General features: G+C 43.3%; 2 protein-coding genes across 5 annotated transcripts; both read right to left on the reverse strand.

Annotated features, from left to right (window-relative positions):
• Positions 1-7500: 7500 nt before the first annotated feature.
• Positions 7501-14880, reverse strand: kcnj2a (potassium inwardly rectifying channel subfamily J member 2a). The gene is made up of 2 exons (XM_010899507.3): positions 14709-14880; positions 7501-11522 (listed from the first exon to the last, which is right to left on the reverse strand). The coding sequence occupies exon 2, from the start codon at positions 11237-11239 to the stop codon at positions 9956-9958; it is 1284 nt and encodes a 427-aa protein (XP_010897809.1). The 5' UTR covers positions 11240-11522; positions 14709-14880; the 3' UTR covers positions 7501-9955.
• Positions 14881-19181: 4301 nt separating this feature from the next.
• kcnj16 (potassium inwardly rectifying channel subfamily J member 16) lies at positions 19182-35920 on the reverse strand. 4 transcript variants are annotated; one of them, XM_010899505.4, is made up of 2 exons: positions 35840-35920; positions 19182-20469 (listed from the first exon to the last, which is right to left on the reverse strand). In XM_010899505.4, exon 2 carries the CDS (start codon positions 20453-20455, stop codon positions 19268-19270), a length of 1188 nt encoding a protein of 395 aa, XP_010897807.2. In that variant the 5' UTR covers positions 20456-20469; positions 35840-35920; the 3' UTR covers positions 19182-19267. The 4 variants fall into 4 exon arrangements, with proteins under 4 accessions (XP_010897807.2, XP_010897808.2, XP_034148493.1 ...); XM_010899506.4 differs by lacking the exon at positions 35840-35920 and adding an exon at positions 28937-29034; XM_034292602.1 differs by lacking the exon at positions 35840-35920 and adding an exon at positions 22362-22439.
• Positions 35921-72089: the final 36169 nt, after the last annotated feature.

The following is a 72089-nucleotide window of genomic DNA, read 5'->3' on the forward strand; positions in this document are numbered from 1 at the left end:
ATTTTATCTTGTCTAACACCTATGCAAACTGGCTGATTACATTTTTTCAAAATTCCTCTGAACTCCTTAAAGTGATTCCTACCAGCTAGGACACAGGCTCCACTCATTGAGGTTAGGGCAGAATTACCTTCGATACATTCTGTGAATTTCTTTAGTCTTGTGTTGTCCATGTCAGTCTGTTGCCTGAGACTTCTGCCAAACAGCAGGATGCAGGACATTGAAACAGGTCTTCTGGGAAAAGGATTCATATTTAGCTGGTCTGCACCATAGCACAGGACAGTTAATTCAGCCATTAGGGGATTGCTAACCCAATTAGAAGAGGGAAACATTATGAATTATGCAGAGTTTGAGTTAATTGCATTGTTTATGAATTCATTAATGGATTCAGACCAGTTATAAAAGTACAACACTGATGGTAGTTCACTTGACTAAGACTGTTCTGTGAAAATAATTATGTAATATTGTGCATAATTCATAGTGCAAGCTGTTCATTTCAGCTGACCAAGGTTAGTACCGAACATATTGTATTATTTCCCTCAGAGTACAACAACAAGGCACACATTCCTCTTTAAAATCACAATTTTGACAACATGATTCTAACAATGCCAGCCAGACCTAACGAGACCAGAAGACCAATCACCCATTGATACAAATTCGATTCTTGGAACGTTGTGAGTGGCTTAACAGTTTCTGAGGCGGGCGTTGAATGAGTACCTGAATGAGTGTACTACTTCCCTGGTGTGTCTTTCTGTCCAGGTCACCACCCAGTTATGGATTGTCTTTGGTTGCTGACTCTCGGTTGCCAAATAACATTATCTATCCATGGAAATGGGGAGAGAAACACAGGGAACACCCACAGAGCAGGAAAGGAGAAATGCTCGCGGCGGAGGCGAGGGAGTCATCAGCAACAGAAAGTGATCTGCCGTGAAGGGGAGGAGGCGTCTCAGTGAAGGCCTCCCGATGGCGGTTTGGAAGGAAAGGACCCCAGCAGGCTTCATCTCAACAGTTTTTCTCCCTCCTGGGCTCCAGTGATGCTGGGACCCCGGATCGGAGTCGCCCACTTTCTTCCCTCCAGCTCCTGATACCTCTCCCAACGCATCCTTCTTCAGAGGCTTCTCTTCCTGCAGCACCCAAGGAGCCCTGACATTCCTCCCCAGACGAAGCCCCGATGTGATGCAGCTATGCAGGGGGGCAGGACTCACACTGCCCCTGGAAGGTTCCAGAACCTGCCAGTTTTCTCCTACGGGGGCGTTGGTGCAACAGTGATGTAGCAGGCTGGGGGTGCCGTTTTACCACACCATTAGGAATCGGGCCAAATATAAATTCTCCTGAATACAGAAAGATGTTTACATAACAGCTGCTTCTGCTGTCTACAGCTGCATCTCAGTTTTGAGTGATGAACAAGAGCTTTGAATGCAGGGTTTTTTGTGTTTGTCTTCTTGCATAGTACCTCGACTGACATTGTGATTACAGCAAAGTCAGCTGAAGTAAACCAAAAAACAATATCTTTATCACCTCAAAGATTTCTCAACTGGGCTGGCATTTCCTGTCCGCTACCCTTTCTTCATCCATCATTCAACCCATTCTTCACTGGTACCCTTGTCAGCACATACACTGTCAACTTATTCCAAAAGACGTTCAGAGGTCAGGGACTGTGGCGAAAGAACAGGATGGACAACTCCAGCATACCAATGGTACAATGAGATTGAAAACTGATTGAAATGACATCAATACTTGACCACCAGTTTGAGGCCTTTTGTACCTAGTTTGAAATTATTGACATTACCTAGGAAACATCTTCCAAAAAGCCTTTTTAGAATCAACATTTGCATAATTTAACAAAAATGTGTAGATGCTTACAGTATTAAGAGCATTTTTTCCCCGGCCTCCTATGAGAATAGATCCAACGACGGTGGCGTTGTGAATGTCGTAGTCTTACCAACTGAGCACAGGATCTGAACCCGCCACCCCTCAAAAATGAAAGGACCTGGTTGACACGGCTCCAGTCCTTTACTGGAGATCCTCTGAGGCAGGTTCTGTCTGATGGAGCAGGGGCCCGTGTGAAGCAGGAAGACTTCAGTCCAGCGACAGACAAAACACAGGAGGGATCACAGGTTTCGAGGAGGGCTGGGTCTGTCTGAAAGTCAAGTTCCCATGCAACAGGTTCAATACAAGGGTGTTCCTGTCATAGTTTTTGGAGGGAGGAGGATTGTTTTGTGTTGTTGTCACTGAAACACCTTGCTGTAGCTCCACATTGTTGTCTCTAGATTTGGGTCACTAATAGAACACAATAAAGATAATAAAGAGTATAAACAATAAACAGTTCTGATACCTGATCCCTGTCCTTTATCGGTTTACAGAAATGAAAGAGAAGTCCAACATTTCTCATGAAACTGTTTGTCCTGCGTATATACAACTTCATTGTTTGCCTAAAGGGTGTAGTGAAGGGTGGGGAGGTGGGGGAGAAAGGCTCTCTGGTGCAGCAGAACACCTATGGCACCGCGGCCAAAACCCTGCAAGGCTCTTCAACAATGTGGGACTATTCTTTCCCTTCGAACAGGAAACGGCCACAATGTGCCTTTCCTGGTCCGTACCTTTCAATTAATAATTCAATAAATAAATGTTTTATTAAATGGTGTGACCGGAAACGGTTAGAGTCCTTACTCATTACTTTCCCACCAATGAGACGCCTCCTTCCCCGGTCTCCCTCCACATCGTACTTTAATTTCCCCCCTCTGTGCGTCCAAAATGCCACCTCCTTCCCCGGTCTCCCTCCACATCGTACTTTAATTTCCCCCCTCTGTGCGTCCAAAATGCCACCTCCTTCCCCGGTCTCCCTCCACATCGTACTTTAATTTCCCCCCTCTGTGCGTCCAAAATGCCACCTCCTTCCCCGGTCTCCCTCCACATCGTACTTTAATTTCCCCCCTCTGTGCGTCCAAAATGCCACCTCCTTCCCCGGTCTCCCTCCACATCGTACTTTAATTTCCCCCCTCTGTGCGTCCAAAATGCCACCTCCTTCCCCGGTCTCCCTCCACATCGTACTTTAATTTCCCCCCTCTGTGAGTCCAAAATGCCACCTCCTTCCCCGGACTCCCTCCACATCGTACTTTAATTTCCCCCCTCTGTGCGTCCAAAATGCCACCTCCTTCCCCGGTCTCCCTCCACATCGTACTTTAATTTCCCCCCTCTGTGCGTACAAAATGCCACCTCCTTCCCCGGTCTCCCTCCACATCGTACTTTAATTTCCCCCCTCTGTGCGTCCAAAATGCCACCTTATTCCCCGTACTGCATGCTGCACGACTCTTAAGGAACGCATATATGGCTCTAATGAAAAGAGTGCACTACGTATTGTAGGGAATAGGGTGTGAGATGAGGCTCCCTTCTGGTCAGACTGAATTCATAACACTCAGGACTAGCATTTTACATTACTGTTAAAAAGAACGCAAAGAAACCATGCAGAAGTGGGCGGCGAAGATAAAAGTGCCCCTTTTTTGTTCTAGAATATTATATGACAGCTGGCGGTTTATATAAATAACATTCACACGAATACGTCATTATTTTAGTTTATTGTTTATCATTAAAATATTTATTTTTTCTCCCCAGTTCCATGATATCGTACTTACCGCATTCTCATCAGCAGCTCCCAAAAAGCTCAGGAGAGTTGAAGATGGTGACATGCTTCCTCTGTTCCACCTCATCGCCCAGGGTTCCAGCGACAGGGCTTCTCCTGCGTTGCTACCAGGCTACGGAGCTCCCTACAACCATCCTTGACTCTGAATTCATCACCATCTTTCAATCCCTCCTAAAACCCCACCTCTTTACCAAACCCCCCACCCACAAATACACACAAACACACACACTTTCAAACTCAGATTCGCACACTCACACACTCTCACACACCCACCAACAGACACAATAACTGCTAGTAACATTACGACACACCACACTCTCACATCCTTCACTCCTTCTAACTCTTTGTCTAATGTTTTGTTTAACTCAAGTGTTTTTTTATTCTACACTGTTAAGCCAAGCTTTGGATGCTTAAAGGTTTTACAGACTGTAAATCACATATCACATACCTGTTTCAATGTCATTATTAAAATTTTGCTCTTCCAACCAGGAATTTCATGGAATTAGCATGTATGAGATAACACTCCTTTAACTAACAACCTCAGTTCAGATTTCAGGTGCCTGACCCACTTGACAGAGCCATAGGGGTTAAATGAGTGAACGCAATCCCTGTCGATCAATCAAGATAATCACTGTCGATCAGTCAAGATAATCCCTGTCGAAGAGTTAAGGTAATCCCTGTCGATCAGTCAAGATAATCCCTGTCGATCAGTCAAAATAATCCCTGTCGAAGAGTTAAGGTAATCCCTGTCGATCAGTCAAGATAATCCCTGTCGAAGCGTTAAGGTAATCCCTGTCGATCAGTCAAGATAATCCCTGTCGAAGAGTTAAGGTAATCCCTGTCGATCAGTCAAGATAATCCCTGTCGAAGAGTTAAGGTAATCCCTGTCGATCAGTCAAGATAATCCCTGTCGAAGCGTCAAGGTAATAACTGTCGAAGAGTCAAGGTAAACCTTGTCCTAAGAACCTGGGTGATGCTGGGCAATATGCACTGTCCTATGGGACTCCTGGTCACGTTGCACAGTCAAGGCTCAAACCTAGATTGTGGTGGACATGAAGCGCCATAGACGCCAGTAACACCCAGGAAACCCGAATATACTGTTCTTAATGCAGTCTTGCAATCTTTGACAAATCAGTCGATTCATATCATTTTCTCTGTCTTCTTCTGCATGTGTAATACGAACTGATCACTTATCTGCCACAACAGACTGAACACACACGCGCACATGTACTCACACACATACTCACACACATACTCACACACATTCGCAGTACATATACCAGAGTCCAGACTGCAGAAGTTGACATTGGTGTCAATCTCCATGAACAGAAAACGTTGGAATTTTCCATGGAACCGGTTCATAAAAGAAAATTATACTCCACCTTCCCTCTCAAGGGTTATTGACATTTGTTTCCATTTCCTTTCTTCTAAAACTGGGTTTTGTCATTGTGACATGATGACAGAGAAATTACACAAGGCCCTGTAAAATTTTTGTCAAACCATATTTGTTTTCTCCTTTCCAATTCCTTTCGTCCTCCAAGCTGACATGATAAAATCACTACGGATTCCTTGTTATGAATATTGGTTTGGTTCGTAGAGTTTGAATTCTTTGTTCAACCTGTGGTGACCAGGTGCTTCTAATTGGCTAATCAAGGATGCAGGAAGAGATATATAGATTGCCTACAGTATGTTGAAATCTGAAGCCTAGGATTGTCAGATATCCATTCTTTACCAATGTTTAAAAATTGCATTATATGTTTACTAAGAACAGACATCATTTTCAAAATGATCAGACAGGCCCAACCTGTGGAGGAGAGCGTGGTGTTCTCTGAACATTAAGATGCCCTGGCCAAACTTTATATATTCATGATTCTGGGCGCTGGGCCCCACAGGTCTCCAGAAAAGCTTTGATTCCCCTTAGCGTTGATTCTTTTGGATGGCTGCAACGCCATTCCACCATTCCATCATTTGGTGTTCTGTCAATGGTGGTGGAGAACATGGTCTCAGGCACTGCTCCAGGGTCTCCTACAATTCAATTGTAGATCTGACTGAGACAGTTATTGTATATCAGGAGACATCTGCAAGCTGAGGGAGTAGATGTGTTGCTAGAGCACCTGTAAAACCTGCCCCAACAATCACCCCTCTTTTAATACCACTGAGACCTCCTTTTAAAGCCACAGTAGCCGAAAATAATACACATTTTAAACATGACCTTGAGAATGATGTTAATTCCACACCTTTCTGGAGGCACCTTCTCTATTAGACCTACATTCAGTGTTTCTTCTTCCTTTCTCATGGAAGTGAGTGACCCCTGCGTCTGGGAAACACTCTGAGGCCCGGAGGGTGAAAGGAGTCTACTTCCTGGGTGGCACGAGCCCCAGCGCTGGGAATCACAGGTCACAAGGCTTGGCACACTCACCTGGTGACTTCGGCTGGCTTTGAAGGGAGTTGCTGTCGCACAATGAGATGAGGAATGAGATGAGGAGTGAAATGAGGAGTGAGATGAGATGAGGAGTGAGATGAGGAGTGAGATGAAGAGTGAGGTGAGATGAGGAGAGACATGAGGAGTGTGATGAGGAATGAGATGAGGAGTGAGATGAGGAATGACATGAGATGAGGAGTGAGATGAGGAATGAGATGAGATGGGGAGTGAGATGAGGAATGAGATGAGATGAGGAGTGAGATGAGGAATGAGATGAGATGAGGAGTGAGATGAGGAATGAGATGAGATGAGGAATGAGATGAGGAGTGAGATGAGGAATGAGATGAGATGAGGAGTGAGATGAGGAATGAGATGAAATGAGGAATGAGATGAGGAGTGAGATGAGGAATGAGATGAGATGAGGAGTGAGATGAGGAATGAGATGAGGAGTGAGATGAGGAGATCCTTGGTGCCTCTCCACAGCATCCTGCGGGGCTCCCAGCCTCCCACCGGCCTGCCGCAACACTGAGCCTCAAACCTAGACTGTAGTGGACAACTCGGCGCTGTGACAGAACCGTTGTGCCACCTAGGTCATGGCTTTGGCAACTCATTGGCGTGGACTTACAGAAATTGATTGGCATCTGGATAGAAATTTACGCCGAACGCATATACACTTTAGAATTTAATTGTGAATTATTGGTTCACTACGGGCGACTGGAAGGCACAGTAAACATTCTGCAACAGGCAGGAGGAATCGAGTTTTGATGCATAGCGGAAAGTGGGCATTACGTGCAGTGGGCAAAAACTGTGTCGAACGAGACTAAGAAAGATGGAGTGTGTGTGTTTCAGAGAGAGATATAAAAGGGGTTCAACTAATCCCAGTTAGACTCTAGGAAGACAACAAGACAGGACAGGACGGCTGCTTCGTCTCACAGGCTTAACTACTACTCTAGAAGGTAAGGCCATGACGCACGTGCACGTGTACGTGCACATGCACCGGGTCCCTTCAAAACATAATCTACCAGAGCAGACCCCCTGGACCTACGCCAAGTGGGTATTTTTCCATGACGCGACCCAAATGGCAAACCCTACTCCTGGTGTAGTGTGCTCCTTTTCACCCAGCGATGCAGGAAAAGAAATCTGTGTGCTCCTAGTAAATGTGATTCAGGACAAAGCCCTGTTCTGTCTTGGGGATTGTTAATGTTCTCATGAAACTGTCACACACCACGTCCGGTTTATTGGCCGTGGTTTAACTGTGAGATAGAAGATGAGGCATTATTGTAATACCCTACAGTCGACCCAGAAGTCCAGGGATGGATAATTAGGACATTACTGATAATGCTTGAGCCCAATAAAGGAGATGTAGTTTCCCGTAAGGAAGTGAATCTGACAATGTCTGTTCTGTGTACATGAAGAAAACACAACGTGGCAATGAAGAGATCATTCATTGAGGTTTTATTGAAAAACAAACAATATAATAATTGCATGTACAATAATAATAACAATAATATTATTAATAATATAAAAATCTGTACATTCCATTGTTTTGCAGTACAGCTGGAAGACTCTGATACAAAAAGACTGCAAGGGAGGGGGTCTATTTACAAGAAACATTGTAGCCTAACAGCCTTCAGTCGGTGATAGAAAATAAAAGAAATAGGAGGGATATGCAATAATGCAAAACTCCCTGCAGGTTTTTATACAGATGCTGTATCTTAATTTGATTATCCTGTTGTTGCAGGGATTTTCCTGCATAGCAGGAAATGCCAACTTGTAGTGTTTTAAAGGTATAAAAACGCTTCTAAAAGGTAGTATCATACACTTGTCAGACTGGATTAAACAAATGTATCAACCCCCACAGAGTTGTCTTTTCATTATAATCCATTTAATAATTTACATTTCCTGTTGCTGCAGGACTATTCTTAAGCTAGGAGAAACTGGGTCAGATTAGGACACGTCATCTGCACATCGTATTGACCTTGCCTTGATACAGTACTGCAGGTTTATTTTATACCGTGTTTTCCAATCCATTAATCGAAAACAACAATTAACCTGTAATGACAAATAAAATAGCATTTGATAACAAGGCCTGACAATTCGTCGGCCTACTCTGGATATACACACAGGAACAGCAATTGGCGTGGATTGATTGGGTATGACAGAAGGGCAGATGTACGTGATTTTATCAGCTCCTCATTTAAAGAGCCTAGCAGAGAAAACATGCTCTTTTGTGATGGCAGACTTGTGGACGACTGTGAAGTACTAACCAGAAACTCTTGTTTGTTGTCTGCCTTACACTTTTTTTCTTTTTTACAGAAAATAAACTGTTTTAACACCGTACTTTTCTCTGAGCTTAAAGGATATGCCACGGCCTTCTCGTCTTAGCAACACGTGGATGGTTTAGTCTAGGACTTAGAACCTGGCTTACACAGTGCGTTTGGCTTTGAACTTGAACATGAGGGGAACATCTGAATGATAACCTCCCATCATGAGACCAACACTCTGTGTACAGAACTCCATCACAATGACGCTGATTAAGAGTTCTGTGCCAGAGTTCCAATGAAGCACTAACAACATTGCCCTTGGTTTTTCTTCACCTAAAACAAAGTTAACACTTTTAACAACAGGTCATAATGACGAGGATGATAATATTCTTTGGCTTCTTCTGTTATCAAACTGAACAAAATGCAAGAATGTAGCAGCACTTTTTAAGAACATTTATATGCTCGTTTTCATCCTCCCCCATTTGTCTTTTAGGCATTAGTTCAGTTCTGCTTTATTTGGATTCTCATACTACCCTGCTCATTTCCTTCAGGTACAACATAAAACAGGCATGTTTCTATTAATTTGACCAGCACTGAACAGCCTTTTGATTTATGTTATTTCATACTAATGATTTGAGACCAGCTCAGTAACAGAATTACATATTTGCTTCAAATAAGTACAGTACGAAAATATTATGTCATATAGGAATTCATCTAATTGATCGTTATGTTTTCTGAAAATATTTTTTCCGCTCCTTTACAGTGACTGCATAGAAAGGCATTTCTCTGTCCGATAGGTTAAAGATGCATATCCCTTTGATGCTGTTCAACAAAGCCTTCAAAGATTGCTCCGGTTCACTGCAACACGATGCATTTCTGGGGCAGATTTAGTTGTGCGTTCACTGGAAAATTGGTGAGGAATTCCAATCTCCGTAAAGGAAAAAAAAGGTTTGGTTACAGGGCTAAATTGTTTGGATAAACATTCACTAACTTTAGAGCTAGTTCCTCAGGATCAATTTAAAGTGCAAATTAGCAAAGGAAAACAATCTTTGGTTTACACTCTGACTCTCTGTGACTTTTAAAAAGTTGCTTACTCTATGGGTGGGAATCCTTCCATGTTTTTTTTGCCAGTTTCCCTGAAAAGAGAAAGCTGACAGTGTGTGTATAGCAGCATAGTTAAATTTAGTTTTTCCTAAAAGGCAGATAATGGAAATAAAAACAAATGTTCTTAAAACCATCTTGTTCACAATTTGCTGGACAGATGAACAGAGAGACATGCCTGCTATATTCAAGTCATCAGAGCGAACATCCCTTCCAAGGTCACACGGACACATGTTCCTGTCTATGCATAAAGGCGTGTAGACATGCAAAACATCTTCTCGCTGAAACATTTTCACAAAAAAATGATAAATCCTTCCTCTAAGCACATCTTTCATAGTGCCGTGTTGGTTTCAATATGCAATAACATTGTGTTAAGAAACTCTTACATAGAAGTCCCGACCCTCAGCAGTACCGTCAGCATGAGCCCGTCCTGTATCCAAGGCCCGGCTCGGCTCAATGTGCCTTTGAGAAAAACAAGAGGTGATTGTAGACTCTGAATATTCTTCTCTGTGAGGTGGTCTGAAGTTTCTGCAGTCATATTTCAGATTCTCGCCTCAGGGGCCTGGGCTCCAGTGGCACGGTAGCCTGGTTATGCTCAGAGTTTGAGATACTGTCTGTCTGGGTAATGTCCGGGCCCACACTGCCCCCGTTCCCCTCGTCCATCTCCTCCTTGTTAGTCAACTCCACCTCGTTCTCGTAGCAGAAGGAGTTAGAGTTGGACAGGATTAATTTTTTCTCTGCCAAGTCTCTGGCGCTGCAAAGCGGGGTGCTGGGCACCTCGTAGGTCTTGTGAAAGCGAGAGTAGTCCACCTTGTAGTAGCTCTTCTCCTCAAAGAGCACCGGCTCGAAGCGGTGGCCCCACAGGATCTCGCTGGCCAGGTACGAGCTGCGACACTGGGTGGTCATGGCCGTGGCCTCCACCATCCCCTCCAGGATCACCACGATCTCAAACTCCGACATCTCCAGGTCCTGCTTGCTCATGTTGTAGAACGGGCTGTCCTCGTCAACCTCGTGGACAATAGTGATGGGTGAAACCAGAAAGATGCGGTCGACTCCACTGTCGAAGCCCACATCTATGTCCATCTGGTCCAGGGGGATGAACTCTCCCTCTGCTGTGGTACGAGACTTGAGAAGCTGAGCTCGGACATGCGCCTCCACCAGGTGGCTTTTCCGCAGATTCCCCACACGCCACATCAGACACAGTTTGTTGTCCCTCATGGCCACCGTGGCGTTGTGGCTGAACACCAGCGTCTCGTTTCTCTTCTTGGGCTTGGCCATCTTAGCCATGACGGCCCCGATGATGAAGGCGTCGATGATGCAGCCCACGATGCTCTGGAAGACCACCATGAAGACTGCCACGGGACACTCGTCGGTTACGTAACGGTAGCCGTAGCCGATGGTGGTCTGGGTCTCGATGGAGAACAGAAAAGCAGCGGTGAAACTGCTCACGTTGGAGACGCACTTCTGGGCGTTGTTGTCCAGGTCGCCGTGGATGATGGCGACCAGCCAGAAGACGCAGCCGAAGAACAGCCATGATAGCAAGAAGGCCAGACAGAAGATGACAAACATCCACCGCCAGCGGATGTCCACACAGGTGGTGAAGATGTCGGCAAGGTAACGTTGGCCCTTCTCTGAGACATTAATGAACTGCACGTTGCAGTGGCCGTCCTTCTTGACGAAGCGGCTCTGGGGCTGGTGCCGCGTATGCACCTTGGCCTTGCCATTCCCGTACCCGTTGGGCACCGCTGCGGTGGCCAACTTCATGCCGCGCTCTTCCGAAGACACTATGCTGTAGCGGTTGGCTCGCACGCTTCCCATCACCTCGTTCTGGTGGGAGGGCTGTGGTGCAGCTTCTGCTTTGGAAAACAGTCTGAGTTTCTGGAAAAAGCGTTGGAGAAACAGTTTCGAAACAATATGGGGTACCAAGTCAAGCAGGAAATGGGGTGGTGGTTTGAGGCGGACGAAGGCGGAGGGAGGTGGACACTTTTTGTCCTCGATGGCCTCTAGCTTGACTGCTGCAACCAGGGGAAGGTCCGCAGGGCTGAGGATGAGCTGGTCACTGCTCTTGCATTGAGCGGCCGGGCCTCACCAACAGCATACACTGGTGGACAGACACAGAGGGAACATGGTTAGACTTTCTGAGGGTGTCAGAGAATGGATGTAGAGATAAAATGAACCAGCCCCTTGAGTCGCGGTGAAGGTGATGTGACACCACTGTCCTTATTTTAAGGTATCGGCCTTCAGTCTATACTCTGTATACTCTGCACTTGTAAAAGCCACCGACGTGTCCAGTTGATTACTGTTGAGGATGCTTTTTATCCAAAGGCAAGAGCATTCACATATGCCAAAAGAATTTCATTAGTTTACGGACAAAATCAAAGTCCTATGGAACCCCTGTTTTCCTCTCACTCTCAGAGGTAATCGTACGGAGGTCCCACTACTGGTCACGCACAAAACCTACTTTTATTGGCCGCTTTGATGGTATAATTCCTCGTTGTATTGTGGATTACTGTGTTAGTCTGTCTTGACGTGCCTTGATTGTTTGGACTTCTTTCCAGCTTTGGATCTGCCATTGCTCTTGCTACATCTCATCTGAAATCTGACAATTCTCTGACACACATTAGACTGGAAGTATTGTCTATTTACAGGCGCCACCACAGACAATGCATTTGTTGCCGCATGAAAAGGGAAATAACTGTCACGTTAAAGCAGCAAATAAATGATCGACTTCCACTCTGCTAAGACTTGGTGTCTTGGTGTCTTCCACCACAACAGTGTGTTCTGTTACAGGGTTCCACGCATCAGTCATCCTGCCTTTTTGCCCACGTGTGTGTTAGTACGGTAAAATACCTCGCTAATCACAACTCTGGAAAAATACAAAAGGTTTTCTTGCCTGACTAATTCTTCCCTGACTATAAGCTACTGTTACTAAAGTAATGTGACAACTGACCAAACTGGCTCTTTCTTGAATGTCACTCATTAGGCTTCTGGAAACTTATGTGAGTTTCAGGGGTACAGAAATACATAATTCCATTTGATTATGTTCATGTTGTGGAGACTTTCTGATAAGTGATAGCTTGACATTATGAAATAAGGAGACAAACATACAGGTCTACATAAACGCCTACACAAAATCTCTGTTTGTTTCTTGATCTGTCTCTCTCCCTCAGTCTGTCTCTCTCTCGATCTGTCTGTCTCTCTCTCTGTTGGTCTGTTTCTATCTAAGACTGTCTGTCTGTTTGTCTCTCTGTCTGTCTGTCTCTCTCTCTGACTGACTGTCTGTGAGGGTCTCTCTTTGTCGGTCTGTTTCTCTCTAAGGCTGTCTGTCTGTCTCTCTCTCTGTCTGTGAGTGTCTCTCTCTGCTGGTCTGTTTCTCTCTCTCTCTGTCAGTCTTTCTCTTGCTCTCCAGGAGCACCTGAGTGCAGCAGTGTAGCTTGCTGACTCACAGAGTCCTATGGGACTCCCTCTTCTCTGAACAGCAGACAGGCAGTCCTGTGAGGGTTGTATCCCTGGCACTACACAAACACAAGCCATTACCGAGAGCTGTCTCTGCTCTCTCATATGTTGTCCTAACAACCTACCATGGTTGCATTGAACACTGCCAACTCATGTTAAATATTGTTTGGGGGTGGGGATGGCATGATCTATATCCAAGGTGTAACACATGTATATCTATACTTAATATGACCGTGAAAAGTTTTTTCATGATCAGTTTAATGATGAAAAGGGACGTGTGTCAGGTGAATCATTATAATGCACATTCTATGTGATTCCGTGCAAAATAAATCCAAAAATCAAATTAATTTGACAAGACACTTGACAGAAAAAAAAAATTATTATCATGACGGCCTTGATTACTAAATTTGTTTATGGAGCGGAAACTGTATTTTAAGCTCCTAGAAGGCATCTTAACAACTCTCTGCATTGTTGACAGCTGTCCTTCAGTAAGTCTGCATCACCACCTCTCCTAAATTGTTAGAAATTAGAATGACTCCCTGGTTTACACAGGAAGTTAAGAATAGACATGGAATATACACTGATACGGCTTTGTTTTCTTTCCTTTGTTCATTTTTGTTACAATTAACAGATTTCAAACAACTGTTTCCTTCTACTGGTTTAACAAGTAGTCTGTGATGTGCGGTTAAATTTATTCCTGTGAATTTGGATATAATAAGTACTCCTGGACCGGCCTAGTCTGAAAGGCATAAAATGCTGAATAACTTTTTTGTCAGTAAAGCACTGTGAAGAAATAGACACAAAAAAGTTCCACAATCACTGCTGTATTGAACCCTTTGTATAAACTGGTTCAGATGTGCTAATTCTGGAACAACTGCGGACCCTGAGCAGAGATGAAGACCAATGATTTGTTCAATCTCAACTTAACACCAGGCCTGAATACAATCGTATTGAACATGTAATGGTGTAACACTGAAAACTGAAATGACACGCCGTTGAAACGACACCATTCAGTGTAAACAATGTTTGTTTTTCGTTGGAAACACCATCAAGGGTAACTCCAATGCAAGCCTATTCAGGTACAAGTCTTCAGTATGGGCTTACTTGTTAACGAAGCTAGAAAAAACGTTTTGTTAATGTTGGGCTAACACTTTAACACGCAGAATGAAGTATGTGGCTCCACAGCCGGACTCCAAACGACACTTGAAATGCAGCACATGCCACCGACAAACGCGAACAGGTGCGAGCTAAAAAAATTGTGGACGACTGCATGATTCAACGTAGCACACACTGAACAATTTCCCATATCAAACATACTGTTCAGAGAATCTGAATTGTACTTCAATACATTTTTTGTTATAAAATATATAACTACTGAGTGCAAATTCTAACTTAAAAATGTATTTCTAGACGCTTTCGCTCATTTGTGAGCAGTGTTAAGCATCATCTTTGTGACGAAGAATCTGCAGACACAAATACGAGATTTGTAACGCACTTAAAAATATATTATAGTTTGATTAAAATATATGCATTGATAAACAATGTATATGAATAGCCTTGACCTGCAAGTTAGAGGATATTACTTTATTGTGCTAAAGTCGCCGGTGTCGCCACAGAGCCTCGCATCCATTGAAGTGCAGGCACTAGAGTGCGAGGGAGCAGTTTCATTTTCGATAACAATAATAATAATAATAATAATAAATGTATCCTATTTTATATAGAGCTTTCCATTAAAAAACATTATAAAAACATCAATAATTACGCAAGGCATATGTATTCATCCACTTCCTCAAACGTTTGACACGAACTGCTACAAGAACTTCATCCTTACCTGTTGTTCATTTGAAAACCGTTTCAGAATCAGCGGTTATAATTATATTCCAGAATTATGTCCTCTGGTATCCACGCTTTTAAAAGCGTTTGTTTCTGTTCTGGAGTAATGTAGCTTTCTTGTTATAATGACAGCGAGATGTGTTACTCCTTCATATCACTGAATAGACAGATCTTGATCATGTGAATAGCAAATAGTTCCCCAAAGCAATTTAAATAGCGTATACCGGCATGCTCCGCCTCTGGTCCTTACCCAGCCAATCGCGTTAGAGAGAGGAAAACCCGCTGATTTAGTCATCTGAACAGTGCGGTGTACGAAAGTGAGAATTAGTGGGTAGCGACCACAAAGTGTGTTTATGGAGAACGTGTCGTGCATAAAACCAGTAAGTATGTAGTTTAGGAGAGATAACTAATAATGTGAACCATTCGCTTCGGGGTTGCACATTGGTTATTTCACCCAAAGGATAACTTTTACTGTTGTAGTTAGACAGTTTCCAATATTTGCTGCTCCGCTGTTTGTCCAGCCATTTCTGTTATTGCTTGTGGCAAATAGGCTAGGTGAAAATCGTTGACTTTCACATTATGCTCTCTCAATTCATGTTATTGTGGGATGAGTCAGTACGCACCAGCAGATATTGCCCTCACTATCTTGATCTCAAGAAAATGCAAGAATCAAACTGACATTTTTATGATCTGTTTATCTTTTGAAACTGAACATCCTATGCTAAAATTCCAGTGTGATTATTTGAAATAAAAAAAAAATCTAACTTTCATTGTTATTTTTTGGTTATCATGCTCCACTATAAATAATCTGAGCAGTTCCGACTACACATCATAAGTTACATTTCAGGTCAAGGTCTTTCGGGCTTGCTCCACAGCTGTTTCAACGGGATGCCATGAGAGCACAGTGCCTAGGCTACTGACCCATAGCCGGCTTCATTTCCTCCACGCTTTGAACCGCTTATTTGTGTTATATTTTAGCGGCTCTATTAATAGCAGGTCATATATTTAGCTGCCCGAAAGTGCTGTGTGAGTTCCGAGTTGGCCGTCGGCGCGCGCTGTATATTTGCTTTTCATGCCCAATTTACCAGTGTAACTACAGGAGTCTGACCGAGCGTCGTTCCGCTCCGTGCCACAAGGTGGAGAGCACGAGACTGATATTGGATCAAGATTGGCCACCACGAGTTTTCATATTATTGTGTGGGTATGTATGTACATACGCTAAAAGACTATATGTGTGTGTGTGTGTGTGTGTGTGTGTGTGTGTGTGTGTGTGTGTGTGTGTGTGTGTGTGTGTGTGTGTGTGTGTGTGTGTGTGTGTGTGTGTGTGTGTGTGTATGTGTATGTATATATATCTACATATTCACACATAAACAATATCTATGTGTATATATACTCATATCATCGAAATAAGTTCTATTTGATTTAGACCTTTGCACTCTGAAGACCTACCTCTACTCTGAAGACTTAATGACTATTTGGCATTAAACATCCCAGTTAAATAGAAACAACTAAAAGGCATGTGCAGATTCGGCGTGGTCTGTCTTCTCCACATCAAAGTTAAGTGTCATGCAAGGCCTTTGTTCTTATAGACATGGACCAGATACACTTCAGATGCCAGACACTGTTCTGCCACAAATAACACAGAGATGGACCCTGTGAAATGTCCGGTACAGCGCTGGAGTGTGGAAGGAGTGGGATGGGACTGACAGGTGTTCACACTGTAATAATCACAATATCTCTGTGAATAACAGTTTAACCACCCAGTTACATGCAATGCCTGAGTAACATACTCTCTTACCTCTGAGCATGTTTCACATTATCTGCGTGGTTTGAACCCTGAATACTGATTGGCTTGAGGCCATGGTTTATGACTGTATAACACAGGTATGAAAGCTTTCATTTTTACTGTTGTCACTATGTTGGTAGCAATAAGGGACTTCAGGCACTTGTGGTATATGACCTTTATCTGGGCACTTAAGAACAGATGTTAGCCATGATATATTGGCCATTTACCATTATCGCCAAAACAAACCACACAACAACCAATATACTTTAATACACTATGCTTAACACAGTATCATAAAATATTTTTGTAAAACATAATTTTTTTTACAAAGCACCTGTATATCAAGCACAATTTTATTACACACTTCAAAACATACTCTTGAAAAACATTAGTGTTTTACAATACTTTCAGTGAACTTCTCTCTGAAATTAGGATTATCTTTTTTGGAAGTGATAAACCTCTCTCTAAATTTATGATTATCTTATAGAAGTATGTAGTTTAATGATTATCTCGCAAACGACAGCCTTGTTCAACTCAGCCGATTATAACCAACCTGTCATGTGGAATATTACTGTTTTTTTATTTGTTTATTTATTTAAAAAAAAATGTTTTAACTTTCTTCCCAGTTTTGTTATATCCATTTCATATTCAATGTCCTGTTTCACTGCAGCAAATTCCAGTAGACTAGGGGCAGTCAATGTCTTCCGAAGCACATCCAATGCCGTTCTGGTTATCAGACTGTTCACTCAACCAGGCAGTCTAAACCAGAATCCCATCTTGACATTGAAAACACACGTTACAGAGGAGTACTTTCATTGAGCACACAAGCACCCTAGCTGCCCATAAGGTGGCGCTAGTTCGTGACAAGGCAAGGCAACCATATTCCATTACTAACCCCCAAACCCTGGGGCGTTGCTGGCCAATTGCACTGCCCTCCGCTGGAACCCTGGGCAAATCCCAGAGCCGGATTGGAATCCTCCTCTCCCAATGACACAGCTAATTGGGAGGACGTGAGTCAAACTCTGCGCCAATCAGGGGCCCCTGGGAGGTGGTGGCTGCAAGTCATCTTACAGGAGCTTTTAGGCCTAAGTGGTTTGCTCAATACACCAATATAGATTTTTTCAACTTTGCAACACTGGCATTTAAACCAACCTTTTGTTTACAGGGCCGATACCTTAACCTCTAGGCTCTTGAAAGTGTAGATGCATGACAGGGGATATTTACACATTTGTTATGAATTTCCTAAAAGTATTTTTCATATTCCAAAGTGTGGGCATCACAACATCACTTCAGCCACTACGTCAGAAATGAAGTGTTGGCATGGTGACATTACTTCAGCACCCGGTTTGAATGTTATCATTGGATTGAATGGGCATTATCAGTGGTTATCAACCTCATAGATATGGGTCAGAAGGGGCCTGCTACCCCTACTGGTAGGCTCAGAAGGCTGTTATCATCCATTCGCATGGTAAATCACGGATAAATACACGAGAAGACTCCAGATCCAATCCCAGACGAATTCAGGTCGCTGCTACAGGTAAGACCATTAAAATGGGTTAGGGTAAGTCTACAGGTAAGACCATTAAAATGGGTTAAGGTTAGGGTTAGGGTAAGTCTACAGGTAAGACCATTAAAATGGGTTAAGGTTAGGGTTAGGGTAAGTCTACAGGTAAGACCATTAAAATGGGTTAAGGTTAGGGTTAGGGAAAGTCTACAGGTAAGACCATTAAAATGGGTTAAGGTTAGGGTTAGGGTAAGTCTACAGGTAAGACCATTAAAATGGGTTAAGGTTAGGGTTAGGGTAAGTCTACAGGTAAGACCATTAAAATGGGTTAAGGTTAGGGTTAGGGTAAGTCTACAGGTAAGACCATTAAAATGGGTTAAGGTTAGGGTTAGGGTAAGTCTACAGGTAAGACCATTAAAATGGGTTAAGGTTAGGGTTAGGGTAAGTCTACAGGTAAGACCATTAAAATGGGTTAAGGTTAGGGTTAGGGAAAGTCTACAGGTAAGACCATTAAAATGGGTTAAGGTTAGGGTTAGGGTAAGTCTACAGGTAAGACCATTAAAATGGGTTAAGGTTAGGGTTAGGGTAAGTCTACAGGTAAGACCATTAAAATGGGTTAAGGTTAGGGTTAGGGTAAGTCTACAGGTAAGACCATTAAAATGGGTTAAGGTTAGGGTTAGGGTAAGTCTACAGGTAAGACCATTAAAATGGGTTAAGGTTAGGGTTAGGGTAAGTCTACAGGTAAGACCATTAAAATGGGTTAAGGTTAGGGTTAGGGTAAGTCTACAGGTAAGACCATTAAAATGGGTTAAGGTTAGGGTTAGGGTAAGTCTACAGGTAAGACCATTAAAATGGGTTAAGGTTAGGGTTAGGGTAAGTCTACAGGTAAGACCATTAAAATGGGTTAAGGTTAGGGTTAGGGTAAGTCTACAGGTAAGACCATTAAAATGGGTTAAGGTTAGGGTAAGTCTACAGGTAAGACCATTAAAATGGGTTAGGGTTAGGGTAAGTCCACAGGTAAGACCATTAAAATGAGAGCCTTTAAACTGTGATGATTTCGTCAATACTAAATTATCTAAATACTAAATTAACCATGCGAATGGATGATAACAGCCTTCTGAGCCTACCAGTAGGCTAGCAGGCCCCTTCTGACCCATATCTATGAGGCTGATAACCACTGATATCGCCCATTCAATCCAATGATAACATTCGAACCGCCTGACTTCAGCTACTATGTCAGAAATGGGTTCCTTGGACTGCACCAGTATCAGTGGTCCTCACAAAACGTGTCCATAGCAACTGTTGCTACATGTACCTCAGGTTCTGTGGTGCCGTTCACAAGGTCCACATTCGCACTCGGGGGTTTGGGATCGAATGCCGGGTTCATGGGGTGCAGCGAGTGACTTGTTAGACGACAACATTTCATTTTCTCGTACTCCTCTGCACTGACCTCAGGTACCAGGACTTTAGCCGTGTGGTGGAACATGGAGTAATCCACCTTGTAGTACCTCTGGTTTACAATCAGCATCTCTTGGAACAGCTGTCCCCAGAGGATCTCCTCTGGTGTGTAGGAGGTGCGGGTCTGGTGCAGGATGCCTGTTGAGTCATCCGTGTAGGTGAAGGAAACGACCAGCTCAAAGTCGTCTCTCCGAAGATCCTCCAGGCTCATGCTGTAGAGTGGACTACCAGGCTCGATTATGTGGAAGACGGTGGTTGGAATCGCTAAAATTATGTTACTTTGTTTGATTTCCAGGTCCTTGTAGATGATATCCAACCTGCCTGCCGATTCCTGGATGCGGCGGATGACTTGAGCTTGAGCCACCCCCTCCACCATGTGATGCCTCCGGAAGTCCCCGATCCGCCACGACAGGCATAACCGCCCGTTCCGCAGGTTTATCACGGCGCAGTTGCTGAAGCCCACAGTCTGTGCACGCCTCCGTGCCGACGCCATCTTTGCCACGGCGATGCCAATGACGAAGGTGTCAATGAAACAACTAAGGACGTCCTGCACGGTGACGACAATAATGGCCACCATGCAGTTCTCCGACATCCCCCTGAAACCGTAGCCGATCGTGGTCTGGGTCTCCAGTGAGAACAGGAAAGCCCCAGTGAAGTCATTCACCTCATAGACACAAGGGGTGCTCATGTCACTGTTGGCCAGGGTTATCACCCAGTAGAGGAGGCCGAAGAAGAGCCAGGAGAGGATATACGAAAGGGCAAACATGAGGAACATGAAGCGCCATCTCACCTCCACAAGCGTGGTGAAGATGTCGGTGATGTACATTTGCCACTCTTTGGGAACATGGCGGAACAGGACTCGGCAGTTGCCGTCCTTGCGGATGTAGCGGCGATTCTTGTGCTGGTAGTTGATCTCGGCTTTCCTGGCGGAAAGAATTGTGGTATAAGCATCAGCAGTCGGTTCAGAGGGACTGATCTCGCTGTACTGTTTGCTCATCCTTCAATCAGGATCTGGGAAAAAGAGAGATAGTGAATTACCTTTAATGATTTCCTTATCAAGATTATAGCACTGAAAATGTCACTGTTATGGATTGTAGTCTCTTGATGAAGTGGCCATCCAAAAATTTGCTTCTGTGATTATGAATAGAGAATTTCAGAATCAGAACACTGGTTTAACAATATTCACCATAGTTCTTAATGAATATTAACTTTTTTCAGGACATCATCTTAACAACAGCACATTTCGTTCAGATAGACCCACATTGTTTGTGGGCCATGGGAATTGTGAGTGTGTGTGGATTTGGGTTTGGTGTGTGAAGGCTAGATGTTGTGCTGTTCCATCACAATGTTGGAACATTTCTGAGACTGGAAACCACTTGATGGTGATTTTGGATACTTTTCTCTGGGGTTCACTGGTATTAAAATATGTTTAGACAGGGAGTTAGACAGTTGAGGTTCTTTCTGTCTAATAAAAAAAAAGGTGTATTTGGAGCAAGACAACTGCAGTTAAATGGAGGTCATGAATTTGCATTTGATGTGATGTTTCAGCATTAGTTTTCTAATCTCTCTCAATTCCATTGTCATTTTTGTAGATTAATTTAATTAGGGAGACATGCAGACAGACTCTGAAACCGACACATCCTCTTGACAGACTCTGAAACCGACACATCCTCTTGACAGACACTGAAACCGACACATCCTCTTGACAGACTCTGAAACCGACACATCCTCTTGACAGACACTGAAACGGACACATCCTCTTGACAGACACTGAAACCGACACATCCTCTTGACAGACACTGAAACCGACACATCCTCTTGACAGACTCTGAAACCGACACATCCTCTTGACAGACACTAAAACCTACACATCCTCTTGACAGACACTGAAACCGACACATCCTCTTGACAGACTCTGAAACCGACACATCCTCTTGACAGACTCTGAAACCGACACATCCTCTTGACAGACTATGAAACCGACACATCCTCTTGACAGACACTGAAACCGACACATCCACTTGACAGACACTGAAACCGAAACCGTGTTTTCTAATTTCCCTGTTGGGACCTGAAACCTAACTCAGAATCCATGTTCCCTATGCCCTAGCCTAAACATAACCATAATCCTAATCCTTACCCGAAATTTAACCGGCAACCGCTGAATCTAAAACTAACCCCAATTCTAACATTAGGCCCAATTGTTAGTTTTCAGTTAAAACCATATTTATTAAGGCTTCACGTCCCCACATGAACACAGACATAGATAACAGACATACACAGGCTGACACAAACAAATACACAGACACACACACAAAGACACACACATGCAGACACTCACAGACACACACACACACCAGTGGATACAATACATTCCACGACAATTTCCACAGTCTTATGACTGGGACAGTGTTTACCATGCAAACACTGGACCAGGAATTGACACCATAGTTATTGCACTTGAGGTTTAAGACACTGCTTTCATGTTTTCTCTGACCCCTCACCTCTCCCTGTTTGCTTCTCCAACTTGAATGGAACAAGTGATTTTCACTTGGACTGAATGAGTGGGATATGGAAAGAAATGTGTACCCTGGAAAAAATTAGTCATTTTGCTTTTTGTTTTAATGTTTGATTTACTTTGAGGGAATCTTTGTTGTGCATGAATTAGTGATATGATCTACTACTACTTTATCGCTGAGATCTTTTTTAAGCGTGTTGTTCGTGGTGGACCACATGGCTTTCAGTTTACCCAGCTACAAGTAGCTTGCCCATTTTCCACCGTCTTTTCCTGCAGTTACTGTCAGGCTGAGGGAATAATTAGCAACCAGATCTGCCATGTATCAAACATATCGGCCGTCCTGAATGACACTCCATTCCCTCTACAGTGCACTACAGAGACATACTATGCAGGGAATAGGGTGCCATTTGGGACGACTGATCACTGGAATCCTGTCCTGAGGGTCCTCAGCTCCGTGCAACACCTAGATGGAGAGAAAGATGGGGATGTTTTATTGTTGTGAAAATCTTTGAGGGAATAGAAAGGTAGCGAGGAGGGAGGGGGCTGGGCCGGGAGGGGGGCTGGGCTGGGAGGGGGGCTGGGCTGGGAGGGGGGGGTGTGCAGGGAGGGTAAGGCATTTTATTGCTTACTTTTTTCCGTAGCGGGTTGTTTATAATTTTGTGTGTGTGCGGCGTGTTTTTGTCTTCATTTATTGTCTTTGCTCCTACTTAGTTCTCTGCATTGTGCTCTTTGCTGTGGAGATGCTATTTTAAGATCTGATTCCCCTTTCCTGCCTCCATGCAGTATGTCAATACAATTCATCATAATGAGACAGTTGCCTAGAGACATAAAAACCCATGGCAACAGCCTGTGCGTTTTGTGCAGTGTTCCCTGCTAGTCAAATGCATCATTTGCTCTGATTTTGCAAGTGGGTTTTTTCTCCTACAGTCAGCTGCCGTTGCCATGCCATCCGACAGGATGTCCCGTAACCTGTTTCAAAGAGGCACCCCTAAACCAGGGTGGTTTACGCTTCGTAAAACATTGAAATATTGAATTACTGAGTTTTGATTTGGGATGCCAGTGTTTGGATAGTTCAGTTGCAGTTCAATTTTGCAGACAGCGTATTTGCCCAAACAACCTTATGCTAATCTGACTCCAATAACACTGAATGATGAATGGGGTTGTGCATAGCATGCAAGGCAGTGCATGGTTCGTGGAAGTGACTTGTCTCTGGTCGCAGTCCAATGTTTCTGAAAGCCAGTAAAGGAAGCGCCAAAGATCTGAATTGGTCTAGGTTAGATTGAGGAGGAAAATGAATGTAGAAACTGGAACGCTCTCATCATGACGGGCAGAGGAAGGATCCATCACAGCCAAACCACTGAGCGCATCCTCTCCCCCGCTCCCTCATCCCCCACCCCCCCCTTACACACACACCAATGAGCATCCCCTCCCCCCCTCACCCCTCTCTTACACACACACACCAATGAGCATCCTCTCTCCCTCACTTTCTCTCTCCTCTCTCTGAAACACAAATGAGAAGCCTCCCTCCATCTTTCTCCCTCTCTCTCCTCCATCTCCTACACACACACCAATGAGCATCCTCCCTTTCTCGATCTGAGGTCAATCACTCCTATCTTCTCTTCTGCCCAGAACAAATGGGGTTTGACTCACCACTGTTTGAACGAGTCAACTAGAGTCAACTGGTCTCAAACTCTGCTTCCACCTGGCTGGAGTTTTAGTGCCTGTTGCCAGAATATTAAACTGAGTCGATTAGGTCTATCAGGTCATAGAAAAAAGATTCCACTTACTTTCCCATAACCCAGCCTTCTCAAACATGCAGAAATGTTTAATTGAAAGCAGGATGCAAAAGATTATGATTTTGGTCCCGATAATGTTGTTATTCTGACAGTAATGTATGATTGTTGAATGGAAACTTGTACTGCATGTCTGTGAGTAATCTTCAAATTACCTTTCTCCTTGTGAATCATCCTACCGTGCAAATGTTATTCAGTAATAACCATCACGTTAATTATATTTTACAGGTCATAGTAGAAGAACCATCATGTTAATGATATTTTACAGGTCATAGTAGAAGAACATCATGTTAATGATATTTTACAGGTCATAGTAGAAGAACCATCATGTTTATGATATTTTACAGGTCATAGCAGAAGAACATCATGTTAATGATATTTTACAGGTCATAGTAGAATTATCGTCACGTTAATGACATTTCACCGGTGATAGTAGAATAACGGTCACGTTAATTACATTTCACTGGTCATAGTAGAATAACCATCACCTTAATGACATTTCACCAGTCATAGTAGAATAAACGTCACATATTTCTTGTTGAACATCAGTATGTGCTACACACACCACCCAGTAGGACTGCAGAATGTGTAGTAAAACCAAGAATCTAGTGCTGCAGAATGCATACTAAAACCAAGCATGTAGTGCTGCTCAATGTGGAATAAAACCAAGCATGTAGTTCTGCACAATGCGGAAAAAAACCAAGCATGTAGTGCTGCTCAATGTGGAATAAAAACAAGCATGTAGTGCTGCTCAATTTATATAGTACATGAGGACCGTCAAAATGTCCTCATGAGTCATGATTTGCCAGGCTTTACTTTACTAGTGAGGACATCTGGACATGCAGAAACACATGCACATTGCTTGCTTGCTTATGAGCAGTAATACTCTGCAAAGCCTGTGTCCTTCCAAAATGCAAGTGTGTGCTCTTAAAAGCCCTGTGCCTGCACAGTTCCAGGCTGTTAACAAAGGTTTTGTGTACAGACAACACATCTGAGTACAACACCCACAGTACACATGATCAAACCAGGCCACGCTCCTCAGTGCTCTCACCTAAAACACACTGACACTGGCAGAGCGTGCAGGCTTTAGCCAGGTCTCAGGTATGTTTGTGTTATCTTGTAATCGCATTCAGCCTTTGTCAAAGCAAGGCGAGGGCTGGGAACCGGGGCGGTTTAGGTGGCTGTCACCGAGCTGCGAGTCACCTCTTCTGGGACAACTGGATGGCAGGGTTGAAACAGACAGGGAAACCACTTTTAAACTACTAACCGGGTGTATTTCTTGCATCGCTAACTGCCCTTGCTTACAACTCCATAACATGCTCACTTAGCATTCAACAAATAACATTCTTGCCACCCCATCCAGGGTTCACTGGCTCAGAATGGTGCATTTGACCTGGTTGGCGTCTGGGTACTCTGTCGTCCCGTATGACCTTCAGTTCCTCTGTGGTCAGGAATGGTATTTAGAACATTCCACTATGTAGGTAATGGTTTACCCAAACCATTGAGGGCCCAGGTGGACCAGAACACGTGTTTAGCTTAGTTCTGGTCAATTGGAGATGGTGTAACATTGCGGTTACTGTACCGGCACTTGTTGAGTCAGGGTATTTACCTTCATTGAGCAGTGCTTTAGTGTGATATTTTCTTTCACTGAGCAGTGCTTTAGTGTGAAATATACATTAATTGAAGCAGTGCTTGAATGTGACATTTGATTGTGGAAGGCCAATGTGCAGTGAAGCATGTTCTTCAAACTTGAGAATACTGTGTAAAAAAGTATATACAGAAATTGAAGGGTTTCATAATTTGAAATGAATGTTTGTTTTCTTATTTAAATGAGGAACATGAATTGAATGACCAAAGTCACAAGTGTGTCCCTCGGCACCAGTTGGCAGAGGCACAGGCTCGGATTGACATGCACAGTTAAAGACATATAATTGAGTTCAACCATGAAACCCTTATTCTTGGCTTGTGTTGTTTTTCGAAGATTAGCATATTTATAAAACATTGTCTTTTCTGCTCTGCCAGTGAATATCAAGTCGTCATGCCAACCCTCTCTCCAACCACAGACAAACTAAAATCTCAGGGACTATATTAAAAAAGAGTGACAGAGAGGAAGTTCTATTCCTGGATCGATATGTCTTCTAGATTCTAGTGACAACTGGTAGCAACAAAGTCTAACAGGCCATTGTCACTTTTCAATGTTTTTCCGGGATACATAACATCTATGGATAAAGGGAAAAATATCTAAAGGTGAAGTTAAAGATATCTAGACATCTATGGAAAAAGTAAAGGAGCCAGACGTCTAAATGGGTGTAAAAGAGACGGTTGAAGTTCAAGAAAACTGTGAAAAAAAGGGAAAAAGAATCTGTCTACGGATGACGTGAAGGAGAAAAACGTTTATATGTAAAGGAAATGAACATCTGCATGTGAAGTGAAAGACATTAACATTTACATGTGAAGTGGAGATTAAAGGAGATTAACATCTATAGTTGAGTTGAAAGGAGAAAGGACCTATAGGTAAAATGAAGGAGGCAAGGATCTATAGGTGAAGTGAAGGATGTGAACAGAAGGATGGCCTCTGGGAAAGGATGGCTTGGGTTATGTAATAAATGCAAATAGCTAAGGGTTAGTGTTTAGGGAAACGTTTGAGGTTAGGTATAAATTCAAACTGGTTAAGGATTAAGGTTTAGTAAAGGTATAAAACATAATTTGTTTGTACATTCATCAATGGATTTAAACTTACAATCTTTGGAGGCGAATTCTGGTGCTTCACCATCTATCCAGCATCCTCATCTACAATTCAATTTCAAATCACTCGTTCATGTAATTCTACTGTAATGGCTTTTTGAAATGGTTTTTAATTCTGAACCATTCTCTGCTCATAACATTGTGCATTTAAGATTTAATTAACTAAAACAAATCCACATTGATATCAGCCGCATTTTTAAATTTGATGTCAATATAATATGGTAATATTAAAATGCAAAGAACACATGTTGCCATTGTACAACCTGTTAGTTCTATCGAATAAGTTATTCCCATAGGTGGACAAATTAAACAAAGCAACAGAGGGGAGCCATTCCACCTAGTCTGCAGAAGATTTACATGTGATGGGGTTGACTTGATAGTAGCTGTAGGGTTTTATAAACGGAGGCTAAAAGCCTTGGTATACCACAGGTAAACTAAGACATCTGTGTTGCGTCATGGCAACGCACAGCTATTAGTCATGGTAGGTTGGCCATATACCCTTCCTGCTCCTTTAATTATTGAGTATTGAGGACCTCCATAGATACCAAACATTTGTCTGTATAATAAACAAACACTGTGCTGGAGTGGTGTCTGTGAGACAAAGGCGAATGCTGAACGCTGAGAGTCATGAACATGAACGTGTAATCTGTTTCGTTGTAAGCCGCTCTCACGTAACACAACTAACATTGAGTAGATCCCAGGACAAAGTGTTAATAAACTGTATTAGGCTCACATGCTTGCCGTCCGGTCAGTGGAATCCAAACACCAAACAGGTGTCACAGGCTAGCAGGATCTGCCATTTCCTTATTTTTTGGCAGATTTATTTATTTTTTGTTCACATATTTACATGTGGATTTTCATCTCCCAGGTCGTGCAGATACTTGGCAGCAGAATATTGTCCAGTGATATCGCGCCGACACTGTGTCGAGTTTTGGACAGGTAAATGCGCGCTTTATCAACAGAGATGTACTTATGATGGTTCACAGCTGCCCAGTTTGTAGGTTTGACCCTGTTCAGGGGCTCTCTGGTTTATTCCTCTGCATTGCTGTCTGTCCTGCTCCATTTTGAAAGACATTGCCAGTGTTCACATGGCTTATGTGGTTATATGGCTACCAGATGTGGTTACTACTATGGCAATTGTGTCCTGTATTTGACAGTATTGTATTTTACTTAGGTAATGCTGTGGTCTTTGATGACTGACATACCAAGTTTGTGGGTTTGAATCCCACGGAGGTCACAAACAAATGTATGGCTTTAGGGTGGTGATTCTGTAGTTTTCATTCTGTACACAGCATGCAAAACCGTATATTCACCAAATGATTGAATGATGATCAATAAGAAACAATAAGCACTGTGATAGTACGTTTCTGTATGTACTATGTATAAACATAACATATTTCAAGATGAAACATGTATTTGTAGATGACACACTGATGTTTGATCTTGTTTGTTGTACTCAGCCAATGTCAGATGCGCTTAGAGTTTTGTTTTTTGTTTTTTACTAGGAGCGGTTAATTTTCTACCGCATTCTTGTTTGAATAGTACCAAAGTGACAAAACAATTCTGGATGAATAAATAATGATATGTCGTACAACACGCCTGTAATATTATACCTTAGATTACAATGTTCTGTCTCAGGATTTCCTTTTGTTGTCGTTGTCAGCAGAAAGTTGTCTGTGTAAACTCTTGCCTTACTTTGTTGCATCTCAACAAAGATTACGACATTACAACAACACAGAAGTTACAGTATGCAGACCACATTTTCTACCTTCGGACGTTGGTGTGTGATAGAAGAGCCTGCATATTTACCATGCTTTTTACTTGTCGCATGACAAGCACTGTGGTGACGTCATTATTAAGTTTACAATACATTAAATTATTAAGTTTACAATACATTAAATTATTAAGTTTACAATACATTAAATAATTAAGTTTACAATACATACATGAAAGAATTTAGGAAGTATTGTCTTTTTTTTAAATCATCAGTTTCGCACTAATTATCTGAAAACAAAACTTTGACACCCAACAATCACCAGCTCTAATCTGTGTGTAGTTTTGGTTCCTTGGAAGAATGTAGTGAAGGATTGAGTTGAAGACACATTGTTCAACTCAAATAACATGTACACTACACTTAAAATATAGATTTTGTTTCCGTGTATAAATACGCAATGGTTCATGTCCTACAGAGCCAAATTCCATATGCCAAAACCTTTGATGCAAAAATAACAAAACCAAAGCTTATTTCTCCATTCTACTCCAATCAATCAGCTCCCAATACTTGTGTTAATTGATTACTATTGGTTTTGTAACTGTTCACAAGTAATAATAACATGACTCTGCATTCAATTATAAACAGTACTATTTCAAAACAAAGCTAAGATTCCCTGACGTGAGGCATAGAAGCATGATTGGTTCTTACCTAAGAAGTAGTGGATGGATCAGTCAGTCTCTCTCTCTGTGTGAAAGTGCCTGTACGTGGGGCTCTGGCCCTGCTAAGGTGTGCGTGTGTTTTGTATGCATGTGTTTGTGTGTGTACGTGTGTGTTCAAGTATATGTGTGTGTGTGTGTGTGTGTGTGTGTATATATGTGCAACAAAGACTGCGTCTGCTACAATGAATCGTCCCTCACAGCTGTGCAAAGTAAAGGTTAACTCCACCCTAAGGTGTCGGTCAAGCTCCTGCCTCTGCGTTGGGCTGCTCCTTCACAAAGTAGTTATTGTGTGTGTGTGTGTGTGTGTGTTTCTATGTGTGGGTGTGCAGTTCTGTGCATGTGGTTGTGTGTGTGGGGTGTGTAGTTGTGTGTGTGTGTGTGTGTGTGTATCTGTTTGTGTGTGTGTGTGTATGTGTGTCTGTCTCTGTGTATCTGTCTGTGTATGTTTGTCTGTCTCTGTGCATCTGTCTGTCTATCTGTCTGTGTGTGTTTCTGTCTCTTTATGTCTGTGTGTGTATGTGTGTGTGTGTGTGTGTGTGTGTGTGTGTGTACAGGTGGGTGTGTGTGGTCCCACCCAGGAAGAGTTAACTACATTCATATGAGTGCTGCGTTAAACAATAATATAATATCGTTATCGTTATAATAATGTATTTTGCCCAGAATGAAGTGGGTGCCTGACTTGGGATGTACACGCAAATGAATAAATCCTGTTTTACAACATGAAGCCAGTGTGGTGAAATGTCAATAGTCCAGGCCACAACAAATAAATGCATGTGGGTGTCCTAAACTAATGCATGAAAAAGACATGGAATTAGAATTGTCTGTTAAGTACAGATGTAGTTAATATTGACAAAGAAACATTTTATGTATTTTTCACTATATTAGAGATAGGTTCAAATATATTTTTTAAACATATCACTAAGTTTAAGACAAGGCAGAAGGCAAGACAGAAGCAGTGTAGGAGTGACACCATCTTTCCACCATCCATCTCTCATAGTCCTCTTTCCTTGTGGACTCTCCTTTTCAGCTCCCCCCACAGGATTTCAATGAAGGAACGCTTGAAAACACCGAAATCTCCTCTGTGACAGAATGACTGATCTGCACCTAACTTCGCATCTATGGATGAGGTTCTTAAAAGGCTATATGTTAATGTTTTGGAAAGTGGGAAGCTTAAATTTGTTAAATTTTTTACTTTTGCTACATTGGCTTAAGACTACCAAAATAACTCTATCTGAAAGACTCTGATTTAACCCACTGCAGTAAAACTGTGGTGAACACACTGCAGTAAAATTGTGGTGAACACACTGCAGTAAAATTGTGGTGAACACACTGCAGTAAAGTGTAAGAAATAGCTGTACTGTATTAGATCCCACTGTGACTGTTTTATCAAAAAGGACACATCATGTCCTGAACATCACGCCCATTTTCTGAGCGTCTTTTGTTGCCCCGGTTGCGTATAGAAAATAAATGTCAATGGCCATTAGAACCCGACACCATCTGCTGCGCTGTTACATGCTGTGCGTGGACGTCATGTTCACTCCCTCAGGTTTAGGACACAAGTGAATATGGTGGATGTGCGTGTCAACGCTCAAATGGAGGGTGGAGGGTCAAAAGACAGGGAAGGGATCTGTTTGTGTTTCATTGTTGGCATTAGAAAAATGGCTGAAACACTTTTTGCAAAAAGGCCCCATGACAGAACAATGAGGTGTCATTATCTCAAGGTAGACACAGGAGTACAAAACGTTCAACACCTTTTGAAAATAGCATATCTGGTTTCCTTGTGTTCCTAGTAGGGACAGTTGTCCTTCACCTGCTACTGGAGCAAAATGCCCAAACTCTCCACACCCATAGAAGTAACTCCCAAATAATGATTACCCCGTATTAACAATACACCAGGAAACCTGTAAATCAACTTTACCAATTCAGGATGTTTTGGTCAAATTTTCCGACTACAATTGAAGAACGTACAGGCCATTTAATAACTCCATGGTCAGAGCCTCCATTATCAGCTTTATTTTTCTACTTTGTAGAGTTTCATGAGCTGCATATTTTCTGGACTTACAGTGGTGTTCATAAGTTTGCATACCCTGGCAGAAATTGTGAAATTCTGGCATTGATTTTAAAAAAAAGGTGATTGATCATGCAAGGATAGTGATCATATGAAGCTTTTTATGATCACATAGTTGTTTGGCTCCTTTTTAAATCATAATGATAACAGAAATAACCCAAATGGCCCTGATCAAAGGTTTACATACCCTTGAATGTTTGGCCATGTTACAGACACACAAGGTGACACACACAGGTGAAAATTGCAATTAAAAATGAATTTCCCACACCTGTGGCTTTTTAAATTAAAATATGTATCTGTGTGTAAGTAGTCAACGAGTTTATTAGCTCTCACATGGATGCACTGAGCAGGCTGGATACTGAGCCATGGGGAGCAGAAAAGAACTGTCAAAAGACCTTATTAAGACCTTATTAAGAAGTGGAAAATTCAGGGATCTCTTGATACCAAGCCAAGGTCAGGTAGACCAAGAAAGATTTCAGCCACAATCGCCAGAAGAATTGTTCGGGATACAAAGAAAAACCCACAGTTAATCTTGGGAGAAAAACATGGTGCTCTGTGTGTTTTTACATTTTTACAGCTTTTGTTTATAAACTGGGCAGTGCAAGTGGGTGTAGTGTTAGCAGAATGCCTCAAATGTTTATGTTTTTACATTTTTACAGCTTTTGTTTGTAAACTGGTCAGAGCCAGGGGGTGTAGTGTTAGCAGAATGCCTCAAATGTTTATGTTTTTACATTTTTACAGCTTTTGTTTGTAAACTGGTCAGAGCCAGGGGGTGTAGTGTTAGCAGAATGCCTCAAATGTTTATGTTTTTACATTTTTACAGCTTTTGTTTGTAAACTGGTCAGAGCCAGGGAGTGTAGTGTTAGCAGAATGCCTCAAATGTTTGTTATGTTTTTACATTTTTACAGCTTTTGTTTGTAAACTGGTCAGAGCCAGGGGGTGTAGTGTTAGCAGAATGCCTCAAATATTTGTTATGTTTTTACATTTTTACAGCTTTTGTTTGTAAACTGGTCAGAGCCAGGGGGTGTAGTGTTAGCAGAATGCTTCACATGCTATCTTTAATTTGAGACTGTTCTAGTCAATATACTTGGCATGCACAAAAACTGTTTCTGAATTTATTTGCCATGTGTTTTGTACTGCTTGTGAACAATCTGTTGTTTAATATACGGCTTGTGGGCAGTCTGTTGTTAAATGTATTGCTTGTGAACAATCTGTTGTTAAATATATTGCTTGTGGGCAATCTGTTGTTTAATGTACTGCTTAAGAACAATCGGTTGTTTAATGTACTGCTTAAGAACAATCTGTTGTTTAATGTACTGCTTGTGGGCAATCTGTTGTTTAATGTACTGCTTGTGAACAATCTGTTGTTTAATGTATTGCTTGTGGGCAATCTGTTGTTTAATGTATTGCTTGTGGGCAATCTGTTGTTTAATGTACTGCTTGTGAACCATCTGTTGTTAAATGTATTGCTTGTGGGCAATCTGTTGTTTAATGTACTGCTTGTGAACCATCTGTTGTTAAATGTATTGCTTGTGGGCAATCTGTTGTTTAATGTACTGCTTGTGAACAATCTGTTGTTTAATGTACTGCTTGTGGGCAGTTAAGTTTGACTTGTAATCATCGGAACTACTTGAATCAATACAGTTTTTGCAACAGATATGAGATTTTCCTTCTTTGTTGTTGCAAATATATAGCTCTGGAAAAAAATTAAGAGACCACTGCACCTTGCATCTTTCCTTTCCAAAAAACTTGAAGGAAAGAAAAATGTGCAGGGGTCTCTTAATTTTAACCCTTCTGTTCCTCACTCAAAACTTTCCTTTTCAACTTTTTTGGAAAGGAAAGAAAAAGGTGCAGTGGTCTCTTAATGTTTTCTGGAGCTGTATATTTGAACCTTTAAGCCAGTTCCATGTGTTGAGCAGTAATGGCTACACCCCAAAAAAGGTTGAGATAGTCCATCTACAGTACATACTCCATTGAAAGAACTGGATCTCTCCAGTGCAATGTGGTTCTTGCTGTTATCAAGTGAAAGAACCATTAGTGACACACTTGCACATTATGTTATATACATTTCTCTTTCCCTACTCTTTTATTTGTATACAAACATTAAGGTAGAAGTATTCAGAATTGCCTGTTGTCCTGACATGAATAGATTGAGTAGTACCTTTCACATAATATATTTTAATAATGAATCACCAAAATAACATGTTAAATATTAAGTAGTAGGTATGGGATACATGATACAATCACTTTAAAGCTACAAAAGTAATTTTATATTAAACTAGCTTAAACATTGTTAACATAATTGTACAATGTTGAATGTACCTACATTAATTTTATGTGCTTGACAAAAACAAATAACTTAAACTTAATTAAGAATGATTGTGTACATTGTATGTCATTAACTGGTGTGGGAGCGATGCACACATTTGAATCCAGCTAAATCAAATACAAGTGTTTTCATTGTGCCCTTCCACTCATTTAGGGGGAGATGATGGTCTACCATTTGAATGATTGAGCCAGACTAACAGCTGAGTGCCCCATGTTGAGAGGAAAGGTGCACGTTTCACCTTAAGTCAAACACCATCCTGTGTTTTGGGTTTACAATGTTTACGATTCACACAGACTCAAAATACAGTCTACACAGGTTCTGTCTCCCTCTAGCTTTCTCCTTCTCTCTTTCTGTCTCACTCTCTGACTATCATGGTCTGGATCTCATCTTGTCTTAATGCTGGTACACAGCCATGATACACCAGGTTATCTAATCCAGCCCATCACAGCCATGATATACCAGGTTATCTAATCCAGCCCATCACAGCCCTGATATACCAGGTTATCTAATCCTAATGTATCAGATGACTTTATCCTTCCTGCTTCAGACAATCACATTGTTTCAGCATTTCTTTTTGATTCACGTTTTCTACCTTTTATTTCACATTTGTACCAGTGTGTCATGGAGGCAGTAAACTGTGTCACATTGTGTCACATCTCACCATGACACATTAACGGGGAAGGCCTCCTATTTCTACTGTCTAAGATAAGCAATCCAGGCACTAAAACAACCATGTAGTCAGGTATTCTAAAATGTAATTAAGCATTTTGTCATTGTTATACATAGCAACAATAATGGCCTCATGCAATTGACAACAACTGTAATCTGTGTTCCTGTAATCACAAATTATGTGTTTTATAAGGTTTGTAAACACTTGATTTTATAGGTGCCAATGTTACAGTTTAAATCTATAAAATCTAAGTGCCCTATTTCCTCGACCCATTTGCCCGGCTGTTTACTTGTTGTTAACTAGCCAATGTACAAATAGCTTCTGAGGTATCTCAGCTGAAGACTGTGTTGTCTCAGCTAGTTCCTTCTCAACAAGGCCCTTTCTGAACAGGAATTTAAAAAGCTTAGAGTTGGTCTTGTTTTTAGATTTTAGATTTTCTTTCCAATTCCATATTATATCTTTTAATACATATTATGTGATTCACTAGTGATTGTTCGTATAATTTTGTGTGCAGAAATATGATCAACATTTTCCTTTTCCAGTCTTTCATCTGGGCATAGTTTTCATATAAACGGTTTGGCGGTTGCAAGCGAAATGTTTTCAATCACGTTTTCTGTTTCTGTCTGTTAGAAATACTTTCATTGAACTGATGTGATTTCAGCTCCAGCTATACTAAAAATACTGTTTCTCTTTAAGTATCTCCGTGGCTTTGGTTGTACTAGTCTGGTTTGGACATTAAAATTATCTCTAAGAATTTGTCCCAAATGGTACCCTCTAATCTATGTAGGGTACTACTTTGGATCAGGACCTATGTGAAATATATCAGGAAACAAGGTGTGTTTTGGCATACAGCCCCAAGCTGGATATTGATAGAACACTTTGGGGAAAGCATGTTACGGGGTTATAGCATGAATAAGAAATTCTTCAGGAGATTGTTATGACGAGGGAGAGAGAGAGTTTATTTCACAGCCACTGGGTCTCTGGTTGGAAAGTGTTTTTCATCCAAGCAGTCACTGATGCGGCTGTGGGCAGTGTTTTCGTTTATGTGGTGGTGAATGAGAATTCTCATTAACAACACAGCAGACCGAATAGTATTGGAAATCATTTCAAATACCCATTTTGGGCTTGATTGAGCTTCCCTGACGCAATGGAACCAATAGAATCGTCGCAGAAGAGCAAGCGCCCAACACAGGCACTCTGATCAGACTTAATCAGACGCTAATTGTATTTGAAAGATCTCGAACCACATTTGAACCCGGGTCAGTGAAACCGAGCCAACACAGTGATGAGTTAGGAACGCAGCGCTGTGTGGCATTGTTTAGATTGCTTGATGAGGCATGACGCTCACCCTGTTGCTCATTCACAAACAATGATTTTTAAATATATATATATTGAGAGAGTGAGAGAGAGAGGGAAAGACAGAGAGAAAGCACCAAAGTGAGAAATGGTCTATTCATGGCATGTAAATGAAAAGTTATTTTAAAATGCTATAAAAACATTTGGGGTGTGTCAAAAACATGCAGTAACCCAAGAGAGGCAAAAATACATTAAGATAGGGACAAGTGATTACATGCTTAACAATGTCTGGTCCATTTACATGTAGTAACATTTTTCAAATGGTATCGACTGGTGGTTTGAAACAAAAAGGGCAAACAGACCCCTTGAAACATTTTGTACGGCAATCGGACACAAATGATGTCATGGTGCATTTGTACTTTTGTAGTTTACTCAAGCCTCACTGCTAAAGCCAGCCAACACTCCAACAGACCACATTGTAAAATATCATAGCAACAGAGAGGGGCAGATGGTAAACAGTGCCACTTACCTGCAAACTGTCTGCTGAGCCCGTTAGCGGCCCGGTTGAGGCTGGTAGCCACAGGGACATCAACTTTAGACTGGAGATGAAGTGCAGTCAGGTGGAAACTCTCCTGGTAGGTTATTGTACCGCATTGTGTTACTTCGGCAATGACTGACTAGACAATGTATTTATGGCCAAAGTCCCACTATGTTTAACCACTGTCCTCTCCCAAGTACTGGACGTCATTTTTAAAAGTATTTTATTCATTATCCATGTACTGTATATTCAAACATACATGATATAAATGGAAATTACAGTTTGCCTTGTAACCCAGTGCTCAGTGTGGAGACAAATCTTCTTCTTCACCTTTGAAATATTTTTATTGTAAAAGGTTTTCAGACATAAATACATGTTGGTTTTATTTCCACAGAAGACCGTGACAGACTTTTCCAAGATACAGTGGTAGGTTGGTAAGAATTGTAGGAATTGTAGGAATTGTAGGAATTGCCAGAGAAAAAAATGAACTTTAAACTGTGTCTCCTTGGTTAAAGACATAAGAGGATCTGCAGACCCATGGACCCATGGACCCATGGCTTCCAGACATATGGACAGAGAATTACATAATAATTATAAGACTCAGTTAACCCTGTTGAAATGGGTTACTTCATCTCTATACCAAGCCTGTCTCCACAGGGCTTTTGCTTCCTGCTGTCATTGTTAATAAATAACATGTTCTTAATAATTGCCTAGTTAACTAAAACAAACATCTATACAACTGTAAGACCCATCAAGATGTATAAAGTAATGGAGATCATCAGAAGGCAGGGCAGGGCAAGGCACTGTGGGAAAAGTCAGGAATTCAGCGGTTCAAAACTAAAAGAAGAAAACGTATCTTGAAGTGAGTTGGCAATCCCGTCACTGCACTGTTAGGTCAAGCGACTGAAAAGAGGATGAGGACTTGTGGAGGGAGATGTGTGTCAGGGGAATGGCAATAATGAGACCGCGCTGAAAGTTCACAAGATTTATGAGCCTTGGACCACTTCAGTGATGTTCAGCTCAAAGTTGAGGGAGAGAGGCACAGCAGTATGTTTAGGAAAGAGAAAAAATGAAAATGAGCGTGTGTGGAAACAAGCCCATACAGCCAGTGTTGGTAATGACTGTTACAGCGTAGTACTGAACTGCTCCAGGCTGCCAGACAGTGCCGGCTTGGACAGAATTGGATATCAGAAGGGCCTGACCTGGGATGAACCATGAACAAGAGCCACTAGACGGAGTCACAGGGCTTTGAGGAAGCACAGTTGCTGTCAAAAGGAAGATCTTAGGCATTCGGCCGGGCCAACACACAACACGCACACATACTGCCTACCTCCATTTACTATACATGGATTTATACTACACATGTAGATTTACTAAACATGCATGCCTCAGCTTCTGTACTCAAATCTCTGGATGCAGTCTACCATTAGTCATTGCATTTTATCATTGCTGCACATTTTTATACTCATCACTGTTTGATTTACTGTAGGCTTCAGTTGGCTGGGTGTCACTGACATCTAGAAGGGTGAGACATTGGTTGATGTTATATGTTATATCAGGCAGTCATGCAAATCCCTCCTGACTATCTAACAGAGAACAGCAGTTACCAAACACGCTCTAAAGATTGAGTGGCAAGTGGTGGAGATGCCGTGGGTAGAACTGCTTTGGAATATTTTGCCCATACTCATGGAATGCTATTCAGAGTGATGTTAAGTGAAATGTTTTAGTGCCTATAAGACATTTTTTATTTCTTATAAACAATCTTTGTATTGTCAATTTTCTGTATTTATATTGTTGTAATTCAAGTCCCAGTTGATTTATCTGTATAAAGGTAAAATAAAATGTAAAGTTATTTTCTCTTAAGGCGAACATCCTCAGAGATGTCTCATAAGAATTGCACATAGTTGTTGCTTTCAGGTGAAAACCTCTTTCAGGGAAAACCTTTCAGGGAAGTGGGAAAAAAACACCCTAGACCACTAAAATGATAGCAGGTAGTTCACAATTTTAACTACAATTATGGCAAAGGTTTTCATCTGACAGAGAGGATGTTCATTCATGTGATCCTGGCTAGACAAAACCAACACAGCACCACTGGACTGCACCACTGAGTTCAGCGCTACTCAGTTCCTCACTTCCTGTTTAACACTGAGCTGTGAGTGGCTGAAAAGCGTTGGAGACACAGACTCTAGGATCCCCTAAACTCAGTCAGCCTCTGCTGAGGAGGCCACAACAGCAGAGTCTACAGATCAACCTGGGAGAGGAGCCATTACAGAGCCACAGCAGCATCTCTCTGGCCCTGGGATGTGAAGGGCCTGAGGCTGGGTGGGCGAAGGTTCTGGCAGCAGCATCTCTCTGGCCCTGGGATGTGAAGAGCCTGAGGCTGGGTGGGCGAAGCTTCTGGCAGCAGCATCTTTCTGGCCCTGGGATATGGAGGGCCTGAGGCTGGGTGGGCGATGGTTCTGGTAGCTATGTAGAGCGACTCGGCTCTACATAGCTAGCCTTTTTTGCTTTTCCACTGGCCATAAGTTAGGATAGTATCTGGAACTTTTTAGTACCTGCTCCGTCGAGGTTCCAAGCGAGCTGGGGTGATACCAAAAGGTAACGTGAAAACACAGAAGACTTCTGATTGGACGAGTGACTCAAAGCGTGCAGCAAAGCAAAACAAGCTGTTCTGCTGTTAGCCGTACAGTGTCAGAGAATGGTTTCATGAGAAGAGAACGGTGCGTCTTTGCAGGTCTGTCCCAGGAGTCCTTGCATTGAAATGGGTTAATTTCAGTGCCAGTACATAGGACCAGACTCGTAATTTAAGCGATCGTATTTTCCCAAAACACCTCTCGCTTTGTACCTATGCACTGCCATTGAATCAACTCATTATCCCCGTGAGAGACCCAGAAAGATGCGCTGTTTTTGTAACATACAAAATGACCTCGTCTTTTTCCTCCTCTGGGTTTTTCTGTTGGCTAACTGGCATACATTGCACTGGTCAAAGTAGTAATGTCAAGCCAAACAGAAGCAGCCTACTGAGCTTTCCAACCATTTTTGCAGTCTGCAATGTATTAAGACCAAAGTTACTGCTCATGTGTGCTTCCTCGTTACTACCAGTATAAACGCTGCCTTGTGTACAGTAGGCTACTACCAGTATAAACGCTGCCTTGTGTACAGTAGGCTACTACCAGTATAAACGCTGCCTTGTGTACAGTAGGCTACTACCAGTATAAACACTGCCTTGTGTACAGTAGGCTACTACCAGTATAAACGCTGCCTTGTGTACAGTAGGCTACTACCAGAATAAACGCTGCCTTGTGTACAGTAGGCTACTACCAGTATAAGCGCTGCCTTGTGTACAGTAGGCTACTACCGGTATAAATGCTGCCTTGTGTACATTAGGCTACTACCAGTATAAATGCTGCCTTGTGTACAGTAGGCTACTACCAGTATAAACGCTGCCTTGTGTACAGTAGGCTACTACCAGTATAAGCGCTGCCTTGTGTACAGTAGGCTACTACCAGTATAAGCGCTGCCTTGTGTACAGTAGGCTACTACCGGTATAAATGCTGCCTTGTGTACATTAGGCTACTACCAGTATAAATGCTGCCTTGTGTACAGTAGGCTACTACCATTATAAATGCTGCCTTGTGTACAGTAGGCTACTACCAGTATAAATGCTGCCTTGTGTACAGTAGGCTACTACCGGTATAAACATTGCCTTGTGTACAGTAGGCTACTACCAGTATAAATGCTACCTTGTGTACAGTAGGCTACTACCAGTATAAGCGCTGCCTTGTGTACAGTAGGCTACTACCAGTATAAATGCTGCCTTGTGTACAGTAGGCTACTACCAGTATAAGCGCTGCCTTGTGTACAGTAGGCTACTACCGGTATAAATGCTGCCTTGTGTACATTAGGCTACTACCAGTATAAACGCTGCCTTGTGTACAGTAGGCTACTACCAGTATAAGCGCTGCCTTGTGTACAGTAGGCTACTACCAGTATAAACGCTGCCTTGTTTACAGTAGGCTACTACCGGTATAAACGCTGCCTTGTGTACAGTAGGCTACTACCAGTATAAACGCAACTCTTGAGTCAGTCGGTGGTATTATAGCCGGCAATTAATAAACCAATTCTTTATACATTTTATTGAGATGGAGGAGTTATGTAGATTGTGTTAAATGTGTTGGTGTTGAAATGTTAGGTGTATACGCTTAAACCTAACAGAACATTGTAGTTACGTAATCTTTTATATTGCAGGGCGATCATTCTATTCTACTTTTGCACTTTTGGCCATGTTATATCTGTGGCCATGTTATACAGTTTTAGTTTACTTTTGATTTGTCTCTTTCCGTTCAAAGCTTATCAATTTAAAAGAAAACTGATGGAGTTCATTCAATAGATTTTTCCATTCTCTGCAAGGTTTACGTTAGTTGTCAAATGCTGGGTTTTTGCCAGAAGCAGGTTTACGATATCTCCATTATTGTTCCCGTGTGTGTCGCGTTGGAGTTAGCGTAACGGCATTTTCCTGTGATGTCACTATGGGCGGGTACAGGGTACTACCTGCAGTGGAAACCGAGGCGAGGCGTGTAGAGCCGAGTCGAGCCGGTACTATATGGTGGAAAAGCTCCCAAAGCGAGTAGAGTCGAGTCGGTATCATGCAGTGGAAAAGCACCATAGGAGTTGTCTGAAGCTGTGGTCCAAGCCAAGGACTCAGATCCTACTAAGATGCAACAATCTATGTGAGTTTAAAACTAAAACAATGGTTCCGAAATACAGGCTTCCAGGATCTGCAATTGTTATTATTGAAATGCACCACTCATGTTTTAAACTCCATGACCCACATTACTGCCCCCCCTCTCCACAGCACCAGTCCAGTTTCCACCACTGCTTTTAGAAACATTTTAGAGAAAGACCTCTCAGATTCCACTTTTTCCAAATGGCTTAATGACTGGTCTTAAAGGTCTGGTCACAGGACTTTATTATTAGTACCAGAGCTTCATTACCAGACTGCACACACACACACATACACACTCACGCTGCCTGTCAGCCTTGGTATGCCGTACAGTAGCATGTTAGTCTGAGCCCTCAGACGGGGAAACGAACGGACAGACAGACACATTTATATTGATCTCATGTGTGAATGTTTCCAGGCTCAGCAGAAACTGAATGAAGAAAAGAGGCCTCTACCTGACTTTACTAAGAAATCAAAGATATTGTGGGACCAACTAACCAGGTTCTGTTGGTACATGTTGTGCTGGTACATTTTCTGCTGGTACATGTTGTGCTTGGTACATTTTCTGCTGGTACATGTTGTGCTTGGTACATGTTGGGCTTGATGCATTTTCTGCATGGTATGTTTTCTGCTACTACATTCTCTGCTTGGTACATGTTGTGCTGGTAAATTTTCATCTGGTGCATGTTGTGCTTGGTACATTTTCTGCTGGTACATGTTGTGCTTGGTGCATTTTCTGCTTGGTATGTTTTCTGCTGCTACATGCTTTGCTTGATACATGTTGTGCTGGGAGGAGCTCAGAGTAGAGCCGCTGCTCCTCCACATCGAGAGGGGTCAGCTGAGGTGGCTTGGGCATCTGTTTCGGATGCCTCCGGAACGCCTTCCTGGGAAGGTGTTCCGGTCCCGTCCCACCGGGAGGAGACCCCGGGGAAGACCTAGGACACGCTGGAGGGACTATGTCTCCCGGCTGGCCTGGGAACGCCTCGGTGTCCCCCCGGAAGAGCTGGAGGAAGTGTCTGGGGAGAGGGAAGTCTGGGCATCCCTGCTTAGACTGCTGCCCCCGCGACCCGGCCCCGGATAAGCGGAAGAAAGTGATGATGATGATGATGTGATGTTGTGCTGGTAAATTTTCGGCGGGTGCATTTTGTGCTTGGTACATGTTGTGCTTGGTACATGTTGTGCTTGGTACTAGTTCTGCTTGGTACATTTTCTGCTTGGTAAATGTTGTGTTTGGTACATTTTGTGCTTGTTACTATTTCTGCTTGGTAAATTTTTTGATGGTACATGTTCTGCTTGGTACATGTTGTGCTTTGTACATTTTCTGCTTGTACATGCTGTGCTTTGTACATTTTCTGCTGGTACAAGTTGTGCTTTGTACATTTTCTGCTGGTACATGTTGTGCTTAGTACATGTTCCGCTAGGTACATGTTCTGCTTGGTACATGTTTAATTGACAGTTATTTAGCTTGAAGTGTATACAGTTACTTTTAATAATATTAACAGTAAAATACAGTGAAGTATTGTACTGTAGCATACTGTCAATTAGGGTGCATTGTGGGAAAATGTTGTAAGCTGGGAAGTAATTGTTGGATTTCCAAAAGCACTTTTAGTCCATCCCAGAGAATACAGTATTGCATTGTATTTATTATGCACCAAACATTCAACCACTAGTGAGTGTATGGTGCTCTTGTCACTGGCTAATTAACATATTTTGCACGACTTTAACTGGTACTAATGTATCATCTTAATATATGATGCCATTTTACACGATGCAGCAGGAACGCTGGATTTTCTATTATTTTATGTGATTTCATGTACTGTAGGGGTTGAGTAATTACGTTATAACGTTAGAAGCATTTTTAATCTTCAATTCTCTTCAAATTTTCCTGACTTTGCTGTTTGTAGTAATGGTACCGTGCGATTCACTGTAACATCCAGTGAATATGTAAATGGCCTTGGATGTCAACAACCTCCAGTTGTCTTCTGGGTCAGTGAAGTGTAACAGTGGCCTCTGTAGGTTAAGGGGTGTTAAGGAGCCACACACATGGTTTTCCTAAGCTGTAAATTTTATGGATAATGGTTACGGGTTTATACCCCCAACCAACCAAGGCAGCTGCCTGTGATTACTAGTCGACTCACCAGAGGCACCAGAGGCACTGTCTTTCTTCCTCTCTCTTGCTCCCACTTTTTCCCCAGACTTTTCTATTTATCTCACAGGAATTTATCTCTTTCTTTCTGTCACTCAAACTTTCTCTCCCTCTGTCTCTCTTTCATTTCCTCATATTGGACATAAAAAATCCCAAACAGATTTTTTTATACAGTTACAAATCATACTAAAAACAGAATTCCATAATTGAAGTTGGACTTCACTATCAAACAAATGCTAAATATTTTCCGGCCCACCTACGGTATTTCAAACATGTCCAAATTTTTGTAATTTTATATATGTGTGTGCGATTGCCTCCACAGCATCTGTCACAGACGACTGCACATTTGATGTCTTTAATTTCTAGTCCATTAAAATATAATCTTCATGTGAGAGCCTGTTTTTGGCAACATGCTCCTCTCTGGAGGCCTGAAGGTTCTCCACATCCCCTTCCACTGGGTGGGACCCAGCACCCCAGGACGTCAAGCCATTTCACACCTGGGCCAGGACGTCAAGCCATTTCACACCTGGGCCAGGACGTCAAGCCATTTCACACCTGGGCCAGGACGTCAAGCCATTTCACACCTGGACCAGGACGTCAAGCCATTTCACACCTGGGCCAGGACGTCAAGCCATTTCACACCTGGGCCAGGACGTCAAGCCATTTCACACCTGGACCAGGACGTCAAGCCATTTCACACCTGGGCCAGGACGTCAAGCCATTTCACACCTGGACCAGGACGTCAAGCCATTTCACACCTGGGCCAGGACGTCAAGCCATTTCACACCTGGGCCAGGACGTCAAGCCATTTCACACCTGGACCAGGACGTCAAGCCATTTCACACCTGGGCCAGGACGTCAAGCCATTTCACACCTGGACCAGGACGTCAAGCCATTTCACACCTGGGCCAGGACGTCAAGCCATTTCACACCTGGACCAGGACGTCAAGGCATTTCACACCTGGACCAGGACGTCAAGCCATTTCACACCTGGACCAGGACGTCAAGCCATTTCACACCTGGACCAGGACGTCAAGGCATTTCACACCTGGACCAGGACGTCAAGCCATTTCACACCTGGACCAGGACGTCAAGCCATTTCACACCTGGGCCAGGACGTCAAGCCATTTCACACCTGGACCAGGACGTCAAGCCATTTCACACCTGGGCCAGGACGTCAAGCCATTTCACACCTGGACCAGGACGTCAAGCCATTTCACACCTGGGCCAGGACGTCAAGCCATTTCACACCTGGACCAGGACGTCAAGCCATTTCACACCTGGACCAGGACGTCAAGCCATTTCACACCTGGGCCAGGACGTCAAGCCATTTCACACCTGGGCCAGGACGTCAAGGCATTTCACACCTGGACCAGGACGTCAAGCCTTTTCACACCTGGACCAGGACGTCAAGCCATTTCACACCTGGGCCAGGACGTCAAGCCATTTCACACCTGGGCCAGGACGTCAAGCCATTTCACACCTGGGCCAGGACGTCAAGCCATTTCACACCTGGACCAGGACGTCAAGCCATATCACACCTGGACCAGGACGTCAAGCCATTTCACACCTGGGCCAGGACGTCAAGCCATTTCACACCTGGGCCAGGACGTCAAGGCATTTCACACCTGGGCCAGGACGTCAAGCCATTTCACACCTGGGCCAGGACGTCAAGGCATTTCACACCTGGGCCAGGACGTCAAGGCATTTCACACCTGGACCAGGACGTCAAGCCATTTCACACCTGGACCAGGACGTCAAGCCATTTCACACCTGGGCCAGGACGTCAAGCCATTTCACACCTGGGCCAGGACGTCAAGGCATTTCACACCTGGGCCAGGACGTCAAGCCATTTCACACCTGGGCCAGGACGTCAAGCCATTTCAGCCACTAGATAAAGGTTAGGAAGAAGTTAACTGAACTCCATGGGCAGCCTGTTTTCAAGCCAACAGTAAGTGCACACACACACACACTTCAGCACAATGGGCAAACTTTCTCTGGGGTAAAGTCCCAGAGTGCTGCCGACCTCAACTTAACAGCCAAACCAACTCATTAGGGGGAGCATGTGTGTGTGTGTGTGTTTGTAGTTTATGTGGTGAGATATGTTTTTCTGGATGTTTTGTCATTACGAGATCAGAGTCTATTATATTATTACAATATCTCTCTGGACTCCAACTACCTGTAACATTTTCCATTACGGTAATATTTTCCATGGTATTTGCCCACAATTTTTGCCCCTATTTATTACACCCCCACATTATATCATTTAATTGCCCTGTCTGTGCTCACACAATATTTACGAAAATCACACAATGTACTCCTAAATCAGTGCCCCTTATTTAATGTGCTGCTGATTACACAGCCCGTATAAGTTATGACATACCTCAGACATGTCAAGAAACAGCCTACTATAGACTGGGCTTTTGATAAGAAACTTTGGCATCTAATAGACCTTTTATGAACATGTGCTTTGCTGTCCAATGACTCTGCTGTTTAAATCATTAAAATGTGTCGATATAAAAGACGATTGCATAACAACATTTCTGTTATTGTGCTGTGGTTCGTATTATCCAACGGTAATAACGCATCCAGGAAGTTCGCAGTCAAAGGTGACTAGGTCACAGTGTGTCAGGACTGATGTTAAGACACTCCATATTTAAGGAGTGTCTGCTGTTGCAGAAGCCGCTGTCATTCCTGTTGGGCCACACACAAAGCATGAAACAGAACCAGCAACAGAACCCTACTAGACAGCCAAAGGAATGTGAAATAAGGCCTTTACTATGTTCTGCTTGTTCTGCGTAAGTTTACTCACTGGTTGGTATTTCTGGTATAATTAGTGTTTGTAAGTATTATTACTTGTTACTGGTAAATTAAATATAACCCATTTTCATCACTTATGGCGGATATAAAAAGTCTACACACCCCTGTTAAAATGCCAGGTTTTTGTGATGTAAAAGAATGAGACAAAGATAAATCATGTCAGATTTTTTTCCACTTTTAATGTGACCTATAATGTGAACAATTCAATTGAAAAACAAACTGAAATCTTCGAGGGGGAAAAATAAAAACCTTACAATAATCTGGTTGCATAAGTGTGCACACCCTCTTATAACTGGGGATGTGGCTGTGTTCAGAATTAACCAATCACATTCAAACTCATGTTAAATAGAAGTCATGACACACCTGCCATTATTTAAAGTGACTCTCAATAATCACAAATAAAGTTCAGCTGTTCTAATAGGATTTTCCTGACATTTTCTTAGTTGCATCTCATACCAAAAGCCATGATCCACAGAGAGCTTCCAAAGCATCAGAGGGATCTCATTGTTGAAAGATATCAGTCAGGAGAAGGGTACAAAATAATTTCCAAAGCATTAGATATACCATGGAACACAGTGAAGACAGTCATCATCAAGTGGAGAAAATATGGCTTTACCAAGAACTGGACGTCCCTCCAAAATTGATGAAAAGAAAACTGGTCAGGGAGGCTTCCGAGAGGCCTACAGCAACATTAAAGGAACTGCAGGAATGTCTGGCAAGGACTGGCTGTGTGCAACATGTGACAACAATCTCCTGTATTCTTTATATGAATGGGCTATGGGGTAGGGTGGCAAGATGGAAGCCTTTTCTTACAAAGAAAAACATCCCCCAAGTCCCCCAAAAGCACGTGGGAAAATGTGTTATGATCTGATGAAACCAATGTTGAACTTTTTGTCCATAATTCCAAAAGGTATGTTTGGTGCAAAAACAACACTGCACATCACCCAAAGAACACCATACCCACAGTGGAACCGGGGCCTTAGTCAGGGTGGAGGGAATTATGAACAGTTCCAAATACCAGGCAATGTTGGCACAAAACCTTCAGACGTCCGTTAGAAAGCTGAAGATGAAGAGGAAGTTCACTTTTCAGCACGACAATGACCCAAAGCACACTTCACCAGAAGAAGATTAAAGTTTTGCAATGGCCCAGCCAGAGCCCAGACCTGAATCCAATTGAACATCTGTGGGGTGATCTGAAGAGGGGTGTGCACAGGAGATGTCCTTGCAATCTGACAGATTTAGAGGCCTTTTGCAAAGAAGAGTGGGCAAATATTGCCATGTCAAGATGTGCCATGCTAATAGACTCCTACCCAAAAAGACTGAGTGCTTTAATGAAATCAAAAGGTGCTTCAACAATGTATTAGTTTAAGGGTGTGCACACTTATGCAACCAGGTTATTGTGATTTTTTGTTTGGGTTTTTTTCTCGAAGATTTCAGTTTGTTATTCAATTGAATTTTCCACGTTATAGGTCACATTAAATGTGGAATAAGTTCTGACATTATTTATCTTTGTCTCATTCTTTTACATCACAAAAACCTTGCATTTTAACAGGGGTGTGTAGAGTTTTTATATCCACTGTAGTTGGTCAGTTGTACGATATCCAATGGTTTTGACCTTTTATGAAAGGGTCACCCCAAAACTGACTCCTTATGTGCCCCCAGGAGCTTCAAGTGGACGGCCTGAAGGCCTGTGGCTAGCGGCAAATGTCCAAGACCCCTTTCGCTATTTCTAAAGTATTTATCACCACATTTGAATTTCTTAATGGGATGTTAAAAAGAATTCGGACCAGAACTTTCGAGGTCTAGCTTTGAGTGTGTTCCAGTGCTTGTCTTATTAATCCTTCTAAAACCATAAAAGCACAAAAAGCAACATTTCAGCTCTCATGAGCAGTTCACTCTGCCTTATTGTCTTGTTTCTAAATGAAGAATTTACAGCTGAAGCTTTGAACTCACCATCAGACAGTAAATCTAGAACCGCTAGAACAAAGCAACAGAACACCATAGTGGGTCAGGAGTAAAACATTCTGACTAATTAGAGAAAATGAAGGAGGTTATTTGGTTGTGTGTCTTATGGCAGAAACATCACATGCGTCAGGGTTGTCAGCCACACTGGGGGGTATGGTAACTGAATCTTCCCCTTCCGTTTTGGCTTTGATTGTGTTTTTTTTTACAATGGTAATAGATATTTCATTGTGTAAATCAATTCAACTCTCTTGCTAAAACACACACACACGAATGAACGCACAACTGGAGTCAATTATTGGGTATGGTGGGTTTAGGTTTTGATTGTTAAACACTCAAACGAGACGTGACATGGAAAAACATGTCCCTTTTTGCGTGAACTTAAAACTGCTTTAAGTGTGAGCCTGTCTGCCCATTAGATGTTATAGATTCCACAGGAAATCAAATACTACACTTTTATGGAAGTCCTTCCCTCTCACTGTGTCTCTCATTCCCAAACTCTCTCCCTGTCTTCGTGTCTCTTTTTTCCCTTCTCTCTCTCTCTCTATTATGTATTTCTTGGCGTTGGAAGAGCTGAACAGCAAATACCTCATTGATGAAGTCACCCAGACAAATAAAAAGCACCAAAAGAATAATGAAACCATTTCTCATTATGGTTACGGCCTGACGTTTAGCCACACTTTGTGCAGTGCGTTTAACCCTTGAGTTATTTCTGAAATGACGTCGCCTGCCTTTGCAGTGCCGTCCAGAGTGTGCAGTGCCATCCAGAGAGTGCAGTGCTATCCAGAGAGTGCAGTACTATCCAGAGAGTGCAGTGCTATCCAGAGAGTGCAGTGCCATCCAGGGAGTGCAGTGCCATCCAGAGAGTGCAGTGCCATCCAGAGAGTGCGGTGCCATCCAGTGAGTGCAGTGCTATCCAGAGAGTGCAGTGCCATCACAAAGGCCTGGTCTTGGCTTGGTAGAGGGGAGATTGGTACCTCACTGTTTAGTATCTTCTATTCATAGCCTGGAGTTTATTGATGACCCTCAGATGACCCTAGCATTTCTGGGTTTGTGTGTGTGTGTTTGTGTGCCTGAGAGAGAGGGAGAGAGAGAGAAAGAGAGAGACGTAATTGGAGCAATGAGCGTTATGAATGAAATAGAAGAGGCAGCTGCTATAATTTAGCCCATAAAGTTGGAGTGTCATTTCCTCTTCAAAGCACCAGACGAGGAGCTGTGCTCTCCAGCTCACCTTCTCGGCACGAACCTTCTCTTCAAGTGCACAGTGAGAAAACAGAGGGAGTAAGAAAACTAAAGAATTTGTCAGTGAAAGACATGTTAAAAGAAATAATCCATGTTGACAGATAGAAAACAAGTATGAACAGGAGAACACCAAGCAGGGGCGCATGAAACACTGATCTGGGTAAAACACTGATATGCGAAGAGTGGCCCCACACACACACTCACACGCAGTTACATCTAACTTATTCACACATGGTAACATCACGCCTTGGCTTCTCTTTCAAAGTTCATAAAGCCAGGGAACCCAGACACACAAATGAGACCTTGTTAAGCTTCTTCTGTATGTTCTGCACGGCTGTCTGTGTGTTTGCCTGCAGGTGGTAGGTGTGTGTGTATATGTGTATAACTGTGTGTGTATATATTTTTCTGTGGGCTTGCATGTGTGTGTGTGTGTGTGTTTGTATGTATGGGTGCTTGTTAACCTGATCTCACAGCTCAAATCAGGGAGGTAAATATCTATGTGAAGTTAAAGATGAGAGACTGAATATGGCTTCGGGCAAGGATTAGCATAAGCAAAGTATTAAGAAAAAGGGTACAAGTTTAGTCATTTAGGGTAGGGTTAGGTAATACTTCTGAATGGTTAAGATAAGGGAATGGCAGTATATAACTATACAAAAATTTAAATATAAAGAAAATGTTTGATATTTGTTAGAACATTTTAATTATGTTAGAACTTGCACATAAATACATTTTTGGGGATGAAGCTGGATTCAACCTGGCAAATTGTGATTGGATAGAGAGCCACCATGGATGTCCCAAGCCAGAGAGGAGCTAACATCACAATTGTGCAGCACTGTGGGTAGTTTTTCAAATTTACTATATGCAAAGATGTAGAAAAAATAAAGGCTATTCCTTCAAATTGCTGCATTTCTGATTCATTCTTGTTCCATATACTTTAGTACAGTCATTAAAGCGAGGTGTTTTTCTTATTCTGTGATCAAATACTGATTTATGTGATTATAATTTTTTCAAACCTACAAGATAAAACTTCTTCATTTTTGTAATGATCCCTGTTGTTAGTGTTTTTTAGGCCAGTGTGTTATGAGTGACAGTGTGTGTTTCTGAGTGAGGATTGTTGCCAGTGTTTTGGTGCAACAAGCTTGTTTTGAGACATGTATGAAGTGTTTTGGTGGTTTTAGTGAGTTTTGAGCGTGAGAATAATTGTTTTGCAACGATGCATATTGGTAATGCACACTGTGAAGAGTTTTGTTTTCGTGGTTTCAGTATTGACCGATGCTTGTAAGCAATCAAGAAAAACTGTAACTGACCGTCCCTCATCACAGTCCACAGTGTAAAACCGACACTCAGTTTAAACAGCACGGCCTCTCTCCAAGTCATACAGACAATTTACCCACCTGGATAAACATTTAATATTCACGGCGATCTGTGGCAAACTCTGTTGCACGCATGCCTGTTTACGCATGTGTGTGTGTGTGTGTTTGTGTGAGTGTGTGCATGTACTATGCGTGCCTGTGCATGTTTCCGTAAGTGGCTGATGTTCTGCATTTCATTTCTCCATGTCAGTCTGGCCGCTGTGTTGCCTCTGAGGCCAGGCAGCCTCATGTCCATTTCGCGGAGTAGCAGATGTACGCTAACTAGTAGCAGAACCTCTCATCTCTCTCCTTCCTTTGAATGGCCCTGTCAGGACTGGACACGGCTGCACACGAACACAGAGACCCATACCAGAGGAGTGCATCACCCCCCCCCCCCCCCCCCCCCCCTTGGAAAGAATGAACACATTGCTGTTTCTTACAGGGAGAAAGTTGTTCTTGCAAGCCTCTCCCCGGCGTACTGGGTTCCTTGCTGTAAGTAGGCCGTGTTTCTCTGACAAAAGGGTCCGTCACTGGTCCCTGTGGAAGAGATTCCTTCTTGTGTTCAATTTAGTAACCAGGCTCTGTGAAGGTTTCTACTCCAAAAGGTTCAACCAGGAAGCAAAATGCGAGTTAACAAACAGGGACGACTGAACAAGCCATATGAACCATCATTTCAAGTGGACAGGAAAGATATAACATCACTTATAAAAGTCACTACAGAACTGGAACTAGTCCTCTTTAGTCCCCTAGATTGCAACGATGTGGACAGTGTGTTCTTTTGATGGCGTGGTCTTTTGCACTTTTGTTACTGGAACACTTGGAGGGCCCCAAAGAACAGGACTACAGGTCAGAGTAACGACGCCAGCTACCTCCTGGGGGCTGGGGTCAGCGTGGCCCACCTCTAACCCTTCAGTGTCTTCTCTGTCCTGTCCTCCCACCTCCATTACTGCTTTCTTCTCTTTATTTCCTCCAGTCTCTCTTCTTCCTCATCTTCGCCCCCACACCCTGTCCCGCTTAGCTTCTCATTATATTCACACACCAGAATGTGGAACTGCTCTACTTCATGGGAGCTGAAAACCGCAGAGACTGAGCCTGCTTCCCAGCCAGAGAGTGGCTGCTGTGCTTGAGTGTATCTTCGCTGTCTGCCGTCTGCACTCAACTTGACTTCTTCCTTCTCAGACAGACATAGGAAGAAAAGACAAACAGCCCAAACCGGCCGGTCTGTGACTGCTCTGCTTGCCAGTGTCTGCTGAATTGCTCTCAGGATGTCGGCATACGTCCATGATGTTATGAACTGCTTCCCTACGTGGCTGCAAAGAAGTCCCCTGTCTGATCTACCAGCACTTCACAAACTGGATTAACAGCGTGTGCATCAGGTAATGACAAAAAAGGGGTCTCATGTCTGAGCTGGAACTTGTTTCCGTTGTTAAGCAGTTTGAGACCACTCAGAGAACGAGAGGCTAATAGGACATTCAAATAACAGAAGTGGCCATAGAACCCATTAATGAATATCTGGCTCTGAGGGTAGTACATGGTGCTTACAACGCCAGAGGTTGTGAGTTTGATTCCCACGGGGGACCAGTTTGGAAATATATGCACTCATTACTCTAAGTCACTCTGGATAAGGGCATCAGCTAAATGACAAAAATGTAAAAGAAAAAAATATATTTCTTCTTAGTTTATTTTCTGGAGCCTCAACTGGCCATTGATATTCTCAGTTGGATTTTGTGTGTGGATCAGTTTGCAGACTAATGAGAACCAAAAGTACCATGGTAATTCTAAGTGTTTTTATCAAACAGCCCGTAGACAATATTTATTATCATGATTTTAACAATTTCAGGAAATGTTTAATTATAATGTTGAACTACACGGTCCATACATTATTTAAGCAATCGTTTATAGTCTTTTTTTGTGAAAATGCAATTTGTCAAATTTCTGGAAACGCAAGAACAAAGAAAGCATTCCATAAGTGGTCCTTGACAATTCCTGTGGGTTTTTTATACTGGTCCCGTTTGGGAATCATGTAATTTGTGGTGACTCAGGGAACACCAAGTCATCAAGGAATATGTAGCACCTCAAGGAATTCTTCCTAGTTAATGGTTCCTTTTAAATAGGTGTTTAAGATGTCTAGCTGAAGATACGTCTCCATCTTAGACTCTCTCAGACAGCTGTGGTGATGCATTCAGTGATGGGGGGTGGTCAAATATGAAAGAAATCATTGATTGTCATTAGAAAACTTTTCAAATACACTGAAAATGTGTTAAAAACAGCCCTCAACTAAGCATGTTTCTGAAGTAATATCTTCTGGGTTGTTCTGGCTACAGCGACTGCATCGAGTGAGTTTGGTTCATCTGAAGGTCACAAACGGGTTCATGTTCCATTCAATTCTGACTGGACTGTGTTGCCCGTAAAAACCCAGTCCAGACGCCTCATGTATCAGGCAAAGGATTGGAGCGGCGGGCCAGGGCTCAGAGGCTGAGGAGACCAAGACCCTTCCCGTTCTGGTATCCTCCAAACAAACACACAAACACACATAGTAACATTATAATACTGTATGCTTCTATATTGGATACTGTTATGCAGACCGAACCAGGCTGTGATAAGTGTGATCTTGCAGATTGTGATTCTGCTTCAATGTAACTTCATTAAATGGGCACAATTTGGCTGTTGCTGTTGGCGCGCATATGGAATACACACGCACGCATGCATGCACGCACACACACACACACACGCACACACTGAACATGGCCAGCGCAGTCAGAAGTTTCAGGACGATCTTTGGGTCCAGCTGACTAAAGATTAAAACAGTTGTGGCATTTATTTATAAGTTGTATAGTCTTTACTCATTAACACTAGTGCTTTGATTTAGCCATTTGAATCTGAGTAATCAGACTCTCAGCCCAGCTGGTACATCGTCATGGGGACAGTGCCAGACTCCAGAAGCTGATGTAAGCAGCTAGAACTCAAACTTTATTGGTTAGCAGCTGGAAGTAGCTCTGAATAGGTTTTTGTGTTTAATCAGCTAAATTACAATCTGTTATCTAACCTGAAAGTGAGCTATTTTCTCAATTTCTACTCTTTGATATTTCAGATTAAGATATGCAACTGTTCAATCAGCAACATGTGAAACATGTTCTCAAATAAACTTTAGTGTACTGTGTTTTTCTAACAGTGCAGGTCTGATTCCTTAATGTAACCCCTTTTGGCACACGTGAGGAAACAAATCCTTGAACAAAGGGATAAGAATGTGCTATAACACTGCTGCAGGAAACGGAAGACTTCCAGCTGAATGTACATTGTCACTTGAGACTGAACTAACGACTCAACATCCCCTGATATGCAGAACATGAAGAGTTAGAGAATTATTGTTATTTTTACTCCTTTTTGGGTAAACAATTGGATGATTGGTAATTGGATGCTTTTTATTTATTTTATTTTTATAGCTAGCCCAATTCCACAATGTGTCGGATTTCCACACTAAATGGCTCGATGGGAGTTCTTGTTACAGACCCCTAATGGTGATCTTCTTGTTACTGACCTCTACCGGTGTTCTTCTGGTGACTGACCCTACCAGTGTTTTTCTGGTTACTGACCCCTACCGGTGTTCTTCTTGTTACAGACCCCTACCAGTGTTCTTCTGGTTACTGACCCCTAACAGTGTTTTTCTTGTTACAGACCCCTACCAGTGTTCTTCTGGTTACTGACCCCTAACAGTGTTTTTCTTGTTACAGACCTGTACCGGTGTTCTTCTGGTTACTGACCCCTACTGGTGTTTTTCTAGTTACAGACCTCTACCAGTGTTCTTTTGGTTACTGACCCCTACCGGTGTTCTTCTTGTTACAGACCCCTACCGGTGTTCTTCTTGTTACAGACCCCTACCGGTGTTCTTCTTGTTACTGACCACTACCGTTGTTCTTTTTGTTACATTCCTTCCGGGTGTTCTTTTTGTTACAGACCCCTACCAGTGTTTTTCTTGTAACAGACCCCTTCTGGTGTTCTTCTTGTTACAGACCCCTATCGGTGTTCTTCTTGTTACTGACCCCTTCTGGTGTTCTTCTTGTTACAGACCCCTACCAGTGTTCTTTTTGTTACAGACGCCTACCGGTGTTCTTCTGGTTACTGACCCCTACCGGTGTTCTTCTTGTAACAGACCCCTTCTGGTGTTCTTCTTGTTACAGACCCCTACCGGTGTTCTTTTTGTTACAGACGCCTACTGGTGTTCTTTAGTAGGGGTCTGTAACAATGTGTTGTTCTTGTTACAGACCCCTTCCAGTGTTTTTCTTGTTACAGACCCCTACCAGTGTTATTTTTGTTACATACCCCTACCAGTGTTCTTTTTGTTACAGACGCCTACCGGTGTTCTTCTGGTTACTGACCCCTACCGGTGTTCTTCTTGTAACAGACCCCTTCTGGTGTTCTTCTTGTTACAGACCCCTACCTGTGTTCTTTTTGTTACAGACGCCTACTGGTGTTCTTTAGTAGGGGTCTGTAACAAGGTGTTGTTCTTGTTACAGACCCCTTCCAGTGTTTTTCTTGTTACAGACCCCTACCAGTGTTATTTTGTTACATACCCCTACCAATGTTCTTTTTGCTACAGACACCTACCGGTGTTCTTCTGGTTACTGACCCCTACCAGTGTTCTTCTTGTTACTGACCCCTTCTGGTGTTCTTCTTGTTACAGACCCCTACCAGTGTTCTTCTTGTTACAGACCTCTACCAGTGTTCTATTTGTTACAGACCCCTACCGGTGTTCTTCTGGTTACAGACCTCTACCGGTGTTCTTCTGGTTACTGACCCCTAACAGTGTTTTTCTTGTTACAGACCTCTACCAGTGTTCTTCTGGTTACTCACCCCTACCGGTGTTCTTCTTGTTACTGACCCCTTCTGGTGTTCTTCTTTTTACAGACCCCTACCGGTGTTCTTTTTGTTACAGACGCCTACCGGTGTTCTTCTGGTTACTGACCCCTACCGGTGTTCTTCTTGTAACAGACCCCTTCTGGTGTTCTTCTTGTTACTGACCCCTTCTGGTGTTCTTCTTGTTACAGACCCCTACCAGTGTTCTTTTTGTTACAGACCCCTACCGGTGTTCTTCTTGTTACAGACCCCTACCGGTGTTCTTCTTGTTACTGACCACTACCGTTGTTCTTTTTGTTACATTCCTTCCGGGTGTTCTTTTTGTTACAGACCCCTACCAGTGTTTTTCTTGTAACAGACCCCTTCTGGTGTTCTTCTTGTTACAGACCCCTATCGGTGTTCTTCTTGTTACTGACCCCTTCTGGTGTTCTTCTTGTTACAGACCCCTACCAGTGTTCTTTTTGTTACAGACGCCTACCGGTGTTCTTCTGGTTACTGACCCCTACCGGTGTTCTTCTTGTAACAGACCCCTTCTGGTGTTCTTCTTGTTACAGACCCCTACCGGTGTTCTTTTTGTTACAGACGCCTACTGGTGTTCTTTAGTAGGGGTCTGTAACAATGTGTTGTTCTTGTTACAGACCCCTTCCAGTGTTTTTCTTGTTACAGACCCCTACCAGTGTTATTTTTGTTACATACCCCTACCAGTGTTCTTTTTGTTACAGACGCCTACCGGTGTTCTTCTGGTTACTGACCCCTACCGGTGTTCTTCTTGTAACAGACCCCTTCTGGTGTTCTTCTTGTTACAGACCCCTACCTGTGTTCTTTTTGTTACAGACGCCTACTGGTGTTCTTTAGTAGGGGTCTGTAACAAGGTGTTGTTCTTGTTACAGACCCCTTCCAGTGTTTTTCTTGTTACAGACCCCTACCAGTGTTATTTTGTTACATACCCCTACCAATGTTCTTTTTGCTACAGACACCTACCGGTGTTCTTCTGGTTACTGACCCCTACCAGTGTTCTTCTTGTTACTGACCCCTTCTGGTGTTCTTCTTGTTACAGACCCCTACCAGTGTTCTTCTTGTTACAGACCTCTACCAGTGTTCTATTTGTTACAGACCCCTACCGGTGTTCTTCTGGTTACAGACCTCTACCGGTGTTCTTCTGGTTACTGACCCCTAACAGTGTTTTTCTTGTTACAGACCTCTACCAGTGTTCTTCTGGTTACTCACCCCTACCGGTGTTCTTCTTGTTACTGACCCCTTCTGGTGTTCTTCTTTTTACAGACCCCTACCGGTGTTCTTTTTGTTACAGACGCCTACCGGTGTTCTTCTGGTTACTGACCCCTACCGGTGTTCTTCTTGTAACAGACCCCTTCTGGTGTTCTTCTTGTTACTGACCCCTTCTGGTGTTCTTCTTGTTACAGACCCCTACCAGTGTTCTTTTTGTTACAGACGCCTACCGGTGTTCTTCTGGTTACTGACCCCTACCGGTGTTCTTCTTGTAACAGACCCCTTCTGGTGTTCTTCTTGTTACAGACCCCTACCGGTGTTCTTTTTGTTACAGACGCCTACCGGTGTTCTTCTGGTTACTGACCCCTACCGGTGTTCTTCTTGTAACAGACCCCTTCTGGTGTTCTTCTTGTTACAGACCCCTACCGGTGTTCTTTTTGTTACAGACGACTACTGGTGTTCTTCAGTAGGGGTGTGTAACAATGTGTTGTTCTTGTTACTGACCCCTTTCAGTGTTTTTCTTGTTACAGACCCCTACCAGTGTTATTTTTGTTACATACCCCTACCAGTGTTCTTTTTGTTACAGACGCCTACCGGTGTTCTTCTGGTTACTGACCTCTACCGGTGTTCTTCTTGTAACAGACCCCTTCTGGTGTTCCTCTTGTTACAGACCCCTACTGGTGTTCTTTTTGTTACAGACGCCTACTGGTGTTCTTTTGTAGGGGTCTGTAACAAGGTGTTGTTCTTGTTACAGACCCCTTCCAGTGTTTTTCTTGTTACAGACCCCTACCAGTGTTATTTTGTTACATACCCCTACCAATGTTCTTTTTGTTACAGACGCCTACCGGTGTTCTTCTGGTTACTGACCCCTACCGGTGTTCTTCTTGTAACAGACCCCTTCTGGTGTTCTTCTTGTTACAGACCCCTACCTGTGTTCTTTTTGTTACAGACGCCTACTGGTGTTCTTTAGTAGGGGTCTGTAACAAGGTGTTGTTCTTGTTACAGACCCCTTCCAGTGTTTTTCTTGTTACAGACCCCTACCAGTGTTATTTTGTTACATACCCCTACCAATGTTCTTTTTGCTACAGACACCTACCGGTGTTCTTCTGGTTACTGACCCCTACCAGTGTTCTTCTTGTTACTGACCCCTTCTGGTGTTCTTCTTGTTACAGACCCCTACCAGTGTTCTTCTTGTTACAGACCTCTACCAGTGTTCTATTTGTTACAGACCCCTACCGGTGTTCTTCTGGTTACAGACCTCTACCGGTGTTCTTCTGGTTACTGACCCCTAACAGTGTTTTTCTTGTTACAGACCTCTACCAGTGTTCTTCTGGTTACTCACCCCTACCGGTGTTCTTCTTGTTACTGACCCCTTCTGGTGTTCTTCTTTTTACAGACCCCTACCGGTGTTCTTTTTGTTACAGACGCCTACCGGTGTTCTTCTGGTTACTGACCCCTACCGGTGTTCTTCTTGTAACAGACCCCTTCTGGTGTTCTTCTTGTTACTGACCCCTTCTGGTGTTCTTCTTGTTACAGACCCCTACCAGTGTTCTTTTTGTTACAGACGCCTACCGGTGTTCTTCTGGTTACTGACCCCTACCGGTGTTCTTCTTGTAACAGACCCCTTCTGGTGTTCTTCTTGTTACAGACCCCTACCGGTGTTCTTTTTGTTACAGACGCCTACCGGTGTTCTTCTGGTTACTGACCCCTACCGGTGTTCTTCTTGTAACAGACCCCTTCTGGTGTTCTTCTTGTTACAGACCCCTACCGGTGTTCTTTTTGTTACAGACGACTACTGGTGTTCTTCAGTAGGGGTCTGTAACAATGTGTTGTTCTTGTTACTGACCCCTTTCAGTGTTTTTCTTGTTACAGACCCCTACCAGTGTTATTTTTGTTACATACCCCTACCAGTGTTCTTTTTGTTACAGACGCCTACCGGTGTTCTTCTGGTTACTGACCTCTACCGGTGTTCTTCTTGTAACAGACCCCTTCTGGTGTTCTTCTTGTTACAGACCCCTACTGGTGTTCTTTTTGTTACAGACGCCTACTGGTGTTCTTTTGTAGGGGTCTGTAACAAGGTGTTGTTCTTGTTACAGACCCCTTCCAGTGTTTTTCTTGTTACAGACCCCTACCAGTGTTATTTTGTTACATACCCCTACCAATGTTCTTTTTGTTACAGACACCTACCGGTGTTCTTCTGGTTACTGACCCCTACCGGTGTTCTTCTTGTTATTGACCCCTTCTGGTGTTCTTCTTGTTACAGACCCCTACCAGTGTTCTTCTTGTTACAGACCTCTACCAGTGTTCTATTTGTTACAGACCCCTACCGGTGTTCTTCTGGTTACAGACCTCTACCGGTGTTCTTCTGGTTACTGACCCCTAACAGTGTTTTTCTTGTTACAGACCTCTACCAGTGTTCTTCTGGTTACTCACCCCTACCGGTGTTCTTCTTGTTACTGACCCCTTCTGGTGTTCTTCTTTTTACAGACCCCTACCGGTGTTCTTTTTGTTACAGACGCCTACCGGTGTTCTTCTGGTTACTGACCCCTACCGGTGTTCTTCTTGTAACAGACCCCTTCTGGTGTTCTTCTTGTTACTGACCCCTTCTGGTGTTCTTCTTGTTACAGACCCCTACCAGTGTTCTTTTTGTTACAGACGCCTACCGGTGTTCTTCTGGTTACTGACCCCTACCGGTGTTCTTCTTGTAACAGACCCCTTCTGGTGTTCTTCTTGTTACAGACCCCTACCGGTGTTCTTTTTGTTACAGACGCCTACCGGTGTTCTTCTGGTTACTGACCCCTACCGGTGTTCTTCTTGTAACAGACCCCTTCTGGTGTTCTTCTTGTTACAGACCCCTACCGGTGTTCTTTTTGTTACAGACGACTACTGGTGTTCTTCAGTAGGGGTCTGTAACAATGTGTTGTTCTTGTTACTGACCCCTTTCAGTGTTTTTCTTGTTACAGACCCCTACCAGTGTTATTTTTGTTACATACCCCTACCAGTGTTCTTTTTGTTACAGACGCCTACCGGTGTTCTTCTGGTTACTGACCTCTACCGGTGTTCTTCTTGTAACAGACCCCTTCTGGTGTTCTTCTTGTTACAGACCCCTACTGGTGTTCTTTTTGTTACAGACGCCTACTGGTGTTCTTTTGTAGGGGTCTGTAACAAGGTGTTGTTCTTGTTACAGACCCCTTCCAGTGTTTTTCTTGTTACAGACCCCTACCAGTGTTATTTTGTTACATACCCCTACCAATGTTCTTTTTGTTACAGACACCTACCGGTGTTCTTCTGGTTACTGACCCCTACCGGTGTTCTTCTTGTTATTGACCCCTTCTGGTGTTCTTCTTGTTACAGACCCCTACCAGTGTTCTTCTTGTTACAGACCTCTACCAGTGTTCTATTTGTTACAGACCCCTACCGGTGTTCTTCTGGTTACAGACCTCTACCGGTGTTCTTCTGGTTACTGACCCCTAACAGTGTTTTTCTTGTTACAGACCTCTACCGGTGTTCTTCTGGTTACTCACCCCTACCGGTGTTCTTCTTGTTACTGACCCCTTCTGGTGTTCTTCTTTTTACAGACCCCTACCGGTGTTCTTTTTGTTACAGACCCCTACCGGTGTTGTTCTGGTTACTGACCCCTACCGGTGTTCTTCTTGTAACAGACCCCTTCTGGTGTTCTTCTTGTTACAGACCCCTACCGGTGTTCTTCTTGTTACAGACCTCTACCAGTGTTCTTTTTGTTACAGACGCCTACCGGTGTTCTTCAGTAGGGGTCTGTAACAAGCTGTTGTTCTTGTTACAGACCCCTTCCAGTGTTTTTCTTGTTACAGACCTCTACCAGTGTTATTTTTGTTACATACCCCTATCTGTGTTTTTCTTGTTACAGACCTCTACCGGTGTTCTTCTGGTTACTGACCTCTACCGGTGTTCTTCTTCTAACAGACCTCTACCAATGTTCTTTTTGTTACAGACCTCTACCAGTGTTCTTTTTGTTACAGACGCCTACCGGTGTTCTTCTTGTCACAGACTCTACCAGGGTTTTTCCCTGTCATGTCGCACTCACCTGTAGTCATCTGCTGTCTGGTTTGGTCTGGTTTGCTGGTTGGTATGGACCACACGTACAGTTTCCTGGACATTGTTGTGGTTTAGATGGGCTTGTAAGGCTGTTTACACAGCTGTCCAGTGCAGACGCTCCACGGAACTAGGTTACCTCCCAGCCACCCCCTCTTCTCCCAGTCACCCCCTCTTCTCCCAGTCACCCCACTCTACTGATTGGGGACCCGGCCAAAGACTCTGATCGTGCACAAAAACTGGAGAGACTCTAGGAAGAGGCTGGTAACTTATTGGTTGGAGCCTTGGGCCAGTAATGAATACCAGAACTGAGAAGTGGGAAAATCTGTCAGTGTTTGCCCTCAAAATAAATTTTGGACAAGAGTGTCTACAGAATGTAAAATATAGAGGGATGGATGTCAGAATTCATGAATGGTTTGACACTCTGAGGCCACGTCGGGAGTAATGAATGGTTTGACACTCTGAGGCCACGTCGGGAGTCATGAATGGTTTGACACTCTGAGGCCACGTCGGGAGTCATGAATGGTTTGACATTCTGAGGCCACATCGGGATTCATGAATGGTTTGACACTCTGAGGCCACGTCGGGATTCATGAATGGTTTGACACTCTGAGGCCACGTCGGGATTCATGAATGGTTTGACACTCTGAGGCCATGTCGGGAGTCATGAATGTTTTGACACTCTGAGGCCACGTCGGGATTCATGAATGGTTTGACACTCTGAGGCCACGTCGGGAGTCATGAATGGTTTTGACACTCTGAGGCCATGTCGGGAGTCATGAATGGTTTGACACTCTGAGACCACATTGGGAGTCATGAATGGTTTTGACACTCTGAGGCCACGTCGGGATTCATGAATGGTTTGACACTCTGAGGCCACGTCGGGAGTCATGAATGGTTTTGACACTCTGAGGCCACGTCGGGAGTCATGAATGGTTTGACACTCTGAGGCCACATCGGGAGTCATGAATGGTTTGACACTCTGAGGCCATGTCGGGATTCATGAATGGTTTGACACTCTGAGGCCACGTCGGGATTCATGAATGGTTTTGACACTCTGAGGCCACATCGGGAGTCATGAATGGTTTGACACTCTGAGGCCACGTCGGGATTCATGAATGGTTTGACACTTTGAGGCCACGTCGGGAGTCATGAATGGTTTTGACACTCTGAGGCCACGTCGGGAGTCATGAATGGTTTTGACACTCTGAGGCCACGTCGGGATTCATGAATGGTTTGACACTTTGAGGCCACGTCGGGAGTCATGAATGGTTTTGACACTCTGAGGCCACGTCGGGAGTCATGAATGGTTTTGACACTCTGAGGCCACGTCGGGAGTCATGAATGGTTTTGACACTCTGAGGCCACGTCGGGAGTCATGAATGGTTTGACACTCTGAGGCCACATCGGGAGTCATGAATGGTTTGACACTCTGAGGCCACGTCGGGATTCATGAATGTTTTGACACTCTGAGGCCACGTCGGGAGTCATGAATGGTTTTGACACTCTGAGGCCACATCGGGAGTCATGAATGGTTTGACACTCTGAGGCCACGTCGGGATTCATGAATGGTTTGACACTTTGAGCCCACGTCGGGAGTCATGAATGGTTTTGACACTCTGAGGCCACGTCGGGAGTCATGAATGGTTTTGACACTCTGAGGCCACGTCGGGAGTCATGAATGGTTTTGACACTCTGAGGCCACGTCGGGATTCATGAATGGTTTGACACTCTGAGGCCACCTTCGGGATTCATGAATGTTTTGACACTCTGAGGCCACGCCGGGAGTCATGAATGGTTTGACACTCTGAGGCCCTGTATCTGACCCCGATGAGCATCAACATTAGTTTCCAGTCCAGGGAAAGCAGCATGCTGTGGGCAAACACACTACATGACCAACTACCTGAATGGTGGTCGGTTACGTTTCTTTTAGTACACTTGGTGTGACCCACATCCTCCAGTGACTAACATGAAGCTGAGTTCCTGTTGGAGAGCAGAGGCAGATGGTCTAAACTGGGCTTTTATCATGCGATCTGATTCAAGGAGAGGTAGAGTGGGAACGGACAAGGGACATTGTATCCTGGCCATGCGAGTCGTGTTTGTCACAGTGTTGTTTTCATGCTTCTGACTGGAATGATCCACACCACTTTGATGTTTCGGACCAGTAAGGCCCAGTGTTTTCACTGGCTGACTGAGGGTAACCGAAGGGTTCGATGGGAGACCACAGGACCTCTGCTGGGAATAACTGGATACAAACACATGGTGATGATTCACAACCTCAGATATTCACACAAAACATGCAAATATGTCCCAAAACATGAAGGCATGAGTTGTTTTCACTGTTTGCACGTGGAGAGACAGGGAGGTTCTGGACACGCGTGCTAACCTTTCCCATGTCACCTTTTCCCTGTCGAATTGGACCAGGTATCTCCAGCAGCCCTGCTACTTCCGCTCTGCAAGTCAGTTAGTGTCTGTTCACGTGTGTGTGTCTGTGTGTGTGTGTGTGTGTGTGTGTGTGGGTGTGTGTTTGTGTGTGGGTGGGTGGCGGCAAATCCTGTCCATCTGTATGCTGCGGAATCGTGAGTTTAGGAACGGTCTAGGAATTTCAGCCTCACCCAGAGGAATGTGTCTTCAATTAGGACAAACAGAGGTTGTCCACTGCACACAGACACACAGGCACACACGCGCGCGCACACACACACAAACACTCGTGCATGCAAAAACTAGTGTGCACACGCACACACACACACACACACACAGACACACGCATTTCCAGGGCCTGAAGATAAGAAACATGAACATCTGTTAATGATCTGTTAATGATTCATTACCATTACTTATGAGGAATTGTCAAGTTCATTTATACCGTTTCATGACCAGCATTCAATGGGGAAAATGTTTAAATTTAGTGCCTTAAAAAACAACACTTTATCTTTTTCCCTTAAGACATTGTGGCACTAGTCAAAATGCATCCGCAGGGCAAGAAAGCAGGCAGCGACACCACAATATCATGGGTTAAAACTGGGTTATTAGAGATCTTGTAATATTTTATGCCTAACATATTGACACCGTTTAATGACTCTCATTTGATTGTTACTGAACACGATGAAAGGATCTAGGATTCAAGTGTTCACCGAAGTTTTACAGCAAATCTTTTGAAATGTGAATTGCACAAAGGTGTCGAAATATTTGACTACATCTGTAAATGCAAACACAGGATGAAGTCTTCGCCTGTCTTCGGCCTCTCCTCCTCCGCTTCTCTGTTCAACTCGTCTTTCTCCCCTCCAGCGTTCACAAAGCCAATAAGCCGTTTAGTGTATCTGCACGAATGGCATGTCACATCAGGGCGATGTCGTGTGAAGCCACTCCTGCAAAACCGTAGACAGGCTCCGGGACTCTGTGGAGCGCTCCTCCATGAAACAAGACTGCTTCTAAAATGGCACCCTATTCCTATGTGGTAACACTCCTTTCAGCCAGAGTTTAAATAGAGATTAGGGTGTCTTGTTCATCAAGGAGCCTGTGATGTCTGGTGTCTGGAACCACGGACTTTGGCCATTTTCATCTCCTGTTGAAAAATAACCTAGAACCTTCAAAATTGATTGAGCTCATATGAATCCATTTACCTCACAGCAACAACAAGGTGAGCAAAAATACAAGAGAGCGAAAGAACAATGAATTGAAAACGATTTAATCCACTTTACCATCCAATCCTTCATGAAAGGAAAAGTAAGAAATGCAGCTAATTTGCCCAAAGTAAAACCATTAGAGGAGTTTTCTCGTCTTCTGAAAATCACGTTATGTTTATTTTTCCTCTTTCCAAACATCAACACTGGAGTGTTCAATGTCAAAACGCCCAATGTACAGCGGAATCCAACATTTCAGGCAAACAAGGATCTCTTTAAGAACACATGGCTCACTGGTGAGAGCTTAAGATCTGCAAGCAAAAACTCACATCACCTACACACTAAGCCCTCCCAGCTGAAACCAGTCACCAAGGAAACTGTCAGAATCCTTACACTGAAAATAGACAAATCTAGTGTCCTGTCAAAAGAGTTAAAAATATCCCCTCAGATTAAAGCTCGTGTTTGACCTGATAGAATCGAAGGGATAATGCGTGTGGCTGTATGGGTGTGTGTTTGTGTACGTGTGTACATTTCTTTCTCCTCTCTACTGTCCGTGACTCCGTCCTTCCGTGTTGCAGTTTAAACAAACATGGGTGTGAAGTTCGAACTTCAAGGATGCATTTTTTTCTGCTTCGTCTTTCATGTCTGGTTCCGCTCTCCCACTTCCCGTCATCTGCTCTTCTCACTTGATCGGAATAATTTCCCCCCAAAAAATCTGTTTGGATCTCTGGCCTGCTGTACTAACCACTAACAATTATTCAAGACTGTTGTTGTAAATGGAGATGTCTCTGAACAGAGGTGGGAGGATGGAGAGGCAGAGGAGGAGGAGAGACAGAGCAGGAGGGGGTGAATCTGTTAGTACTACAGACATTGGCAGTGTTACTCCTACGCATGCTGTTAGCCTTTTAAAAATGTATTTAAGAACATTTTGTAGTGTTATTTTATTTGTATATCACTGTCCTGACTATATAGTCAAATGTATTTAGTATGATAACCCAATTTCATTGTATGTTTTCAGATTTGTTTTATTTTTATTTTCACATCTGCATTTTGGTAATTTAGTGTGACTGTTTATATGAAGTATATAAACAGCCACAGACCAGTAATAGCAAGTCAAAACTTTGACCACTACTGAGAAACATTGTTTAGATTAAGAGGGTTACATGATACTTACATTTTAACTGGATACAATACATTGTGAAAATCCTTTATAATTCGAAATTGTAGTTTTCCAGTCTCTGAAGAAGAAGCAACAAACACTACTCGCGTGGAAAATAGTTTTTGTCTGCTCTCTTCAAAAAAAGATTAATCCCACCCAGACACCCAAGGTAAAATGACCTAGTCTATTACAAAAGTGCAAAAAAGTTAATTTCCCCTCCCCCCTTTTTAAAGAATGTTTTGTGGAAAGAAAATGAATATGGCGAGAGGAAACATTTTCCATTGGGCTATCACACCTGATTTATTTGAGATATTCCTGGAAGGAGTGCCTTTGCTGTCTTAACGTACCACGCTAAGGCCAGGCAGAAAGACTCCCCAGCCTCACTTAATCAAAACACCACGCAAACACTTCAGGACTTCAGATGGATCTGCGGCCGCCCAACTGCATTTCCAGATATTAACATAACCGCCAGAGGAAACATTTATGATTAAAAATAATAATAAAATTGAACAGAAAAAAACAAACAGTCAAATTAAAGACAGATGGAATGTCGGTGGCATGTTCCACTGGGCTGCCGTGTGGATAGTGTTGTCAGTGGGGGGAGGGGGGGCTGTAAGTCCAGAAGAAGTGAGCTGGGCTGGGGAAATGAGGGCACAGGGGAGAGAGAGGATGGGGGATTGGGGATGAGGGGATGAGAGGATGAAGGGATGGGTGATGAGAGGATGTGGGGATAGGGAATGAGGGGATGAGAGGATGAGGGGATGGGGGGGTGAGGGGATGGGTGATGAGAGGATGGGAGGATGAGGGAATGGGGAGATGTGGGGATAGAGGATGGGGGATGAGGGGATGGGGATGAGGAGATGGGGGATGAGGGGATCGGGGGTGAGGGGATGGGGGGATGGGAGGATGAGGGGATGGGTGATGATATAATGGGATTATGAGGGGATGGGGGATGATAGGATGGGAGGATGAGGGGATGGGGAGATAGGGGGATGAGGGGATCGGGGGGTGAGGGGATGGGGGGATGAAGGAATGTGAGGATGAGGGGATGGGTGATGATATGATGGGAAGATGAGGGGATGGGGGATGATAGTATGGGATGATGAGGGGATGGGGAGATAGGGGGATGAGGGGATTGGGGGATGAAGGGATGGGAGGATGAGGGGATGGGGGATGATAGGATGGGAGGATGAGGGGATGGGGGATGAGGGGATGGGGAGATAAGGGGATGAGGGGATGGGGAGATAGGGGATGGGGAGATGGGGGATGAGGGGATAGGGGGTGAGGGGGATGAGGGGATGGGGAGATAGGGGGATGAGGGGATTGGGGGGATGAAGGGATGGGAGGATGAGGGGATGGGGGATGATAGGATGGGAGGATGAGGGGATGGGGGATGAGGGGATGGGGAGATAAGGGGATGAGGGGATGGGGAGATAGGGGATGGGGAGATGGGGGATGAGGGGATAGGGGGATGAGGGGATGGGGGGGTGAGGGGGATGAGGGGATAGGGGGATGAGGGGATGGGGGGATGTATCTCTGGTTCTAGTTGTTTCACAGTATGTGTTCATTTTCATTTTTCACTTTCATAGCGCTCAGTACTGGACTGAACATATTTTCATTCCAAAGGGCAAGACCAGCCATCTTTTAATCCCAGTTCAGTAGCCTACGTAAATGTAGTGACTAATGACAAAGGCTGTTTGTATGAAGTCAATTCAGTTAGAGGTCAACTAGGTCAGGTAGGGGTCATGATGTTCTCAAAATGTCTATTTCAGGAGACTTCCCAGGGCCTGAATAACGTGCAATTGTCATCCATCTCAGATGTTTTAGATATATCTTGTCACACCAGTTGCGGTGTAAAAAACAAAAATGTAAGTAAACGGAATAGAGTGACCACTTCCTGAAATGTGTTGTCATTGTCGGATCTTCCCAATCTTCAGAAATCCATCTGGGTGGAGTGTGTGGGAATCCTGACTACTCTGAAGTGGAAATATATCATTACTAATCCATCTTTGACCTCATCTGGCACTTGAATACACCTGCTTCTGATTCCTGATTTCCTGCTTTTTCTTGGGAATTCTCCCACCAGGATTTTGTAAAAAACCAGGAAATGTATTGAATGTTCCTTAATTAGTTTTCCCCCCTTTGATGTCTTTGTCAGTGTCATTACACAACACCTCTGCTGCTGTGTGGTCACTGAGCATGTTCCGTGAGCCTCTGAGTGACTGTCCCGCTTGGCCACACCCCTTCACTTCTGTTTCCTATCAGCTCTGCAGTGATTAGAGATTCTACTTCTCCGGCTGGGATCAGACCTGCACGAAATATACCATAAAATCCCTGCCTGCTCTGCGATTAACTCACGGAAAATACTGGTCATGTTGTTGCTCTTCCCCTTGTCCCAATCCCACTGGGTCTTCCCATTCTCTCCTTTCTGCCCGGGCTGGGTTGGTGCTGGGATTCTCAGAGCCCTGTCTGGCGCATCCAATTCTGTCCCGCCCTTCATCCCACTCGCCTCAATTTCAAATGGACCCGTTTATTGATGTTATTAATGTATTTTCCATGGATATGACTTTTGTTATTCCACAACAAAGCAGTGTGCACAAGCTACTTGACAGTGTGAAGCCTCCGTAAAACTGGGATGTGCGATGATGTCACCATGCCAAGTGCATGCTGGGATATTAGTGTGTCTGCTCCTCCAGGGACACTCTTGACTGACATGGCACATCATTGTGTTGTGCAGATGTCCCATCTACCGCAGAAGCTCTAAGACTTTAATGTCTTAAAGCTTGAAGACTTTACACACGTCCGTACGCTCTAAGATTTTAGACATGTCTGTACGCTCTAAGACTTTACACATGTCCGTAAGCTCGAAGACTTTACACGTCTGTAAGCTCTAAGACTTTACACATGTCTGTAAGCTCGAAGACTTTACACATGTCCGTAAGCTGGAAGACTTTACACATTTTCCGTAAGCTCGAAGACTTTACACATTTCTGTACGCTCTAAGACTTTTCACATGTCCGTAAAAAGCTTTGCAGTAAAGCATTTTGCCACTCTGCTGGGACCATTTCAGTAAGGTTTATCGAGGAAGCCCTCTGGAAACGTTATGGATATGGTCATTTGGGAATTATTGTGTAAAGGTTTGAAGCCGGAAAAGTTTTGTGATGGTAAGGGACCTTTTTCATCAGATATTGCAGAGCTGGCAGACGATTAGATCGGAGGCACGGATATAAAGGTCACGTCCTTGCTGTCTACAAAGTTTAGAAATTGCAACTGAAATTTTTGCTTCAATATCAATGTACATAAGCCTGTCTGTTCTCACATAAAGTTATGCATTTATAAAAAAATTGCCTTGTAGTTTGTTTTATCAGAAAGGCAATCAACATCTGATTTCAAACGACTGCATTTCCTGGCTGGTCAGTGATGGTGCCTCGACATCTGATTTTAAAACGACTGCATTTCCTGGCTGGTCAGTGATGGTGCCTCGACATCTGATTTTAAACGACTGTGCCCTGAGACATGAAATATCATCAGCTCCATACGATATCATAATATCACAGTGCCAGGAATGAAATCAGTATTTGCTTTTTGGGTGTTACTTTCCCAGTAACACCCCATCACCCAGGGAAGTGGTTCAACAGTATCAATTGACTGGCTCCAACACCAGCCCTGGGCATGGTAGGAAATAGGGCGGTGAACAGGGATAGTGTTTTAATTCCCATGGTTCTGATTGGTGCGACTCAGCATTGCACCTTGGGAGGTTTGCAGTGTTCCATTGTCCTAAGCAATGACTGTGTTCCTGAACAACATGACCTCATTAGTTACACACTTACTTACACACACACACACACAATGAGAAACATACACACACACACACACACACACAATGAGAAACACACACACACACAACAACAACAACAAGGTGTCAGAAAAACTCGCCTTTTGGTTGCGTGGACAACGGAAGGTTGACTTCATAGATGGAGATACAGACATGAGAGAATGGCTCATAATGGTGTGGCCTCCCATGCCAACACCTTTACACACATTTAACACAATGTCCCCCACTGTGACGGCCTCCCAGCCACGACTCTACTATTTCAGATCACCTTTTTGAGTCCTCATTGACTGTGTTGGCCAAGGGTGTGACGCCAAGGTCATGGCAACCAAATCATAGGAAGTGGGCCACTGAGCGACAGGACCAGATTCCGGCCGGGGGCAAAGAAATTCTGCGGAATTTGCACGGACAAAGAAAACATCATACTTCTCAACTTGTCTGTACGTCAGGAGAGGGCGACAAATACATCACATTTGCTCCTGGCAACTACAACAGGCCACCACAACAGGCCACCACAACAGGCCACCACAACAGGCCACCACAACAGGCCAGACATGCTTATCCTTTAGTGATTTCCATGTCCCAAACGTTAGGTTACATCCATCCTCAACCCAGGGATGAAGGCCCACCTACGAGGTTTCTTAGTTGTTGGTGGATATTTTTATAGTGGCCAATTTTATTAATGTCCAACATGGAGTCAGGTGAAAGCTCATTGGCTGTAATCGTGGCCCCTCCCATTACTGGCAGCTCAACCAACATTTTAAAACAATAGATGTCCGATAAGGGTCAGTCAAATGTAGCAACATTTATTTAGTAACAACATTTAATATATTTCAGTATTCATCTGACTGAAAGATCTACAAAGGTATTAAGGCGCTTGATTGACGGCCATGAAACACTCCCACTTTACTCAAAGTGTGTGCTGTTTTTAATATATAAAGGAAGGAAACAATTTTATTACATTGAATGTGCCCCAGCTCCCCTGTATCTAAAACATGATTCACATTGTCCATAAATGTACTGAATGAACAACACACACACCAACAGAGGCAAAAACCAAAGGAGCTTAGTGGAAAAAGCTGCCCTTCTTTTCCTCCCAGACAATAGGATGTTGATTTATGACCTCTAATAGTAGTTAGGAAAGGAAAGAAAGATGGGGAGGAACAGAACGGAAGAGAAGAAAAATACCCCAAACAAAACAAAGCAACAACTGTCTGAACAGAGAGATAATCCTTATGTCATTATGTAAGATCTTCAATTAAACATGAAATGCACAATTTACATAGCAGCGTTTTTTCCAATAACCAAGTTTTCTTAAAGACTGGTGCTGGGTACGGGATATAGGGACCCTGAAATAGCCTCCTCTACAACAGAACCTGAATAATCTCCCTTCATCGTTTAATGACCTACGAGGATTAGAATGCATCTGAAAACCCATGAGAAGAAGAGAGAGGTAGGATGTGAGCACTTTGACTATGATCTGGCAAAAATATTAAGCAACATTTATGTGTAAACTTATTTTGCAACACTTGGACAAACTCCTTTCTAGTTTACTTCTAATCCTTCTTTATCAGCTGGGATTCCTTGACAAAGTTTCCATTTGGGTGCTATGGGTCAAGATGTTTTGTAAGTTCAAATCTGACCGGTTGTTGAAATCTCAATCTGCCAATTTCACTCCCGCTGTCCAACAGGGGCACCAGCTGCAGTGCAATGAGGATCATTGGAACAAACAATGTTTTAGAATTTAAATGCACAGTCTACTTTCAACTTTAATAGTTTGAAACCCAGACATAGGCTGGCTCCTTCCTATATTCTCAAGTAGAGTGGGTGGAAATATTAGCTTGTGTCTGATGGGGGTGCTTGTGGAGAATTAGGAGAATGGAGGAGCTGATGTGGAAAATGTTCAAATGCCGTGACTGAGTGCTTAATTTCAGGTGCACGCCCCAGAGTTTTTATTTCACTGGTGGTAAAAAGCAAGATTGCGTGAAATCTCTCCAGACACGCTTGTTGTTGAAAGAGTCTGAGTTAGACATTGTAATAATATATTCATTTCATTCTTTCTCTGATGTCGAACTATAATGTGACACATAATACAAACATGGTATGTGTACACATAAATAGTGTAACAGTGAAAACATGTACCTTTTCTTGTTTCACACATTTTCTATCTGTAGTCTGCTGGCGGTTGGTGCTAATTATATTTCTGTTATGGCTACTGCCCCAATGTTCTACAGTGGTCATGATTGAAATGTCTCTTACTATGGACCTGATCAAGTTGGATCAGAACTACGGATGTTATTTAACTTGATGTGTTGCCCTTCACCACTCTGTGGGGTCTCTGAACAAGCTGCAACCTTGAACCAACAAAGAGGAAGTATCGTTTTTCAAACTGGAACTATATAGAGTTCTTTGTTGACACTTATTGGAAGTGGTTCATGATTCATGTTGTCCTTCCTATGTGAGAAATCACCTTCAAGTGATAAAAGTTGAAATTCAGGGGTCTGAATCTATTCTGCGTTAGGTAAATGACTTGTGGGCTTGGAGTGAATGTGGAATGTGCCTCGCTGTCTAGGCAGACAGGAGTAATATAGGCTACGACTTAGTTATCCAAGACTGGGGCGTTCTGACAAAAGCTAACACAAACAATAACCAGCTCGTTTGGATGTGTTATTGCATGATTGTGACAACCCTCTCTTGCAGACATCCCAGGGTTGAAACAGGATCGTCAAGGAAACTACGGAGCTGGTAAATGATATGGGAACATTCAGACAATACCGACCAATAGGATCGGGATCAAGGGTCCGCCAAGATCAACTAGCAGGCAGTATTAGCGGGAATGGACAGAGGCTTCAGCTGTGTGGGCTGTGGCTGACCGGTCTGAGGGGGTCGGTCATGGACAAGGGCCCATAGCCAGGGGCGGTTTCCACTGCTCGGCCCCCTGGCCTCTCTCCGCTGGGATCTGTTGTCCAGCCTCAGGACAGGCAACTGAATCAACACCAAGGAATTGTGACCCTGTGTGTTTCCATGTTTCTGACCCACATCCTTGTGACCAGTTGTTATGGCCCACAATGCACAAGCAAACACCAGACGTTGAATAACTAGTTGTTCTGGCCCACAATGCACAACAAGCAAACACCAGACGTTGAATAACTAGTTGTTATGGTCTATAATGCACAACAAGCAAACACCAGACGTTGAATAACTAGTTGTTATGGTCTATAATGCACAAC

Source organism: Esox lucius, chromosome 6 (genome assembly GCF_011004845.1).
Source record: "Esox lucius isolate fEsoLuc1 chromosome 6, fEsoLuc1.pri, whole genome shotgun sequence".
NCBI lineage: Eukaryota > Metazoa > Chordata > Actinopteri > Esociformes > Esocidae > Esox > Esox lucius.

What these genes read in the sequence shown, in the direction of transcription:
- kcnj16 (XM_010899505.4), bottom strand. Translation starts at nt 20,455, where the DNA reads ATGAGCAAACAGTACAGCGAGATCAGTCCCTCTGAACCGACTGCTGAT.
- kcnj2a (XM_010899507.3), bottom strand. Translation starts at nt 11,239, where the DNA reads ATGGGAAGCGTGCGAGCCAACCGCTACAGCATAGTGTCTTCGGAAGAG.